The following is a 72,089-nucleotide window of genomic DNA, read 5'->3' as shown; positions in this document are numbered from 1 at the left end:
ATCCTGAAGCTAGAGGAGGAGTGATTTGTTTGTCAGGAGGTGGAGGCCCTTTGCAAAGTTGAAACTGACTCCTGTTTTTAATTCTCAGTTCTCTGAAGCTGAAAGAGAAGTGAATGAAAAGATGCTCAGCTATAACTGTCCTGTCTTACAGAAGAGGAAGATGCAGGGAGGCGTTGTACACGGCTCCTCCACTCGCAAGATATAGCCTATTTAATGAGAAGTGAGACTTGCTGAGGCAGGAAGAGGAGGAGGCTGATCTGGGGACAGAGCACTGCCTGGCCACAGGGAACAGGAGCCAAAGAGTCCTTGTATTTTTTCACACAAAAGAGGCAAATAGCTCCAACTTCCTCCTGTTTAACTTGCGCACTCAAATTTCAAAGATGCTTCTCTGGATTTCACATTCTAATTCTTAGTCTGAAATAAAGGCTAAATGCCTTTCATCTGTTCAAGTCATTTACAGTATCCTTAGCAAAAGGATTTTTTTACAGCAAAGTGAAGGATAATAGTGGAATTGTTAAACTCGTATCCCTAAAATAAGTCACATTTGTCCTCAGTTTGAACAGTGATGTTTCTTGCTGGGCGTAATCAACAACTTAATTCTCTCCCTAAGCCAAGGAAAGAATGAATATCTGCAGAGACCTATCATTCTGTCTTCCATCCATAAAGGAATATAACAAGCAGCTGTTGCATTTAGCTTAAGAAGACGATAGCTGTAAATTGCCTTGTCTCACAGGCACTTCTCCTGCAGATGTCCATAAGAGGATGACCAGGAAAAGCAGGGAAAATCCCAAATACATAAGGTCGGACTCCTCTCCCACAATAATAGATTACTTAACCTCAGACATGTGTTGGGGCCCTATTATCCACCAGTTTTGGGGCAGAGAGGCTTTTATTTACCTTTTAAAAAAGGGCTGGCCACATGCAGCAGAACTTGTTTTCTCCCTGAATGGAGGAAAATGGAGGGGAACGGAGGGGAATGGAGGGGATGGGGTGCTGTGTGTATTATTTCCTTCCAGCCTCCTTCATCTACCCACAGGCTGGGTTTGACAGCTTCCCTCCGAGGGGAAATATGGCTGTGGCTCTCCCGTTACATGAGCTGGTGTTGGGAGTTATTATTTAATTATGACAACTACACACATACAAGGCACTGCATTAGGAAACACACACACACCATCTGCTAGATCCCACGATTTAGCTGTGGGCGTACAAGAGCGGAGTCTTATGAGCATTAACTTTATTCCAGGAGACCGTAAATGCAGGTCTCCTTGCACAGCACTGCCGAGGGAGGCATCCAGGGGAAGAGCATTCCTCCATGATATAGTCATTACTGCTTCAGCAAGATGTTAATTTTCACAATAAATAAGCTTAATCTTTTTATGCAGATCGTTTTAGAAAATAAACAGGCCGTTTTTATGAGCTACTTAGAACCGGGGCTGGGGTGGGATTTGTGGTAAGGTCCTGCACACACTACAAATTGTAAGCAATTCTGAGTTCCTGGGGAACTGCTGCAGATCATTATTTCTTGTGGGTTTTTAAATAACTTATAAATGCAACATTTTTGCGTGTTTCAGAGCATTTAGAAGGCAAAATCATTGCCTGGTGGAACTAAATTTCTGATTACTAAAGAAAAGAAGACGACTGCAATCCATGGGCTGAGCTTGGAGTTTTACCGCAGCACCTTTTTCTGCTTCTGGAGAACTTGTAAGGAAAACAGGGAGTGGGGGAGCTGCTGTGGGAGAGCCCTACCACCCTGGAAGCATGAAGTGCCTTGGGCTTCAGTGTGATCTCCTCTGCTAGCCATGTTTGTAACTGCAGCAGAGGTTAGCAAACAGCACAAAACTCAGTTCAGGTATCTTTAACCACAGACATCACTTGTAGAAAGGAGGTAATAATGCAGTTTTGGACTCCTGAGGATATCACTATCCTGCGTGACGTGGGCTGTGAATAGTAATGTACAATAGACGTGTGATTCTGATGTGAATTGTTAATTAGTGTTTGCTGCAGGAATAATGCAGCTGTTGTCTTGAGGATAACAGAGATGTTGTCTTTTTCATGAAGTATTAGAGAAAGAAATGATATTACTAGCCAGAGTTAGGCATTTATTATCTCACATGTCTAAATCTCAAGAGAGGACTGACTTTGCCTTCTGGCCAGCCCTGAGATGAATGCATTTGTACGACAGTCTCTGTTTTGACACTAGATATGATATCATGTCCTGGCCAGAAGGTTTCACAGATTTGGTGAGATTCTGTGAAGGAGCTGAATCTTACCAGCCCAGAACTAGCCTGGCTTTCAGAAGACAAATGTGGCCTCCAGGTGCAGCTGCTCCTGTTGACCTTGTGGGACGTGGGCCCAGATCACTGATCATAGAATCATAGAATGGTTTGGTTTGGAAGGGACCTTAAAGTTTATCCAGTCCCAACCCCCCTGCCATGGGCATGGACACCTTTCACTAGATCAGGTTGCTCAAAAGCCCCATCCAAACTGGCCTTGGACACTTCCAGGGATGGGACATTCACAGCTTCTCTGGGCAACCTGTGCCAGTGCCTCACCACCCTCGCAGTAAACCCGCCTTGTGTCTGCCTGAGAGCCCAGATAAGGCTGTGTAACCTGAGCCTTCATTCCCATCTTGTAAACAAGCTGATTTCATATTGTTAGGAAATCTCATTTTCTCTTTGTCTGTAGAAATGATGCTCAGGCACTGTGGAAAAGGGGATCACATAACCAGGTTAGCTTTAGCTGCACGCAGCCACACGTTGTGTCACTCCATCACAGAAGCATCATCATTTCAACAGCTACAAGTTTATGTAAAACACTTCCATTCCCCATGGCAGCAAAGTTTACTAGCACTGTAACCCTCTTCTTGCTATCACTGAGCCAAGCAGTTGCATCTCACAATTACAGAAAGAAAAATATAATACCTATAGGTATTAGGCTGGCCTTCCTAGTGCAGCCTAAGGGAATTGCTGTGGCTGCTGCCCCCCACCTAACACATCCTCTGCAGGACACTGGGATCCCACATGGCATCAGGCAGTAGTTCTATTTTGCCTGTCCAGCTCTGGATACACCACCAAACACCCAGACAGACAACAGCAGGGGCCATGTTAACAATCCCAGCCATGAACACAGAGCTGGAATAGACTGGCAGCGAGCTGAAGCTGACCCAAGGGACATACCTGGGACACGCTGAATGAACAACACTCCCTCCACTACCCTTGGGCAGAGTCACCACAGCATCTTTAAACTCTGCAATTGTCAAAAAACCCACCTACTCATTTTAAAACTTTGGGTTTAAACCAAATTCTAGGCAAAATAACAAGCATACAAGAACATGAGTAGTTTCATTTGGTGATGCAGGTAGAGGTGTTTGTGTGCGTTTTTTTAGAACGTGTTCTATAATGTAAAGACAACCTGGATGAGAAAGAGAAAAATTGTTTTCATCATGAAAGCGACTGTAATTCCCAATTAAACAACTCCTAATAAATGTTGGTATTGTTCAGTCGCCGTGGAGGCCACCACTAACATCACACAGTGTGTAGGTCCCCAAAGCTCTTGTTTGTTTCTAAAGTGATCAGGTCACACCACTCAGTTCCCCCCAATTTATTTAAATCTGTTACTTTATTTCAAGTGCTAATTATCTCTCACAACAAACAGAGCCTTGTCAGCTGCAATTACTGGCATTACAATAGATTATCAACAGAAAAGTGTGTCTTGAAGCAAGAAGTGTTGCCTTGGTTACCAACCCAAAACACTCCTGGATTGCATCTGTAACCACAATTTCCTGATTATACCTGAAATATTTCATGAGCGAGGCCCCTCTTTTCCTCCTAAATTAGCACAGGGCATCATGAGCCAAATTTTACCCTACAGAACTGTGATTTAAATCACAACAGAGCAAGTTTGGAGCCAACAGTAGAATATCCTCAAGGCAAAAGAAAGGGGTTACATTTTGCACGAGTAGAGGGGGATGCATTTTGCTCTTGTGCTTAGCATTAGAATAATTCCTGTGCCTTCCCAAGCGTTATGCCTGGCTCGTAAATGAGAATAGGCTCTTGCCCAACAAAGCAAAGCAGGTGTGTTTCATAAGGCCCTTCTCCTCCCCACCAAACACTCTGACACGTGCGAAGAGCTGGCACGGGCTCGGGAGCCTTGGACTGGTTGTAAATGCAGTTTTCAGGGATGGCTGTGAGTGAGAGAGGGGTTTGATTTGCCTTGGCAGAAGGAGAAATGTCAGCCGTGAAGGAAGCGTGAGTTCAGGCGAGAAGTTGGGAGGTTGGGTACGTCTCTCATCCTGTGTCACACAGCCAAAAGTGAAATGCCTCTGCCTGAGAAATGTGTGCTTGTCTTTCATTCCACGTACGGGCGCTTCAAACAGGAGGGAATCAAAGCCGGCGTGGATCCGGTGCTGAAACTCTGTGACCTTGTCAGTTGAACGAGGTTCCAGGACCTCTCAGGGACGTGTATCAGCCTCCAAAGGGGAAGACAGAAAAAGAACTGGGATGCCTAAGTGTTATTTCCATTAAATGTCAAGTATATCCTAAACTGCAGTCTTACTAAGTGCCATTTATTTGGACCCCCAGCCTGTGACTCGTAATCTTTTATGGGCAGCTTTCCCCTTCTGTGCTTCCCAAAAACCTCATGATTGATTTTAATGCACAGAGAGCAGCTTCCTAGCCTTGAAATGGCTGAACAGCTCTTTACCTATCTTTACACCTAAGCCTGATCAAGATCTCCAAACAATACATTTGCTTCTCACAGAGGAGTCTAAAAATTTTGGGAATGCTGACCAATTTGGATAAAATATGGCGGAAGTCTTCGCTTTCATTTAAGTTTTTTTTAAACTGGAGATTTTCTGGTCCTATGAGTAGCTTGGTGTTAGGACATTTGGCTAGAGAGGAGGAGCCCTGGACCTGTTTCCTCCCCTCTCCTCTCCAGGTGTGTGCCTGGCCTGCCAGGATGGGGCTGCATTTTCCAACCTCCCTTTGGGAAGCTGTACCATGGCACAGGAGAGACTTAATGGGTGAGAGGGAGGGAAGGAGGGAGAAAGACCACAGCCAGCCGTGTGCTTGTGGCATTTTGCTTAAAAGACACTGAGTTCCAGTCCCAGCTCTTTCTGTTTTTCGTCTGTGTGAGAGCCATGCAATGTAAAATAGATCACTTCCAAGGAGCATGCACAAATAATCTTGCCTGGATTATGTATTTCTTGCTTGGATTGTGTATTTCTTGCTTATGCACCCTCTTCCTCGTCTCTTCGCAGCTCAATTCACACAGAAGCTCCTTGGCTTTTCAGAAGAGCTCTTGCCTGCACTCACAGCTGTGCTATGGCACACAGGAGTGCAGGCTCACACCTGTAGGGGCACCGTGTCACTACCGGGCTGCCCCTTGGTGCTGGGGGAAGGACACGCAGATCTGAGTCCTCTCACGGTGAAAAAAGACATGTCTGGATGTGCTGAGTCTCATTAAGGGCTGTAACACTCCAAAACCCTGTGGATGGTGGCGGCAAGTGAGGGTGAACCCAATTTTCCTGAGTTTCTCTGAAGGGCTGGATCAGCGGGACTGCTGAGAAAGTAAATCACTGCTGATGGAAATATCACCTTTGAACCAACTGAAAACCACTCCGAGGAACATGTTTTTTTTTCAGCTTTGGAATCACTGTCTAGGAATAAATAAGAGGCTTCGGGGGCATTCTGAAGATCATTGGGGAGCATGCTGCAGAGCTTCATCTTCACTCATGTTTTTCATCCCCTCAATTTGCACAGCAGGAGCACTGATTTGTACTCACAGCAGAACTGGTTTCTGTTTATCCAACCCCAAATATAAATATTTCCATAAAGATAAAATTTTAATGTAGGGCTTTATGATGAAGGCTGTTATTTCCAGGCTGCCATTAACAAATCCATGCTGCTGTGGTTTAAATGGAAAAATTTAGAGCTGATTATAAAATGTTGTAATCAGACGCGGCTATGGAGATATGATAATACCTGAACTGGAGACAGAAGGTCCTGTTGGGGATAAAAAAGCAGAGTGAAGGTCTGGAGGTCAAGCCTAAAAGTGCACAGCCACTGTCTAGCAGGGCAGCACCATCAGCAGAGCATTATGAGCCACGTGATAAGGCTCTCCCCCAGAACAGGTTTCCATGAGTTAGCCCAGGGAGAGAATGGGAATCAATACAGCTCCTTCACAGATACATTTTGGCTGCTTCAAAAATTAACTAAATAAACAGAAGTTCAAATAAAAATAGTCTGCCTTAAGAGGAAGCAGCTAGAGTGGAGGAAGATGGTAAAGCAGCACAGAGAAAAGCCTGGACACCCAGAGAGGGACAGGTTTAAGGCTTGAGTCCATCATGCTCTTACTAAAATGACTCTTCCCATTTTTCCCTAACTTCAGTATTTGCATTATTTTTGATAACACCTTCTTTGATATCCTAAACACATTTAGGGAAGTAATACAGACTGATTGCTGCCAGGCCCTGGTGCTTGCTGAGCCTGGCAGAGGAGGAGGAGAGCTGACCACAGCGTGTGGCACACAGGGCTGCTTGGGATGGCATGGGCATGAGCAGGTTTCTGTGATTCTTCAGATGTGGCATTTGAGTGGCCTTTAATGCATTTTATCTGCATGAAGCCAGCCCTGGAATATGTCTAAAAGGCTCCCCTGCTAGAGTGCAACAGGTTTTGACAACCACCAGTGCTCAGAGGAAGAACAAATGTGTGATTTAGGCCATTGTAAAGGACTTTTTCCCCCAAAGAGAGTTGTCACATTGCAAAATTGTAAAGCTGCATATAATACGATGCTGACTGCAAAATATGTTACAGCCATGCTCTCCTGTTATTTAACAATATAACTATGGTTATTTACCAATCTTAGATTGGCAAACCACAGAGGAACAAAACTACGTGAAAAACTTAGCACGGCTAAAGCAAAAATTTGTTCTATCTCAGGCCATGTTATTGTATTTTAAAATTTTATTAAGAAATAAATTTATTGAGCGTTGTTTGCCTTAGAGGTGAGTGGTTCTGAAACTCTATTTCTTGTTTCCACGTAACCATGCTTCAGTAAATTTTGAACTTCTAACAAGAGTTTGGAGTCAGTTTCCTTAGGCAAGCTGAAGAAATTAATTCTGGTGATTTAGTTAGCAGTGGTGGTGTGGTCTTCTGTAATCATACACCAGGCACCTGGAATGAGGTGGGGAAATCAATCTGCGGTGCACCTTTAAAGTAGGTGGATAAATAAACCCAAAAGTAATAAAAAGAAAAACATAACTTTCTAGAACTACTTTTGTTTTCTGCATACAATGCAAGTTTACATGAAGAAGAGTGAGAGTGAGAGGCACTGGAAAGGTTAAAATAACTCAATTCCAATGGATAGCTTTCCTGTCATAACCTAAATTAACAACATGGCACCGTGCAAGCACAGAACAGAGGGAGCTACTTTATCCCATAGCCACTGCAGTAAGAAAAAAGCAATTTTAAAATGCAGCCTTTGATTTTCTTACTTTACTCCCTTTCTCTGAATGTCCCTTATTTGTAATGCTTGCTTCTGCCTTTCTTACAACCCCCAAATTTCTCAGCTCCAGGAACTGTGGGCACATGAGAGCTGGCAGATCAGGCCTTTGCTTTCCTTCCCTTGGAATATGCTCCCTTCTCAGATGGGGTGCTGCTCCAGAATAGAAATAACTAATGATAGTGTGACTACTTGAAAGCCACATGGAGGGAGAGAGGAAAGAGATGCTATTCACTTCAGCAGTGAAAATAAAGCAAGAGCTTTCTTTCTACAGGCATGTGTGGGAAGGGCATCAACAGAGCAATTACGTGGTGGGTGGGAAAGGGGATTTTGTCACTTTGGCAGTGCTGGCAGACAGAAATAAACTGCTTCTAGGGGAATAGCAGGGTAAGAACTTGCACATCAAGAGCATAAGCAGAATTAAAATGGGCCCTTAAGGGGATTTATGGAGGGCTGGTTTTTTTTCTTCTAAGTGCCTAAGGCCCCTCCTATTTCATTGTGCGCAAGCCAAGGATCAGGAGAGGGGTGGAAAAGTGAGCAAGTTGCATCAAAACTAGTCAGAAACTCTTCTGACTGCAAGAATTTGATTGCAACCCTTACACAGCTGTTACAGGTGTGGCAGAATGGCACGTTCAGCATGCAGGGCTGGTGAAATGAGTGGTGGTTAAGAAAGCAGCATGTAAGAAACCCTCTTCCCTTTTCAAATCAAAAGTGGAGTCCATTTCATCTTTAGAACGGAATGGAATGGAATGGAATGGAATAGAATAGAATAGAATAGAATAGAATAGAATAGAATAGAATAGAATAGAATAGAATAGAATATGCTGAGTTGAAAGGGACCCATCAGATCACCACCTCCTGGCCCTGCACAGGACACGCCAAGAACTGCACTATGAGCTGGAGCTGCTTGTACTTTTTCCTGGTGTCCCTGGAATTCCCTATCACTCATATGAAGGCAGAAGGCAGAGCCTGCTCCAGTTTGACTGGAAGAGGGAAACGAAGCATTGCTGTTCTGCACCCACAACTGCCAGGTGCTGCTGGCCTTCTCTGGGAAATAAAAAAATTTCTAACATGGGTTACAATAACAGTGGACCATTGATGACACATTCGGGTGATGGAAATGGTTTTGCTTCTTTTTCATGTTTTTTCTCGCAAAAATAAATCCAGTAGTGATGTCCACCAGGGTAGATGAACACAGACAGCTGTAATATGATAATGCTGAATGGGAAATTGCAGATTGCTGCAAAAGAAAGATAAGAAATACGGTGTGAGGAACAGAGAAGGGTCCCTTCCCATGTAAAACACATGCTGCTACCTCATGGACCCCAGATGCCAACAACCAAATTTGAGTCAGTCGTTATTTAGTGGAGCAGCTCATCACACTCATTTGGTGCAACACTGCTTGTAACAGCAGGCTGGGCTGCCATGCAGAGCACTGCAGCTGAGGCAGAATGAACCTGCCTTCAGCTAGACAGCCTGGAGATGTTTTAGACGGCAGATGATTGGTGATGTCACATAAAATTGACAGCTCTTCAGACAAAAGGAAGAAGCTTGACTTAATGAGTGCTATGGGTGGGTGTATAAGCAAAGATTTTCTAAGAATTATCATTACCTGGGAAAGGCAATTTTCAGCTGAATTGACATTGCAGTAATTAAGGGCCAACGCAGAGAATCTTGGTCATTATAACTATTTAAATTTCCAAATTGCTTAGTTTAGAATTGCTTATGCTTGAACTGCTACTGACAGCCCCATCACTTTCTATTCTCAGCCAGCTTGATTGGCAAATTGATGAGGTCTGTGCCACACAGCCACAGTTCCACCTTGGTGCCAAAAGTCACTACCTGGAGCAGAACAAGGAGCAACTACGGTCAGATCAAACCACAGTGAATCCAAGTTTTATGTTCACTCCTTGACAGAGGAAATGCACATTAAAGGGGTCACTGGGCAGCAGATTCTTGAAAACCATGCTGAAGGATGTCCTCATACTTCAGTGATTTAAATTTACCTTGCCTGTGAATGCCTTTTATCAGCCTAGTTGGAATCCATACTGATGGGCTACTACAGAACCTAATTTTTTTCTGGCTTTTTTCCTCTGCGTTGCCAGCCTTGGGTGGACAATGGTTTTCAAATGGCAAATGCTATTATGTGGTCGTAGGAACTTTTTTCAGAGATGGATAAAAGAAACATCTGGACCATCTGAGGGGATTGCATTATGTCTTGCAGCAACTCTCCTAATTCTGAGAGTGAATCATTATATGTTGTACCTGCCAGTTGCTTTAATTCTCTTGTCATAGCAAAGTCAGAGAGGCTGGGAGACACAAACCATATTTTTATTTTAACAATTCAGAAGACTTTGTGCATTATTCTGCAGGAATGGAGGCACTGGTCTCCTTTAGCTTTGGCATGCTGGCCTCCTTTTTTTCCCCCCTGTAAAAATGTATTAACTTATTGTGTACTTTGTTCTACTGACTTAGAGAGAGAGAATTTTTTTTTTTTAAGTCCCTCTTCCTCTGTACTGTCACTTTTGATTCACAGTTGCTAAGCGTTGCAAAAGCTCACCAGAGGGACACTCTCATAGTGTGATTTGCAAACTTTGAAATAACACCCACCAGCAGAAGCACCATATGCTCCAAAGTTGCACAGTAAACTGACAGCAGTATTTCATTTATAATTTGAATTTCCAAAAATGTCAGCATTTTTCACATCAACAAATGCCTCTCAGCTTGCAGTGCATGGCTCTTTCCTCTGAGTGGACATTAAATTGTGCTAATTCTGCTTGAATTTCTACAGGCTTTATTAATGACAGACACATTAAAATCAATTTGCTTTTATTACAGTAACTTGTGGTATTGAGACAAAATAAATCTGGGGATTTTCTGAATGTGCAGATAAGTCACTGGGCTTAAATGCTACTCAAATGTGTGTGTAGTTTACGGCATGTGGACTTTGTGGCTCTTTGTAACACTGATAATCCAGTGCACCCTCTTCGATAATAAAATAAAGTACTAAGGAATAGTTTTTTAATCAATCAAAGGCAAACTTCACATAAAACACAAGCTGTTCCCTTTGTGGTTAATTTTCATCCAGCTGCACTTAAGTACAACAGAGCCAGCAGAGAAAACTACTTGGCAACACTTCCTAATTAGGGGACGTTAATTACAGCTAAATACTATACAATTTCTATGTTATAAGAGTTCATCTAAATCAATGTTATTATGGTACTAAAGGAATTAATAATGATTTCATACGTAGAAGCTGTTGCCAAACTACCCATTAGTTCAGAGTTTAAAATGACTTTACAATGAAATCTCTAAATCTGCGTTCCATAAAGCACTGGAGCACTCGCAGACAATCACACATGGCACTTGCATTGTGCATTAATAACTGTGCCTGATGGCATCCCCTGCTCCTGCTGGAGTGTTGATGGGCTGGGCAGAGAGGCAGGGAGGGAAGGGCCCTGCAACACAAGCAGACGTCCCCACAGGTCTGCCTCCGAGGATGAAGACCTGTCCACCCCTCCACGGGGAGGTTGGGTGCAGATTCCAGGGGGCAGGGGCAGGCAGACCCTCTGACAAACCCACAGGCACTTCCCACACCAGCAGCGCTGATCCCAGCGCTGAAACACAAGCTGGGGGTGTGCAGGGTGGGATCACAGCCCCTCTGGCTCCCAGGCCAGGGTTCAGACATGCTCTTCCACTTGGAATGGAGAATTTCTTGCGGAGCTGATCCATGCTAAAATGTCCTTCACTGGATCTACTCATATTGCTGCTTTAAATGCAACACAAGGATTAATTCAATTTTAGTTGCACCTTGCATTTCTGGCAGCATCTGCCTTGCTAAAATTATGGCTTAGCATTTTTAAATCAAATCCAAATTACCAAAAAAAGGAGAAATATTAACCTACTATGCAGACAGAGAATTTCTCCCAGGCTATTTATCCTTAAATAGGGATCTACTACCAACATAGCAGCCACTGCTCAGCAGCCTTGTCAGTGAAGTGGGAAGAGAGATCAAGACTGGACTGGATGCACAGAGCAAACACCTGGTCTGTATAGAGCCAGGGAAGCCACGAGTGTGCAGTGCCTCAGCTCAGGCTTTGCACAGAGCAATCCTGAGTGGCTTAAAGCCCTCTTTGTGCTCGCTCGTTTTGAGGCAACTGCACTCCCTCCAGTTTCCCTTGGCGCAATTTGTACAACTCACAGGACTCTCCCTGTGTTCCAAGAACTTGCTGGTCTTTTCCCTCACCCAGAGTTATTGCTGCCCTGAGAAACACTCAGCTGTACCCTTCATTTCCATGGGGAGCTTCTCCCTTAGTGTCCAGCTCCGTTTTTTCCCGTTCAGCCCCTTTTGTTCATTGTGGTGGATGAGGCCTGATAGGTGCAAAGCAATACCTGGATTTGGTGGATGGCAGAGGGGAGCTGCTTTGCAATTTCATTGGTTTGTTTCTCAGAAATGGACAGAGAAAGATTTGTGTTGTTGCAGGGGAAAGCTGCTCACTTCGTATGTTTTAGAGCAAATCGGGATCAAAGCAAGTTATTGATTTATTAATGGCAGGTAATTAACTGGCAATCAGTGAACTATAAATCCAGGGTCAATATCAGCACCGCAACAGGTAAACCACAACACAAGGTGCTTTCAAAATGTAAATAAATGCTGGAAGATTCAGAAATAGCCTTCCACACGTAATCCCCAAAAGGCTCCCAACACATTTGCCCTACATGAGGGTGAAGAGGGACCCTACAAGGCTGCAGAGGCAGTGCAGGTTCCCTGGACTGTCAGTCCACTCAGGGTGTCCACAGGGAGGGGGCATTCCTTGCCTTGCTGGGCTGGGGATGTAAGGGGCTCCCCCCAGAAGGGTGAGAGAACCTTGCAGGAGCTGAATGCCCAGCACAGGAAAAGTCACGTTCAGCAAACACACGCAGAGTTTTACAAGGCAGCTCCTGAGCTGCTGGGCTTTGAAGAGCCGACCTCCAACCAAGTTATAAAAGTTGTTTTGCTGCACTGCCCCAGGACGGGAACATCAAAAAGATCAGGAGATAGATGCAAAATTAACCCTTTCTAAGGAGTCAGCTGTGAGAGCATGTGGAGGAAACGTTTGTAGATCAATACAGGTATCCACAATCATTAAAGAAGACAGACAACACCAGGAGATGTGCAAGCCTTTACCTGAAACCAACACCCATTCTGACTTTTTAAAAGTTTTGATCCATCTGGGGACAGTAACGACCACATGGGTTTGCTAATCCAAATGTGTTCCAACACTGGGTACCTGTGCATGGCACCCCGCTGGGACACCCCAGAAGAACAAGAGGCATGAGGCCAAGTGGGGAAGCCATGCCCAGAGCAGAAGCCAGGAAGGCAGCAAAGCTGCAGGGAGGTTTGTGTCCACGGCCCAGGGTATCCCTGGCTTGGGGCAGGATTACCCAACATGGCTGGATCTTGGATATACCAGATATCCCAGCTTTCACTCCCATCACCACTGCTCTTCCTTGGATAAACAAGAGAGCACTCTGCCTGCAAACCACAATGTTTTGCCTTTCAGTTTGTAGAGAAAGCACTTTTTGTTTAAGAAAACATATCCATATCAGCACTAGAATTGTATTTTAGCGAAACATGCAGCAATATTTACACCCGCAGAACACTAACAGATAGCGCTGCATCTTCTACGTATGGAGCAAAGGGCTGACTTGCAACAGACTGCTATTTTGATAAGAATACCTTCTGCTTAGGAACTATTCTTAAGTTTATTTTTCAAGTGTTATTCCAAATCCCTGTTATAAAATGTTTATACATGCACTTAGGAACATGGTTATGGTATAGATGTAAAAGGGAAAAAAAAAAAACACCCCACAACTGGTGCCTTCTCCCATACTTAAAATGTCAGAACGGATTTGCAGTTCTCTCACCCTCGGGCTGTGCAGAGCCAGCCCTCTCAACACGGGGGATGCTGCTGAAGTGCCCATATGCCCCCCAGCCCCCAGCACGCTTCCATGGTGTCGCACCCACAGGGTAGCCCAAGAAATCCAGAGGGAAGCAGAGCGGATCTGTCACCTTAAGGATGTGAAAGGAGATGTTCCCGTGACAATAAAAGCATTCCTAAGTGCACCTCCAATCATAAATCATTTTCAAAATTGCTCCTGGCTTTTTAATTTCTTTCATTTGGAGGATTTATAGCACTCTGATGTGCCAGAATGTTTATTCCACAGGCTGCCCGTCACGTGGCACCCCACTGGCACAGCACCAGGCTCCAGTCCGTGTTAATCTAAACCTCTGCAGTGATCATCTGCAGCTTCTAATAAATGACTGATAACTCTGGGTGTAACTCTTGCAGTGATTAAAGTTAACATCAGCACAGAGTGCTTCAGTGTTTCAGCCTCTTCTTGACGGCTATTTGCCATTCTCCCTTTTTAGTATTGCCATCACTGAAACAAAAAGCTTCTTGTTTGAAAATTATTTATGGAGTGTTGCAGTGCTTTATAAGATTTTCATTCACCACTCTGTGAGCTGGGATCCTTTTGGATTAGAGTGTACTCTCAATTTCAGTCCATGGATCAGAACGACTTGATTTCTTTTCATAGTTTGCAGCTCCAGGAATGGCCATGAATATGTATTCTGCCTTTTGACACTCCATTGTGCTGGCTTTTGGGAAGGCTGTGCAGGATCTGAGAAGTCAAAGGTGGAGTGGACCCACAAGACCCATCTGCCTCCCTGTGCAGGCTTGTGTGGCCCTCTTGTATTGGGTTGGGTTGCAGCTGAGGGGCTCCTGCTGCCTCCCCGCTGGGCTGCCAAGCAATCTTAGATAATGACTTACAGAAAAACTTGTTGGCACTCATCCTAAACTCCTCCTTGTTATTTTTGCCTGGTGCCCCTGATATAAACCCAGCATTTCATATCAAACCATTCTCCTCCATTGCTGGAATCCACATTTATCTCCATCCACACTTTTGCATCTGTGACGTGCAAAGGCACCAGCCAAGAACCACAACACATCCCAGCAAGGGCTGTGTGAAAACAGGACCAACAATCAATCGCTGCCTCAATGAGTTAATTGCTCAGATGAATTAAATTTACAGCACATGACAGGAAACGAGGAATAAACCCTGGGGTCTGGAGGGCAAAGCATCTCAAACTTACAAAAGACTAAGTTGCCCATGCAATCATCTCCCGACCTTTGCAAATGCCACTTTTGGTGACAATGCTGTTTCCTGGTCCATCTGTCTGTCTCCCAGCCATTCCCAAAATTAAACTTGCATCTATGAACCATTTTCTTTTGGTCCTAGTATTCCTCCCCTGCAGATGAGGAACCATGTTCCTGGCAGGTTCACTTCCACTCTTCTTGCCTGGATCACCTCACTCTTGCTCTGCATCTGGGCTTCTGAGTCACTTCCCCCTCATGCCTTTCCCTGCTCCCTCTGGCACTCCCTGTTTCCTTTATTCCTCTAACCTGTGCCAGTGCCTTTCTCCCCCTCCAGTCCAGCTCTGGGATTACACTCTGGCTGGCACCATGTGCCACACTAACACCACAAAGGCAGGTCCCAAGGATCAGGACCATTTTCCCCCCTGCCACAGGTTGATGCTCCCGAATTTTGGAATTTCATAGATCTCAACTGCCCCAGTTTCTAGGTGTGGGCTGAAAACTCCCAGCCCACTCCTTATTTTTATTCAGCTTTATCTGTCCAAGCAATTAGCTCGCCAGTGCCACAATTGGAGCATAATGGAGCAAATTGGAGCAAAACGTTTATGATTCTTAGAAGTGTTTGAGGCTCCAACTTCTGCCTGGAATAAGTGTAATTTCTAAGGAAGGATTTAAAGCTCTCTTTGTGCTTTGCTCATGCACTTCACCACTGTTCTCTGGAAACATACCCTATTGACCAATTACGCTGTGTTCAAACACATGAGCAGCAATTAACATACTCATCTGCCTCACCTGTCACATGTGTATTTAAAATTCTCTCTTAGCATCTCAGCCTTTCTTAATCTCGTCAGCAAAACCCAAAGCACTGATGTATTCTTTGGTGCAGCACTTTTTTTTTGCTCTCTCCATGCGTTGCACCAGTTTTACACCCCATTGAGTTCAGGAGAGCTATACAGCAGGAAATTAGGCCCAAAGTACATATAGAGGTTTAAATCTGATCCTAAAACAAGTTAACACACTGCTCTGAGGCCCTCTAATGGAGACAATGGCAGCCACGATCAGCAAAATGAAATGGAATTAATACTAAACAAAGAACTTTCCACTGGAGGAGGCAGCTCAGGGAACACATACTCGGTGAGGAGTGAATAGATACTTCTCTGCAGATGAAGTGACTTTAATTTAAGTATTTATTTGTTTATTCAGAGCAGAAGGTCAAGAGGGGGTTTTTTTTAGAGAAGCAGGGGTGGGGAGTGAATGAAATGAGACCAGAGGGAAGAGTACAGGTGAGACCTCCTGGAAACCTCTGTCTGCACAACTTTGATGGGGAGGTCATTGCTACCGGGAGCAATGTCCGTGCTGTGTCTCCAAGGACAGTCTGTGGGCAGAGGTGGTCCAGTGAGTGGCCATGAATACCTGTCCATCCTCTCTGAAAATGCTATGTCTAATTTGCCTGCAGTCTAACACAACACATTTAAGCAGCTCTGTACCCTCCCGTGCTGCAAACAAACCCCTTTCACCCTGACTGGCTGTGTGGAGCTGCTTTGGGCCATGTCTGCCCCTTCCTCTCTGGCAAATCCTAAGCCAGAATAATGTCAAGATGCTCCTGCTCATCAGCAGCTCTTATTAGGGATCTCACATTGGGATCTTACCTGGAATTGTCAGGACAAGCTTAAGAAATGTTTCAGGAATTATGAACCAGCTTTGCCTTCAGTCCGCTGGGGATACCTTTCTCTTGTCTCAGCTGCCTCCTCCTCACCTCCTCATCTTAAGTGTCTTAAAGAAATAGAAGTTGTGGGAATTTGCTCAGGGTAATGGTAGAGAAAAGTAAAGATATTTTTCTCAATCACCGTAGGAATGTACTCACTCTGGATCCCATCAAGTTGTTTGAATGTGTTGGACATCCACACTATAACAGCAGCCAAAGATATCTGTCATTTCTGACTCTTCCTGTAAGCTGAGGCATCAGTCACAGAGCTGTGCCTTTTTCATTTAAACCTGCATTCCACACTCAGAAATAAAGAAGGAAACCATGTAAAGATTATTCCCATTTCATTAGCTGACCCGAACAAGCCAAGCAACCCATGCCAGCTCTCCAAGAAATGTAGTGGCTCCCTGTCCGGCCTCAGTACATCTTCAGGTATTTATTTAAAGCTCCTTGAGCTTTAAACAGGTGCAGGCAAATCACTTTTCAGATTTTTAGGGGCCATTCTGAAGCACATTTAGCAGCAGAGACCTGGGATGACACTGTTTTACAGACCAGCACAGGCACTTTGTGAGTACTTGCTATCTCCAAGGATGGGTGCAGTCTGGCTGCCACATGGGGAAGTGTTTGTTTAGATGTTCCCCACTCTGCTGTCATCAAACACCGAAATAACCCATTTAAAAGTGCTGAAGAAACTGGAAGTCAGTCCCTGGTGCCTGGATCTACAGTTAGAGGGGCATTACTGGATGATGTGATCCTACCAGATTGCAGGGTTTATTTTCTTTCCAACATTAGAGGACTCATCAACCCTGAAGGGACTAAGGGAGGGAGGATGGAGAGGATGAAACCACCTGGATGTGCAGCACTGCAGGTTTAAAGCTCCAAGTCCCAGAGCTCGGCACACACAGCATCTCTTTAGCATCCTTGCAACTTCTGGGCTTCAGCCTGAGAATTGCTCCAGCACCATGAGCCACAGAGCATCCCCTCTGTGCCCACATTAGGCTTTTCTTAACATTCAGAGGGAAACAACAAAAGTTCCCCTTTTCCTTCACAGATCTTTCACTTTTTTCCTAATGAAGGTGGAATATAAAATGTTGAAGGAAAAAGCAGTTTTCCCCCTACAGTAGAATTTCTTTTTCAGTTATTTTTAATCTGACATCTGTTTTAACATGCATTCACACACCACATTTATTTTAATTTTTTTCCCTCCCTTGTGTTTTATTATTTACCTCCTGCTCCAAAGAGATCACAAAAGATTACACTTCAGTGAAGCAATAAGAGCGGTGGCAATGATCTCTCTTACTTCTCACTACTTTTCTTTTTACCCCTCTGTTTTTCCTTTATCTACATCTTCCCATCACCGCCATCCCAGAGGCCTCGTTACAGCTGCTATCACACGGGGTGGAGGCATTCATGGGGTTCTTTTTGGAATTGGACAGATATGTGCTAGCTAGAACACAAAGCCCTTCTTGTTCAGAGCCCCAATAGTCGCTCTTTGCTCGGTTTCAATTCATGCCTTTAAAAAAGTTCCACCAAGAAATCACGCTCTGGGTCAGCTGGTGCCTGTGCTTTGAAGAAAGCCCCAGACTCTGCTGAAGGCAGCAGAAAGCAGCCAGCACTGAGACGTGCCAGCCTTCAGCAGACTTCTGACATGATGCTGGCTGAATGTTTCATTTCCCCTGGAAATGAAGATAACATCCTTAATCATCTTACGTGTAATTAAATTAAATCATGGAGCATACGCATTCTCCAGCTTCCCCTAAGAAGCTGGCTGCTCAGATCTGAGGGTTAGGGTGGGAAAAAAAGAGTTCTCAATGGACCAGTAATCACTACAGACAGTTTTAGCACTTTCTTGCCCCTGGGCAGCCTCTCAGGCAGTGAGAGAGAGCATGGGCTGGTCGGTGCAGCTGGCAGGCTCAGTGGTGAAGCTTGTCCAGCTCTTCCTGAGGTTGTGACAGTGGCAGGGACCCCTAACCCATGGGATTACCAAATCAGCCTTGTCATTGCCTTGGCCCAGACATAGGAAGGGAACTGGTTGGCTGCTTTGCTCATTTGCTTGTGTTCTTAACCAGTAAATAGGTGAGAACTCATTTAAGTCTTCGAATAAAAGCAGAGCTCATGCTATTATTGAAAAGGAAAAATCAGGCTATGAAGCTTTCCCTCATCTTTCTGGGCAAATCACCACCCATCTTAGGGTCTGGTTACACAAGGACACGGTGGTGTGCACCAGCTGAGCCTGCAAAGGGCCTGCTCAGCCTCAGGAAGAGGGGACTGAGAGGAGACCTTGTCAATGTCTACCAGTGCCTGAAGGGAGGGTGTCAAGAGGATGGGCCAGGCTCTGCTCAGTGGTGCCCAGCAATGGGACAAGAGGCAACAGGCAGAAACTGATGCTCTGGAAGTTCTACATAAACATGAGGAAGAATTTCTTTCCTGTGCAGTGACTGAGCACTGAACAGATTGTCCAGAGAGGCTGTGGAGCCCCCCTCACTGGAGATATTCCAGAACACCTGGACACAATCCTGTGCCATGCACTCTGGGACGGCCGTGCTGGAGCAGGGAGGTGGGACCAGCTGTGGTCCCTTCCAACCTGACCCATTCTGTGATTCTGTGATTCCTCTACTTCTTCCATCCAGAAAGAAAGGCTTGAAAAAACAAGTGTAGTCAATTCCAGTATGGCTTCCTCAGTTTGTTAACATTGTTTAAAAAGCCCTTTGTTTTCATCTCAGCTAAAGAAGCAATTTTAAATTTATGCTTTCACAATTCAGTGTTTTCAAACACTGCCTGTGATCTCAGAGATCTGAAACTTTTATGCCTGAAGAAAGCTTTGCTGTATTTTTCTGCACCCATCACCCACTCACTCCTGCTTTTAGGGAGTGCAATGGCTGCAAACTTTCTTGGTGCTTCTTTCTAAGTCTTATCACCTCTTAATTTAGCACAGTTCTGACTTTCTGGGACTTTAATAAAAACAGGATATCAGTAATTTTACCAATGGTGTCTTTACATAATAAGAATACTCTTCTCTCTGGTTGCCCTGTTATATAAGGACTGACCAGAAGGACAATTTTCTTTCTCTCCTGGGCAGGTTACATCTAAATAAAAGCAGTTTCCTCCTTTACTCCTACTCCACACAATACATATCATCCAGCTGTGATTTCAGCAAAAGCTCACCAAGATTTGGATAAAACTTGCTGTTGTTGTTTGTGGGGCTTTTTTCTCCCCAAGAGAGACAAGGAGCCAAAGTTCCAACTGAGCAAAATAAAATTAAAAGTAGATCAGTTTTTTCTGTCTCAGTGGCACGTGCTATGGTATATAATGTATGTTCCCTGCTTCACAAAGGAAATGAAAGAATGAAATTATATGACTGATGAAATAAAGATATCAAAGTATTACTTGCCCCAGCTGATGTGTGCACTTCCCATATAATTACTATTTAATATCTTTGTTTCCTACAAACCAGGAAAAAAGCTTACCCTCTCTCCCAATTCCCTCTTCTAGTAAATAAGCTGATGCAGAATATTCCAGATTTGCAGTTTCTACTTGACTTTCTTCTTGAATTTATTCTCTTCTTTGCAAAGTAATGTGGTCTACAAAACGAAGCTATTTAAAATCCTAAATGAATAAGTGTTATAAAAATAATAAATTGGTATACAAGACTGACTTGCACAAAACATATGTTACACTCTGAAATATATTTAGACATGAGTGCATAATTGCCTGTTCCTTTCCTAATGACCTGAAGCACAGAACTAAATCTGAACTTTTCCCACAGTCTGTGCAGCAACGCAGCACCGCCCCCTCCACACTTCCCAGCAGCTCAGGTCCTCTGCCTCTCACGTGCTGCCCACAGCTTCCATAAACCTCAGCTGACCATGGCAACTGAAGAGCAGCAAATGGCCAGCAGGAAAAAGATGGGAAAGGTGGAAAAAAAGGGCAGTGGAAGTGCTGGTTAGGGTGAAGGGCAGCAAGCCCAGGAGCCCACGCTGTGAGCACTCCCAGCGCCCCGTGGGTGGGGATGTAGATCCTGCCACGCCAGCCTCCGACCTCAGCTCAGAATTATGGTAGTCCCTGGATCTCTGGGTCTGGCTCTCTCACAGGCTCAGTGCTGGCACAAGCCCAGGAATGCTTCTAGCCCTGCCCAGCCTTCTCCCAACCACAGCAGGGGCCCAGGAGCCCCACTCAGCTCAGCTGCCCTCCAGCCCTGCCTCTGCCTCATCCCGTGATGGATCCCATACCTGCTAAGGTGGTACAGGCCCTTTGGATAAGCCTTGTTCCCTGCCTCCAGCCCAGTCCTTTGCTGCTCCTGATGGGATCCCTGGCCCAGGTTTAACCCCTCACATCCCTCATGGCTGTCAGCAGAGGAATTGTTGGCTGGTACCAGCAGCTTCTGCAGGAGGGCTGGAAGACGAGGCTCTGGGGCATACTGGTGGCCCACAGACAGAGACAATGTGGATGTAACTTGAAACACCATGGAGTTAAAGACAACCAGTTGCTCTGAAACACTGAGCCTTCTGCTCATTCCTCGAAAAAGAACAACCCTCAAACCAGAATCATCTTTATTTGGATGTGTTTACAGACTCTGTTACTTTTTTTCTTTTTTGACAAAAATATAAAGGTTTCAACAGAAAAAAATGTATAAACTACTTTCCAATCCAGCTTCTCTGAAAACACTGGTTGGCTCGGAGTTGCACAGTATTTCACATAGGTGTGTTTTTAATGTTCATGGAAAAGGGAAGTGGCTATCCTTGACTTTTCAGGAACCTCCCCCTCTGCAAAGGGAGCCTGTCACCCCTGAAGTAACCAGCAGCAGCCCATGTGCACATCAAAACTGTTGACAGAATTCCTCCTGGCAACTTCTTTCCTCAACACAGTTCCCATGGAGACACACTGAGGTTGTTCTCACCTTACACAGTGAGGTGGCAAAGTTGGACCTCCATTAATTTTAAGGAACTACACAGAGTCTTCCACCTAGTAACTAAAGCATCTCCAAAAAATAGTTTCTATCGTCAGCCTAATTGTCCAAAAGACAAACAACAACAAAAAAAATGTGGTTTGCAAGTGGTGTTACTTCCCTCTATGGAAGTATGGACATTTATAACATTTAATAACATTTATAGAGCTAAACAGCAGCAAAATCCAGTGTGTGGTGGCTGGGAGGGCACGGCAGAGGGTCAGCCTGGCAAGCACCTGGTGGGAGCTGACTTCACATAAGAGGCTCTGTATTTCTGAAAGCTCAGCAGCAGAATTTTCCTCTCAATATGCAAACAGGCACTTGGATTTTTCCTTGATGGAACTGGCAATGAAATCAGAAGGAAAACTCACGGTAAAAAGGGCCACTTTTCAGGAAAACAAACGTGAAAATAGAGTCACAGCTCAGCCTCACCTTCTGCGTTGAGACCTAAAGCAGAAACAGACTGAAAGCCTTGGATGAACTACTTCCTGAGAAATTAAGGCCCATTTTTAATCCTGAGCACTACATAGAGGATTTTGCTTTCTGTGTATGTTGTTTTTCTTGACTTCTTTCCCCCTAATCAGCTCTCCTATCTGTCCAAGGTGTTTTGTAGCACACTAGTGATTCAGGCGGTAGAGCCAGATAAATAACTGAGTTATTATCTTTATAATAAATCTCTTTGTAATAAATGCACCTTGTAGCTTGATTTACAGCAAAATCCTCCTCCTCCTCATACTTCCATGATGAGACCTACTTAAGTCAGTGAGACTAGTCATGATGACAAGATAATTAAGTTTTTAGTACAACTCTGCTAAGTGAGCAGAATGCACTTCTGATATAATGCATCTACTAGCTCCAGTCTGATATTCAAAAGGTGTTGGTGATTTGGGTATTATTCTTAATGTGCTCTGAAAAAAAGCACATTTTTTACATTAAAGCACTAAACCCCATATAGGACGCAATTCAGATCATCTTTTAAATTCAAGTGTTTCTTTTGGAATGGCAAAGTTGAAGTTCAGCCAGCCTAGCAGTGACACCTGCAAACTGACAGCCAAACCCCCCTACACCAAAATGGAAAGATTTGCATGAATGTGTTTTAAAATGACAGGAGACAGGAACTGGAGCTTCTAAGCAAGTTAGACTAAAATTTTAAGAGTGAAATGCCTAAAAATAGGCCCCTGAATGCATAGTTAGGCACCTATATAGAGACTGCTTGATTTTCAGTTGTTCTGATCACCCAGAGCTCCCATTAACGTCAGGAGCAACTGTGGATACTCAGCTCTTCTAGAAATCAAGCCACTTTTATTCAAGGGTCTAAATATGGATGTCTGCGCCCAAGTTTGGGGGGAAAAATACAAAAAATAAAAAAGAAGTCTGGTTTTTTTTGCTTTTTTTTTTTTGCTACAGAAGACATTTTATAAAAGAGAAGTAATAGCCAAGTTTCATTCTCCTTTCCCCTTACAATGCTTGAAACTGAATCAACGGAACAATTAATAGTGCAACACATCTGTGCCAGAAGATTTTGTCTGAGGTGAATGGAAATCTATTCCAAGATCAGTAGCTCTTAATTAGCAATCTGAAACATTCCATAGATATTTCATATTCTCCGACTGCAAAGTGTTACCAGGCCACCTAAATCTTTTTCATAGTATTTCAGTGTTGCCATTAATAAGCTTTTCAGGCTGGTCTGAGGAACTTTGCAAGATTAACTTTGCAAATCTGTAAGTATTAACTATTTAACTATTTCAGAAATGCCATTTTCTTCTGCTTTTGGATCAAGTACAACCAGCAGACTTGAGCATATTTTTAAATACCATAAACTGTGAAGAAGGGAGAATTAGGCCTTTAATTCTGTCATATGCACTTGGTTGTCAGAAGACTTCTGAATGCTGTTTGCCTAAAGACCTCTTCTGTAAAAGTGATCCTGAGTTGGTTTTGTGTCTAAGCCATTGCCAGTTCATGCTGAAGTGCATAAGAGCCAGTCACATGATAGAAAATCTGCAAGAAAAAAAGAGAATTTATGATGGAATTATATATGACTATAAAGCTGCAAGTGTCAAGGAAGCAACAAATTAAAGGCATGCTAGATGAAGATGATAGATATTTGTTTGTGTGTGTACATAAAATATGATGTAATATCCCTTAATATATTTGTTTGTAGGATATGAACTAAGGGCTCTTGCTGCTGTGTTTGGAAAGAAAAAGTAAAAAGCAAAGACTCTTGTTGCTCTCAACTAAGATTTCAAAAAGAGCCAGGTAGAAGTCAATGCTTTCCTCTGTCATCTGGTTTAGACTACTTCAGTATGTTTGCTTTATTGAACATAATGCCTGGGACATTTTATCTTCCATGTTTCTAGGCAGCATAGTACAGAAGAGCTTTGGTCATGGCTGGGGCATTTGTGCAATCCCTGGCAGATAAAAGATACGACCCTTAAGAAATCAGGACAAATGGTGCAACACAATCACTGGCTGTGTTCTAACACCCAGCAGTGATGGCAGTGGCAAGGAGAAAGCTCATGCTGCTCTGTCATAACCAGGGACATAATTTTAGGTCAAGAGTGAGGCAGAGGGAGAAAGACAGTATTATTCTCATTGCAGGAGCGAGCCAGGGGTTTTCAGCAGTCATGAATATTAACCTGACACCTCTCAGCTGTTCTATATTTCTTAAAACATGTCAGTATTTCAGTTGCTAGGAAAGGTAAGGAAAGGGAAAAGACTGGTGCTTTTGTCCTCCCTCAAATCCCCCATACCTCATGTTTTCCCAGCAGCAGCAACAGGATAATGACTCTCGGATATTTTTCTTGGTTAAAGGTAATATCACCTCTTCTCCTGGGATTAATGAACATGGGAGCCAAGTCCAGAAGCCCCCACGTTTTGGCAGTTCCTATGACACTACACTGTTCCCAATCATACCACATCCTTTGGGTGGGTACCCCGTGCAAGTTTCTTCCCCAGGGAACAACCAACATGTAAAAAATGCTCTATCAGCAGCACCATACATAGAATAAGAGGTGAGTGTCTCCACAGGGATGGAAATACACCGTGAGCAGTTGTGGCACAGTGACACAAAGGGTCTGTGAGGTCCTGTGAGGCTCAGTCACAGCCAGGAGTGAAGGGGACAGCACCGCCATGCATTTGCAAAAGACTCTGTACATGCACAAACTGAGCCCTTTTTGCCCAAATTTTGTAAAATTTTACACTGCAAACATGGCCTAGACCATGGTCAGCTGCTCCAACATCAGTGTCCCAGATGCCTGTAATGACAGCTCAAACCTGAAGAAATACTGAGCTGGAAGTGAACCTGTCATTAATAATGAATTAGATGGATGTTCCACTTCTGCAAAAGCAGTAAGCCAGGACATTTAGAAAGATTACTTTTGTTCTCCTCAAGTTGTAAGCTGCCAACAACCAACCTGTTGCTCAATGTCTCCCAGCAAACTACTGGCACCCAGGCGGAAGAGCTCTGGTGTCAGCCACTCCACTCCCAGCTCCTCCTTCACCAGCATTAGCCAAGTAATAGCTTCTTTGGCTGTCCTAATGCCCCCAGCAGGTTTAAATCCAACCTTTAGAGAGAAAAAACAAAATAGAATAGCAGTCAATGTTTGTACACCTGCAGCCTCAAAGTGCCTGTGATGTAACAGCTCTGCCTGGCAAGGGCCTGACTGCAAACGGGACAAGATCTGGACTAGCACTGGGAGCTATCAAGCCTCAGCCATCACTGCCAAAGATAACATTGCTGAGGGAGCAATACTTTCCACCCCTGTGCACCTTCTCAGGAGCTGGGCTTGAGGTCTTATGGGAGTACTTTGCCTATAGTACAAGGGATTTAGGCAGTGATGCCATGAAGATTTTTTGCCTTTTCTTTTATACCCCTGTTATACCTTTTTACAACTTCTGTATTCTCAGTGCTTTTTGCCTACATTCTTGGACTTGTTTGTTCAGCCAGGACACTAAACATTTTAGAAGCTTCGTAGCTAGGGATCAGTGTGCCCCAGAGCCCAAGGTCCTCTCCAGAGCACATTCTGTAAACCAAGATAGAACCATCCAGGGGAAGGCTCCTTGGGGAGGGGGGCTCACTCAAGCCTCTCATTGGGGAATCTTTGATAGATCTGCTAATTAGCAAGACCTATAATGTTATACCCGATCTTTTGGGGTGGGCATTTTGCGGGGTGCATTTCAGTGCATTCGACCTGGCCGTGTGCACCTAAGGATCCTTAAAACAAACACCAAGGTAAAATCCCTTTTTCCCTTCTAACCATGTTTGACTCTTGATTTTAACACCAGGAAAAAACATCAGCAGGACTGGGACAGCTGCATAATCACACAGTGCCCATATCATAATCACCTACTGCCAATCTAATTCCAAATATAGAACAACAAATACACAACAATAACACCAAAGATGCTGCTTTTGAGGCAGCTGACTTTGGACAGCAGTGAGAGCTGGTTGTATTTTATAAAAAGCCTGTGCAGCAAAGTTACACATGATTTGACTGTACATTCAAATGTACCAGAGGTTTTATTTTCACTAAAATTTTCCAAACAGGAATTAAATTAGGCCTGTCTTTATCAAAAATTGAAAGCTTTGTGCTTCACAGGAACTGCAAAACTTCTGTCCCCCCACCACAGGCTGGATATGCTTTCAGTCATTCGGTGCGAGATGTGTGTCATATCTGAAGGTGAACTGCCATGTCTGTAAAGGCATAAACACCAAGGAAAACTTATCTTTGAGGTAAAGCATGTCTTGAATCCTGGGATGGACCTGCTGTGCACTTGGCATACACACCTAATGCCAGTCCTTTGGTTATGTGCCATTTAAACACGTCTCATCCCGAGAGAGAGCGTGTGACACACAGCTATCAAATCCCTCATCAAAAATGCCAAAATGTTGGCCTGGAGCAGCTACCTAAACTCTTGAAAAACAAGGAGAATCAGGAAAAATTCTTTCTGCATTAAAAAAAAAAGTAAATCTGAACAACATGTAGCACACACTGATTCTCCCTATGTTTTCTCCTGCCATTAACCTTCACATTCGGCAAGAATTATCATTTTGGTTTTTTATGTAAGCTCCTGAAACCTCACTGCATCGAGGATTTCTTTGTGCCTTATGGATATAATAGTGGAATCAGAAAGTATCTGTTTTTAAATGTGTTTGGTAATCTTTTTAATATAGTGATTTCAGGACCAACAAACACAGAATAAATCCTTCTCTCATGCTGGAGCTTTGTGATAATGGCATATTTCCAATAAGATTAAAAGGAACAAAAGCAGGAAAAGCTTGATAAATCCAAACCACGAAGACTGTGTTTTTGTGGATGGACAAATAGATGTGTGAGTGTATGCAAACATCTGTTAACATTAGATTTTCAAGAAGAATTTAAAGCACAGCAACTGGAAAAGCATCTTCTAGACAATAAGCAAAAAAAGTTGGAATGTGTTTTCTTTCCCTCAGGAAGAGGAATTCTAATGAAATTTGAATTTAGATTTCTTCCTAGAAATGCTACATCTCTTTGAGATAGTCTGTGGCAAAAACAAGTAAAACAGAGTTAATAAGAGAATTAAAACCATCATTCAGAATTCGTTCCCCTTTTAGCAGATTCTGAAAGCTCTTTTCTTTGCAAAAAAAGCTGACAAAGACAAGCCTGTCCTCTCCTCCATTTACCAGCTTTCCAAACAGCACATCTGACTGCCATAAAAACGTAAAAAGGAAGGGGGGTTGGAATTTAATTCAAGAGCAGTACAAAGTCCAGCTACCACTTTCCTGCTGTTTCACAGCATTTCATTATTTTGCTTAATAAGTTCATCTCCTCAAGAATTTTCTCTTCACCTTACATTATTAAAAGTAATAAGTTTTTCTGGATTGGGGGTTTTCCCAACAGAAAAACCAATTTATGTATGTCCTTCAATAATGACAGGAAAAGATTATTTCCCATTATATTGCACACTTTTCATATCACCACCACAGCTTATCAGTCAATAAATGTTACTCTGCAACTTGTTCCTTTCCTTGAAGAAGTTTAATTTCTGTATTAACCTGTTTTTCCCAGGCAACGCCTTGCTAGAAAGCATCCCTACAGCAGCAAAATTAGTTTGTTAAAGAAACCATTTAGAAATTTCTTGCCACTGATAATATTGTCTTCAGTTAATAAAAGTACATAAAGTCAGTTTACATCTAATTCACTGACACACACATGCACACGGACACGAGCACTTATTCTTAACAACACATTTCATACCATGAATGCGTCCTTTGAAAGCAAAAGGTGAATTCAACATTTATATCCAGTTATGGGGACAAAGCTGTGTTAATGCAGCAGGGACCAACTTGTGGCACACAGCTCATGCAAGCGGCACTGGTGCCCGAGGGAGCTGCCTCATGCTGGGCAGTGATGGTGCTCCCACAGAAACAAGACTATTGGAGCTGCTCCAGCTGTTGTGTGGCAGAGAGAGGCAGGCTGGGGAAAGGAGGAGTGGGGATAACCCAGGGATCCATGCTGGCCTCATCTAGATGGCTACAGAGAGTAGATGGACACACCTCTAACCTGGTGTCACACATTGCTCAAGGCCCAACAGACCCTAGAGCCATCTCAGCCCCCATCCCACTGCTCATCCCACGTCCTGACATTGTACCTTGCAAGGCCACCTGTGGAAGGGACAGAAGGATAAGCTAGAGAAGGAGGGAAGGGTGGCCAGAAATGGAGAGAGGCTCTTAGCTAGAGATGTGGCTTCTTCTCCTGGTGCTGAAGGTGAGGACCAAGCCCACTGCTGACCACCAGCACCAGATCTAACTGGCAGCCCCTACTTGCCCACGGATAAAGGAAGTGAGAGGTGGCTTAAGCCCTCCTGGGAATCTCCTCCCTTCTCCATATTTCAGCACAAGGATGAATGCACAGACAGTTCATTGCTGTACATTCCCCTTTTCTCCACTGACCTCGCTCTACAGCGACCTGATCAATAAACATTAAGTACCAGGACATAATGTTCTTCCAACCCCTGTCCCCTCTCTCCTTCCTTCCATCCCAGGCAACGGGATACAACTGGATCTGCCTCCTTGCCCCCTTGGAAAGCGTCTCTGGCAAGGGAAGAAAGAGCAAAATGCATCCCTTGGGCTGCCAGAACAAAGTCAGGAAATCCAGTTGTGTACACTGGAGAGACATGATGGCTCTGAATTTGTACAGCTCTGCTGAGGTTTATGGGAGCATGTCAGCCACTGCCAGCCTGAGATTTGCTCTGTTATTAGTGGACATCCCCACTTAAATGGTGAAGCAAAATTCAAATCCAAATGCAGCAGGGAACACTTTGATTGCATGAGCTTTTATGGAATGAAGTAACAGCTCTTCAAGGGAGAAAAGACAAAAGCAGAAAAAAAAAAAAAATAAAAGGAATATTAGCAAATCAATCCTATTACATTCTTATTTCTTTCTGAGTGAGCCTGTTTGGTTAATTTGTACAAAGGAAATGAGAACTACCTTGTAGCCAGTTTGCCAGTAGTATTCCTTAATGGCTCGCATCATGACTATGCCAACGGGAAAGGTCGCATTTTCCACCTCCTTTCCTGTAGATGTCTTTATAAAATCGGAACCTGAAAGGAAGTAAAACGTTTTATAGCAGTTTTAGAACAAGAGCCCCTCTGCACATACAAGTTCACAGCCTCCTGTGATGCCCTCCTGCTTCACAGCAATTCTGAAGCATTCCTCTACACATATGTCCCCATGGTGTATATAAATCAACATTTTAGTATTTCCACAAGGATCTTTGAGATAGAAACTATTTTAATCAGGTTTTTTTTTAATTTAACTTTGCATCTACTTAGTCTCACATTTGCCAGTCTGGTATTGTATCTCCTGCAGCTGTTTTTAAGAGAAGGGAAAGATACCTCAGATGTGTTTACTAAACCAGCTGTGTAATACTGTAAACCAAGGGAAAACTCCCCTTTTATGCATTTTGCAATCGTAACATTGCAAGTTACTACACTGAAAGTCACGCTCTGATTTAATGCAGTTACAAGGTCAAAACATCTGCATTATTTAAAGAACAAGAGTTAGCCTTGGCTTATTTTTTTCTGCTTTCTCACTTGTGAATAACATTCTTTACTGCCTGTCTTAATACTTGTGTAACGTTCTCGGGTATTCTTGCTGTTCTGCCTTGGCTTGAAAGAAATCCTGAAGTACAGTGTAAGAAAAAGCTAAGAAACTAACAAAAAATAATGAGCCTTGCAGCGCATGATCCAGCATTGACAGAATACAATGACAAAACTTCTTTAATTTCATTAGGACGCACTTCATCCCTAGGAACCTACTTCTTAGAAAAGGTGTACTGTGGGATCATTAATTATCAAAAGTAATTGGGAGAAGAAGAGGGATAATTCAAACATCATGTAGTAGTGCATCATCCACTTAAGTCAATTGGAACTGCATCTGCTTCCACTTCAAATTTGGCTTAGGGTCCATTTTGTCTCTTATGTGAATGATGATGCCTCTACAACATCCCCTAGAGTAGGGACAGGGAGTTTCAGCACCGGCTCCAGCTAAGGAGTTGCCTTGGCTACATTCTGTGTGCTGCAGCACACTCCAGAGAGTGTCTCCTGATGGCACAGCTGACTGGCACACAGCTGGGTCTCAGCCTGATGGCAAGGCAACACAAAGCCAGGCATGCTCCTGTGGCTGATTTAAACACAATCAAATGGTATCACAAACTTTGGGGTTTCTTAGACCACAGTTTTCGCTGTAGGCTTCCAGACTAGGCAGCATCTCAGCCCAGTGGTGATTCAATTGCACCCTCCTGTGACAATTTCCACTCTGGAGAGAAACAGCTATTTGCAAGAAGGATTCCAACTCCAGGGAAAGTGCAATGTGCAAAAGAGGCAGTTAATAGTTGATAGAGCTTTGCAAAGAACGGAGCACACAGGAGAGACAATTGAGTTGCACATTTCAGAGCTGCCCCCTTCCAGAGAGACACTACGAACATCTGATAGTCACATTAAAACAAGGAGCAGTGGAAGTGAAACTTCAACATCACCAAATTATATTTTTAATTTCCCTTTCGAAATGTAGCACTTAAAGTCCTTCAGTGCAATACTTCATTTTTTTTCTACTATAAGGTAAGTCAAAGCTTTTATAAGTCTTATAATTACAAGTCTCTATGGTACAGTTTCATTAAAAACTTTCATTAAACAACAGCTGCCCTTGTATATGGTCTTCTAATCAATTTGGTCAAACAGAATGACTTCTAATCAGCTGTTGATAAAAATAGAAGATGAAATTTTAATTCTAATAGATTAACCACAAACTCAAGATAGTCTTCAAAATCCATCTAGTTCTATTCTCCAGTGGATTTAACGACTATTCAGCAACTCATTACTAAATAGAACAAGATGAACATTTTCCAGTTCATTAAAGAAATGTACTATGTATTTTTGCATTGTCCTCATGATTCGTTACGGGGAGTCTTAATTACAAGATAATGGATAATGGTTATTAAATGCAGACTCCAGTAATGAAGCTCTATTCATTTGCGAGCCTCAGAGACTGCAAAGAGGGGAAAATAAAATTACTAGCTTCAAAAGATTAACGGATCAAATTATTATTCAATTTTGAAAATCTCATTCAGACTTCATAGAAACAAGAAGAGATTAAAAACTAGTATTAGTACAAAAGTTGTGCATTTATATATTTATTTTTAAATAATATCTTAAGGCTATTACCAGAATAATCAGCTTTAGATGTGATTATTAGACAAACATACAGCCAATTTAGTAGCATCCTCTAACAATGAAAACAATACATTTTTCTTTCCCGCACAAATTCTTTTTATGACACAAGAGCTTGCTAGCAGGACTGCAGGCAGCCCCTTGCAGAAGACAGAGGACCCACACCAGCACAGAGAGCCACAATGGAAGGTGCTATTAACTTTTGGATTTCAGCAATGAAAAGGGGGATTTAAAAATCAAGCCCTGCCATAAAAGGCACCTCATTTAGCAGACCTCGTGCCAACCCTGTAATAATAAGGGAGTTTCACCCAGTCTATTTCTTATTTAAGTTTTCAAAGACAAGTCTAAGGAATTAAGTTCAGAAGGAGTTTCACCTGGAAATTTAGGTGATGATTTAGAAACCTGAGTTTTATCACCCATCTTCTCATGTTCCTGTGAACGTATACACTCAAAAAATCAAGGCTAAGGTTAAAATACATGCTGGATGGCTTTCCCCTTCCTTAGAGTAGATTACACGATTCAATGAAGCATTAAATCCAACATTTCACAAAATTAGTTATTCAGGGTAGATTTCTAGGCCTAGTGAGCCTGGAAAAGACCACACTCCCTACTTCTATTTTCCAATGTGAAGCCACACCAGTACATTTCCTTTCAAGGCAGCAAGTCATGTAAGACTCACTGAACCAGGGAGATAGGACGAGCTCTGCTTAGAACGTGGTGCCAGTAACACCAAGGCTGTGGGTTCAACACAAACAGGCCATTTACCTCAGAGGAAGTCTATTACATTATTTCTGTTCTAGATACACAGCCTCGTTTATGGTGGCACCTGAACAAAGTTGCAGAGCTGAGGTATCCAGAAGCTGAGGGACTTGCCCAAGGTTTCTCAGCAAGCATTTGGCAGGGCATGGATTGAATGCTCTGGTCTCCCAGAAGGTCAGAAGAGCTCCCAGAACTGGCCTGCCCTATTGCTATCCTGTACATCAACTGGAAACTCTACAAAGCTTTCCAGTCCACGTAACATTGAAGCAGAGCATGAGAAGTGGAGAATCTTATTTAGATGACAGCATCCAGGAAGCACACTCTGATTCCATAATTAAGCAATAAGGAATAATAAGCAGCATAGCAATCGTGGAGTAATCACAACCTTTTGGTTGTGAAGTGCTTCAAATGCCCTTGGGGAATGATTATCTCCTGATAACTACAGACTCTGTGTTGCTGCCTTAGTCTCAATAAAGAACAAAGATGTGGCTGGCAGTTTTAAACAATAGTTTAGAGAGAGATGCTTGCAGAGGGACAATTACACCGTGCTACTTTGTAAGTATTTGCAACGAGCACAAATATATCTTCATTGCTGCAACTGAGAGAACACATATCCTACCAAGACTTCCAGGACTGGTGGCAAAAAGTGGCACTCCGCTCAGAGGACCTGCAAAACCACCTGCTGTTTCTGCTGACAAGGTAGCAATGACAAAACAGTACCGTATCAAATGTGCACGAAGTCCCATTAGCAAGTCATCTTTCTATTTTATGAGCACCTAAACTAAGGGTCTTCAGATTCATACACAATTAGCCTTACTAAGGGTGACCAGGTTAACAACCCTCTGAAAATAAGAGGCAGGGCAAGATATAAAAGGCTAATGTAGCAGCTAATTCTTGTCAGCTGAGTTATCCTAATTGTCCCACTTACATGTCCTTATCCTGCCCCAGCAGCAAGATAAAATACATTCCCCGTTAGCTTAACTTTGCCATCCAGGAGAACAGAACACGAAGCTGTGGTAACTCACTTTAGCAGTGGCTCACCAGGCAGCTTTAGCTCCATGACACACGGCTACACTGCCAGACCACTTGGTTAGGTGCATATGCTTTTATGTTTTCACACGCCTGTGTCTCAGCTACCATTGAAAAATGCTGGTTTATAACTTCGTCTGTTGAGACCTGCCCATTTTTTGCAACTCCTTTCAGAAAAGTACCTGCACAGAGGGGAAAAAAAAATCCCATCACAGGGCTCCACATTTAATGTCTGTTTACAAGTAAGACAACCTTTTGAAAACCCATCCTATCATCCCAGCTTGGTTTCCAAGACTCAGAATGGATGCTGCCTTTCTTGTACAGCACCTCCAGGAGCAGGGGTTCTGCAGGCCAAACGATGCCCTCAGGAACACTTACACATGCACACAAAGGGACAAATTATTAAGTCCATACTTATGCAAAATTCCCTGTAGATGAAGTCTGAAAGAATTCAGCATTGCTGAATTATACACAGCTTGCTAATGCACTGTTACAGTGTCTACCACAGGTCTCCACAGAATACTATTACTTAATTAGTATTAGTTTCTCGTGTATTCATTTAAAATGCTTCTTCAGAAGGTTCAGCAGGAAGAGCCATACCACCTTCTGTTGCTCGGCTACATAGCACAGGCACTTGCTATTTTTAGAGCATTCCTTCCAATCCAATCCCTGTGTGGCACGGAGAAAGAGAAGATAAATAATTGACACGTGCTCCGGGTGCAAAGACCACAGCTGGAATCGCTGTCACTGGTGGCACCTGGCTTGGAGCCACCCTGAAGCACAGAAGGAAACATGCTCCCAGTCACCTCCCCACATTGCCATGCAGAAGCGGTGCTGGGAGATGCCAAGGTGCAGGAGTTCAGGCAATTACGTGCTGCTGGAACAGCCCCTCCTCTTCCTCTCCAAAGAGGAAGCAGCAGTATATCCTCCCAGGAGTGAGACGTGGGACAACAAAGAAGTTTAACGAATTCCTGTATTGTTATCCGCTTGTAAAATTTCATGTCTCTTTGCCATGATCTCGTTTTTCTTCTTCAAAAGGGTGTACCACATACTACACCCAGGGGTGTTACAGTGTATGACCTACGTTAACCTTATTTCTGTTTGCAGATGGCATTACTGGAACCACTGAAGCAGTTTGCCTAATGACACATGGCCAGCCAAAGGCAGAAAGAAGAAATAAATCAAGACATCCCAACACCTAATCCTAACCTTACTATCACTGGGAAAAACCAGACCTTTCTCTCAGCTTACCCACTTGCAATGCTGTTTCCTCTACAAGCCATTCTGTGGGCTATTTTTTGCCACGCTCCTGATTTTGAGCAAGATTCAAAACAAAAGAGACATCAGGAGAAATCTCCTCCCTAGCTCAGCTTGAGAGCGCAGCACGCTGCACCCAGGGCAGGAGGCAGTGCTGGTGGCACAGCTCTGGCCCCAGATTCCCAAACCCATGGCCCCCTCCAGCACTTACTGATGAAGCAACAGAAAGATTGGCCTCTCCTTTCAGACTGAGCACAAGCACTCTGGTTCTCAGCACTGAGCCACGTGCTCTGGCTAGGATGGGTGGAAAAAGCAAAGTGCTGTGGGAGAAACCGGACTTGATTTGAAAATCTCCCCCTTTGAGCTTCCTTTGCAAACGCTGAAACACATTGCATCACTTTTCTTGTTCACACTTAAATTAACCTAAGCAATGATAAACTATCTTAAACTGTGATATAATTAAAACAGCACTGGTCTAGGTCAGGCTTTTACCCTCTTGGCATTCTTGGTTTTGGATCAATACATCTCAGCCTCTCAAAATGTTGTCCAGCACATGACATATTACAGACTGAGGCTGAAACCCTGATATATCTACCAGTAATAGCACTGCAATTTGGAAGAAAATAATAAATATGCATGATGGCTTAGAATCACAGCAAAACATGGCATATTGCATTCCATGTTTTAGCAACCACATTTGGCTTTGTGCTTTTTAACGTTGGTAACAACTTTGAAACAAATATGTTAACGTTAAATCTCAGGTACACTTACGTATTGTCTATTAGCTCGTAACAAAATTACTCAAATTGAAGAAATAGCTGTTTAAAATCAATTTGGAAATACTCCACGCTGAATAAAGCAAGTAGAAAATCAGTCTACTTTATCAAGAAGGTGCTATGAATTTTAAAGATTGAAAAAAATCCACCATACATAATACAGCCAAAATCATGGCACTTCAATGTCATTCTGAGTGTTTTTCAACACTTGATGTAAAAAGCAGTTTAAGATTCTGTTCCTACTCTTACCCAGAGAAAGGTAGGATTGATTTTTGAGCTTTAAAAGTCTATGTCTTAATGCCACAGTCAGAACCTGTCCAGCATGCAGCCTCTTTGTCATGCAGAGGACAAACAGCAGCATCAGCCCCTCTTCCACACTGTTCCCTACAATCAAAGGCAGCTGGCACAGGTGAAGGCTTCAGTACCAGGGGGATTTCCAGGATCAAAGGTATTCTCCTTGAGCAATTGGAATGGTCAATGTTTGGCCTTTTGGCTTTGCCCGAAAAGCAAAAAATATAAGGTGCCAGATCTCACCAGACTCATCTGTGATCTGTTTGTTTCCACATGGCTTTTACAAATTAGGTAGAACAGATGTCTTGGGGGCTTGCATAGAGGGATGAATATTCCACTTCGGTGATCATGTGATTACTAGGAAAATGTGAAGCGCTTTTAGCTTATTTTTTATGACACTCTAACGTCTTCAACACCAACAAGCTGCAAACACATAGATTTTATCATGGACTTCCTGGATTCCCCTGATGCAACAAATATCCAAAGGGTAACACCCTGGATGGCCTTACCTATACATAAGGCATCACAATGCTTGTTTTTAAAGGGCATCAGTCTTACTTAAAACTCCTGCTCTCCAGAAGATTTTGCCCCTCAGAGTGTTGCCTTTTTTTTCTCCACCTTGATAATTTGGCATCTGGCAAAACTGCAAAAGCCCACGTGTGTAGGCTGCAGTGTAGGTGAGAACTTCGAGGTACAGGCAGATGTTTTCACCACTGTCAGTGGGGTTGTTTTGCAATGTTTCTAACTCTTCAGGCAGCCTGAATACCAAAAACCTGCCAGCTCCCTTCAAAGAAAAAAACAACCAAAACCCCTGACTGTGCAGCCACACTCCAAGCAGGAGGCACCTCTCTGCTGGCAGTCAGGGAAAGACACTTCTGGTTTTTTTAAGAAATCCTTTTTTCCTCCCATTGCATTATTAACAATGCTTACATGGCAAAACTAACAATTTTGTTTCAAAGGGATGCCTTATGAAGGTGTGCTGCTGATCAATCCAGTCTGAGTTTTCTGGCATAGTATCTACTGAGCACTACTTGAATGAAGGAAATTAAAAAAGACCAGTAAGCACCATCAAAAACAGGCAGCAACTCATAAAAAGGTATTTAATATGCCAGGGCATTGTTTCTTCACCTCCCTTTGTCAACAGCCCGTGTGCTGCTCTTACCACAGACTGCAATTATGGTGAGCATCTCAAACCAAAAGCACCAACAATCTGATTAACTGCATGGGTTTGGTTAAAAAAATAATTGAAACTGATAGAGAAATGCTGATCTCACCAGACCACTGGCAAAACAAAGATGATACTCCAGTCTTCAAATCCACATTTTATATAAAGGTTTTACATTTTTAAAAACTTACACGAAATATATATTATCATTTTGAACTTTGGCATTCCATTCTTTTTACTGAAATACTGTGAATCAAAGAAATTGAATATCAAACTCTCTTTGTGTTAGATGTGTATATATATCCTCATAGGTATTTAGTGGCAAGTTATTAAATGTCACTATTCATTGAGACAGTACATTTTATGTCTTCCTTACAGAAAAAAAACCCCCATCTATGTAAAATTTGCAGCAATATTTCAGAGCCTCACTCTGGTCTCAATGACTTCTTCCCTCACACGTTCAGAAATAGAGGTGGTCAAGCAGAACATCCCCTGTGTTCTCCTGAGCTGTCGCGTGCCAAAGTGCAGAGGCAGCGACGGTGTCAGCGTCGCACCAGGAGGTGCGACCACCCTGTCTGTACCTTTCCTTCTGGCATAAACAGCACAAAAGCGGCGAGGAATTCTGTGTTCAGCAACGTCAAATCCCATGCAAAGGTACCTGGTAAGTATTTATGTTGGAAAATGTGGTTCTGGGGTGAAGTACAGCAGTGTTACATATCCCTTATCTATCAACTAAGCACTGTATTCACATCCGTGGAGGGCTTTAAGGCCCCCAGACATTAGCCCAAGGCAAAACCACATTGTCTCCATTTAATTACCTATCTTTTCATACTGACTGTGATCCAAATGACTGAGTTAAACAAAATGGTTACTAGTAACAGGAGACCATTGATAACCAGCAAGCTGAGGTGGGCGTACGTGCACAGAGTTCAAAAGAAAATGATGCTGCTGCATGCTGTTTACTTCTCCAGTATGAATTTATAAAGTGTATTAGCACGAATTAAAAGGATTAAAATCCCAGGAACCAATGAAGTCAAAGAGAAATAGAAAATGGATTCAGTCCTAAAAAGATAAAATTACTTAACAACTTATTAAAACAGTTCATCATTGTAATTAAAATCCAAGTGCCTAGAAAAAAGTGCCACAAGAAAGGTAATTATTTATGAGGAGACTTTAAAAAGCCATTCATAGTGAATTTGGGAGAGAATCAGCCTGAAAGAGTTGGTAGTAGAAAGAAATTGTTCGTTTATTCATAAAACTTATTTTGGTCTAGCCTACCACTAAGAATCCCTAACATCTGCTCAATGGCAGCTGTAAGTAACATTAGGAACACTCAGCCAGTTTATATCTTTCCTTTTTATTAAAAAGTAAACAGGTCTTTTTAAATTATTCACTAGTAAATTAACATAAAAATCAGTGCTGTAGCTAACCACATTTTGTGGAAAGGCATCTGCAAGCTTTGCATGATCACGATGATCTCAATCTTTCTACATTTCACTGACTATTTTACTCTTTATGTGATGTCCCACCTAATTTAGCAAATGAAAACGTAGACAACTCACAAGCCATACAGGAGGCACAGCCATGAAAATACAAAATGCACCACTGGTACCTCAAAAGCCACATTAGTTGCCTCCTTCTGACTTTAACTGATTCCGTTCTTACCTTTCCTTTGCCTTCCGCTGCATAAAAATTCCCCCTCAAATAACCTCAGATCTCTCCTGCTTCTGTCTTTCAGGAGCAAGACATTCATTAGACAGGAAGGAGCAACAAAATACAGAGGTGTTACTAATCAGTAATTATTTGTTCTCATCTGCAGCACTTTTATACATAGGTGACAAAGTGCTCTGCGTGTTCCTGTGTTTCACTCCAAAACTGTGTTCTTATGACAGTAAAAAAAGGCACAGGAATACTTCAAACCTAAAAGCTTCTCTTTACCTCTGAATAACTTTTTTTTTACTTAATCTCATCAACATTTTAGAAGAAAAATATTTTACTTTCCTTCTGAGTTCCTCTCCCAGCTTCAGTGCTTACTTCATAATACAAACAAGTCCCTGCAAATGAACTCACCAAGAAGTTGTTCAAGGGCATGGAGTAGCTCTGTTTATTTTACTAGGATATTTTTGTTTTACTTCAAGGGAAAAACCAAGCATTTCTGCAGTGCTCTCTGGAGGCAGTTAATTTAAAGCTGAGCTGTAATTCTAACCCAGGCACTGGAAATGGCATTGTTACAATAGCACAGGGTCCATCCAGCTGAAGTTCCTGAGGAGTCTGCCTTGAAGCCACAACCATGCTGCAACTGGCAACCAAGCAAGCTGCTGAGAAGCTGAATTTGCTGAGATCCAGAGCAGCTGCAAACACAGTGCCTGATTACAACATAAACCTAACTAGTTAGCTATCAACAGTATTTATGGTATCGTGGTAGCAGAGAACCAGCTGAGACATGCCAGCCCTCCTCTTCCTGGGGACTAGGAGACCCGAGAAACACAGCATCCCTTTCCATCATACCCCACCAAGCTGCTTCCTCATCCTGGGGGTCAGCTTTGTTCCAAAGCTCCATTTATGAGTAAGGCTTTGTGCTTCCTTTGAGTTCTCCACAGGTTCACTTTCCAGAACTAGTGGGAAGGAGGCTTTTGAAGATACACGACTCACAATTTTGTATTCCATAATTTAAGTGCAACGTGACGCATGGAACATGGAACATCATCCCTTGTTTCCTTTTTGGTCCGTTAGAGGTGAATTAACAGATCTTCATGACAAACTGCAAGACTTCACTCCTTCACTCCTCTGATGTTTGGGATAGGCTGGTAAATTGGACATTGGATTTGCAACATGACTACAAAGGTGATGGAAAGAAGATGTTCTACTCAAGAAGAGGTCCTGGTATCACCGAGGAGGAATCTTTTCTACATCTCAGATTTAGGGAGAACTCAACTTTAGAAATCAGCTGCAGTTGTACACTGCAGGGAAATCACTTTGTAGCCTGAATGCTAGCAGGAAAGAAACATCAAAGGTACAAAAGACAATCAGCTGTCAGATCCCTGTTGATTTGCCATGAAGACTATGGCCTTTGCTGTCAATTTTGTCTTTGAAAAATTCCCTCAGAATGAGGACTACTACAGAAACCTCTGGTAAAGCTATTGTCTCTAGTAACTGTAAAGTAAGCACAGGCAGAAATCTTCATTTGTCTTATCCGAGAGATGCTGAATTCTAAAACTACAATTTCTGAAAAGGAATAAAAAAAAAAAAAAAAAAAAAAAAAACAACCAAACAACAAAATCAAATCAGGAACATTTCCCAGAGGATGAAATTCCAAAGTATAGTGTCAAAGAAGGGAATATCTTCCGTTCTTTCCAAAATCCCCCCAACACAATTTGAGCCACAAGAATCAAGAGGAACACAGAATGGCTGGGAGACAGACCCCAAGTAACCCAAGTACCTGCCAAGGAAATTCAAGTTCCTTGTATAACTCATCAAAAACACTGCAAGCAACCACAGAGGCAAGCTGGAAGAGTCTCTTTCCAAACACCATTGTAATGAGCATATTTCTGAGTATTGCTATGTCCTATGTTCATGTTCTGATAGCAGTCTTTTCCTTTGAGAACATGACTCAAATAGACTGACAAAGTCTGTTAGGCAGGCCTTTGGAATTCTGGTGAAAACTTGACATTTATAAGGAAGGAACAATGTCAAACACAAGCAGCCAGGAGGACCAACCATGTCCTGGGGGGCATCAGGCACAGCATCACCAGCCAGGCAAGGGAGGGGATTGTCCTGCTCTGCTCTGCACTGGGGTGGCCTCACCTCAAGTCCTGGGGGCAGCTTGGGGTGCCACAGTATAAAAAAGACATTAAACTATTAGAGAGCATCCAAAGGAGGCCACGAGGATGGCTAGGGGCCTTGAGGGGAAGCTGTGTGAGGAGCAGCTGAGGGCACTTGGTTTGCTCAGCCCGGAGGAGACTGAGGGGACACCTCAGTGCAGTTACAGCTTCCTTGTGAGGGGCAGAGCAGAGGCAGGCACTGATCTCTTCACTCTCACGACCAGTGACAAGACTTGAGGGAACTGCATGAAGCTGAGTCAGGGGAGGTTTAGGCTGGATATGAGGAAAAGGTTTTTCACCCAGAGGGTGTCTGGGCACTGGAACAGGCTCCCCACCGGGGTGGTCACAGCACCAAGCCTGACAGAGTTCAGGAAGCATTTGGACATTGCTCTCAGACACATGGTGTGACTCTTGGGGTGTCCTGTGCAGGGCCAGGAGCTGCACTCAGTGATGCTGATGGGTCCCTTCCAACTCAGTATATTCTGATTCTGTGATAAATGCATTTGTATTTGACCAGTCTCGTGTAGCTCAGTGAGGAATGAGTTCATGCAGCCCAGCAGTCAGCTGGGGTATTCAGTCTGTTTCTCTGCACTTCATCAGGTAACACTTCAAAATGCAGCATCAGCACCATTAGGACATGATTTGTTAAAAGCTCATGAATGTCTTTATATTGGTATCAGTGTATTTTAACATACAGCTTTATTAACATTCAAGTAAGGAAACAATCCATGCCCTCCTCACAGGAAATTTCTTGTTTCATAGTGACTAGTTTCTGCCCCACTTTAATGGCTCAACAGGTATTTCTCTTATATTTGTACTCATCTCTTGTTATGCCTCTTTGTTTTCACTGTGTCCTTGTGATTAAATGGGTAGATTCAAGTGAGTATCCAGAGCTTTTAAAATAACCTAATGATGTTCAAGATCACATATTCCTGTTGTATTTTTCCACTTAACACATTTCTCTTTAGAAGTCTAAATCCACATTGCTGCTGCCATGAGCAAGTATCTTCAAATTAGACAGGCACAACCACTAAGCCTTGATACCTTAAAAAGCAACAAAAAAATATCCAGGACCTGCAACCTTAAAATCATGCTTAGTTTATTTCCAATCTATATTAAGTTTCTGTTAAGGGACTGGATTTTCTAACTAGTGCTCCTACTTGCAATCTCTTAAAAGATACTTCAATATTTCATAAGCCAATATAATATAATTGATAGATACAGTAAATTAAATATTTATTTCTATTTTTCACTGGTTTAGTAGAATTTAACACCTGCTGCTGACAGAATAAAAAAACCCAACCCGAAATATCAGAGAAATAAATAGTACCCAGTACATCTATTGATTTTACATAATATTTCCATGTTTTAAAATTGCATTCTCTCAAGCCATTACCCTCAATACCAGAGCTTCCCAGATGCAAAGTTTTTTGCCAGGAAGCCCTGTTATTTTGCTGGCATGTTTGAGTAGAACTATTCACTGTGCAACAATTTCTGAGTCTGAGGTGATATGAAACTTGAGAAGTTTTAACGCAAATTCTAACAAGTTATTTAACATAGAAACAAGGTTTCATTCATGGGGAAAATTAACCCAACAGGGGTGCTTTCTCACCTCTCTGCATCACTTGTTATAAATTGAAAGTATACCATTTAGATATTCCATAATTAACATGTTTTGGAAAGATCTCGAATATCAGCAAAAATAAAGTGCTATTCAGGCACTGAGGATAATTTGCTAATAGAAGGTTGACCCCTCTCAGCAGTGTGCTACTCTGTCAGTACCTGCCCACTCACTGCAACCTGCTATTCCACAACCAGTTCCAGAGGTTGAAGCATAAAGAATAGCCACTTTCTTAAAGGTCAAGGAGCAGAAATCAGTGTTCAAACCCTTCTCCTCACAGCATAGGACAAGCCTGGGATTTCCAAGGAGCTGTCACACTCCTGCCCCTCCACAGCTCCACTTTGCTCAGTGCAGAGAGAACACCAAAGCACGACAGAACAGGCGTACGGGAAACATGGCAAAACTCTCCCATTTGGAAGAACATTTTGGGAAGAGTGCCACGAGAATGGCTGAAGGAAGGGGACCTCCCTGCTGCTCCTGTCTCCTGCAGTACACAAAGCATCAGCCTGGAGCTCTGCCGGCTTCCACCACCACTGCCACTCCCAGGGTTGGCTGTACAGGAAATCACAGCCAGCAGCTCCCGCCAGAAAATTTCCAGACCTTCTCTTGCTCCATTTCCCAATTTGAATCGTGACCAAGGGTATTTCATCTTCATGCACAAACACAAAAAAATTTCTACCTTCTATCGAGAGGAACATATTTCTGTTTATATCTTAATTTACTAAGCCTCACAGAGGCTCTACAAAACGTGCAAATGTTAATTTGACACACAGAAAATCAGAGAGGCAAGGAGAGCTGTCAAAAGTGATGACATGCTGGAAGTCATTCTGCAACCTCAAACCCATCTTCTGGCTTCCTGATTTGGTGTTCTTCTGGTGAGAAGTGCTTGGAAATAGCAGAGTTTCTATTTGTAAGTGGGGATGGTTGAGAGAGAAAGTCAAGTGGTGGTGTGGGTAACATAAAAATCAAACAAACAGGTACAGAGCTGACAAGTCATCTGTTTTACACTGGTATTTCCTCTTTGACTTCGTTGGAGGGTGTATATTCTTATTTTCTGATTACAGGAGAATACCATTAATAGAACAGACCTTGCAGAAAATTAGCAGAGTTGCCAGGCATCCTGCTCTGACAAATAGGAATGGTCCCCGATAAAGATCTCCCCTCAGATATGGCTGTGTAGGCAGGCACAGCTCAGTAAGCACATAAATAAATGCATAACAAAATGCACCATTGCATGCACGTCTGGGTTTTTAACAAACTGCAAACAAATGAGGCTTCACTGTATGCACTCTAACTCTCTTCTCACTTCACAGACTCTTTGTATCTTTATTTTTCCCCCAACATCTTTGTTTCTCTTAAGTATTACTTCTGCCCTCTACTTACCCATGCAGGGTTCTGTTGACTCAACTGGAAAGACTTTTCATGAGAGCCTGCCCTAGCCTGTCTCAATCAGTTTCCATTCCTTCACTTCTGATTCCCTACACATATATTACCGAGTTCCAGACAGATTTTTAAGTCTCATTTCACATTCCTTCAAGGTCTGCTTTACTCAAGCCCCACTTTCTTTTTTTTTTTTTTTTTTGCTACTAGTCTTTGTACGGCCTCTCATCAGTAATTCAAACCTGAGGATATTGTGATTGCATTGTTGGAACTTTTCAACTCCAAGCTTATCTATCACGCCTACATTATTTCCAGTGATTAGCTGCAGTATCACTGCTAAGCTTGTAGGCAATTACCTCATTTAAGGGAGCATCCTTGTAGTGCCTTACTGAACATGCTGTTATCTGCATTTTCATACTGCCAGCTTTTTCATTTCTCCCCATTCTGTACCTGAACAAATGAAGTCACTTGGTTCTGTACCAACCTCTTTTAGGCTGATTGTATTTAAAGATACTCCATCTTTTGATCTTACTCCTAATTCAAAAACTTTCTTAGTCCATGATACCATTCAAACCTTTGAGACAGACTGTCACACGGCACCTCGGTTTTCTGCAGTGTGTTTTGAGCTTGTTCTTTGCACTAAACTTTCAGTGATGTTAACTAGAGCTTTGAAGATGCAGAACAACCACAGACTATGCAGAATGCAGGACATCTGCTGCAGCAGACAGGGAAGTGATCAACTCCCAACATAATTCCACAGCAACAGTCAGTCCTGATAAGCCCCTTAAGCAGCCAACTGCAACCACTTCTGCATTCAAGACAGTGACCAAGAAAGCCTCAGTCACCAGTCAGTGCTAAGTACTCTCCCCACACACTCCTAAGAGTAAGGACTCACTGACTTGCCCCCAGCCCCATACTGGACCTGCAGACTAGAGCTTAACATGGTCTGTCACCCTGGAGAGCATTCAGAGACAGCTCACATCCACAGACAGGAGCTGCTTCCAGAAGAAGACAGACACATATTGCCCCTGATTTCTGAAGGATGTTTTACAGGTAGAGTGTACCCTTTACAGAAACACTGTCAACTCAATACAGTTGGTTGTATTTCAGGCAAGTAAAACAAGAGACAAATTGAAATTTTGTTTTTTCTGTGTCACCAAGCCTCCTCCCTTGGCTTGCCTTTCATTTGGAAATGCTCTGGGCTCTAATAACTGACTGACAGTATCAAACTACAGCTGAACTTGCAGACACATAATTAAACCAACACACAATACAACTGACATGCTGCTGAGGAGGAAGCCCTGACTTTTGGGCTGAGCACAAGACTTAAAGCCAGAAACTCACAACTGATCTCAGTTTGACTTTTGTCTGTTACTATCTTTGTCTCATATTTCACAAGGTAATTGTAAGATTTACTCTGCTAAGGTCAGTATGTGCTTTAAAGACAAAGTACTAAGTGCCAAGTATTATTATTTATTCAGTAGTCTTGTTTCCTACGTTAGCTGCATGTGAGCAAAGCATGCCTTGCTTTTCAGTCAATTTTGCTAGTTTGGTTTCTTTGGTCTCTCATTTTCCATGGAACAGTCACTTGGAAGAAGTTTTGGTTCATGGAGGAAGGAGGAAGTCAGCCCTTGCATTCAGATGACTGCTAGCATGTTTACAGCCACACCACATAACCTTGCTCAGAACAAATCTTTGCAAGAAAGTGCTCAGAACAACAACAGCTATTGGCATCTTAGAGTTTGCCTTCCCTTACATTAACCCGTATAAAAACTTTATTTAGAGCTGAGGTAAAAACTTTGTGTAGACCAGCATTATTTTGCGATGTTCCAAACCCTCTTTCTCTCCTGTGAGCTGCAACACAAAGCTTTTCCTCGCTGTTTGGCTATGTTACTTCTGTTCACTTTGGGATCAACAGCATCAAAGGATCTAAAACCATTTCTTCTCACTTACTTAATGTGTTTTAATTTTCCCCTGCTCATCAGAGACCTTATTGCTTCCACAGTCTTCTGCTACTTCTTGCAGGATTTTTTGTGCTAGAGACTTTAGAAGTTGGTTTGTTTTAGCACTAACTCATTCCCTTTAAATTCAATGTTTACATTTGTCAGTATCTCGACATACAATTTATTTCACTAATTGTTTAATGACCTACGAAAAAATTTTTCGAAACCCATACATTAGGAGAGCTGCAGAAGAACATACATCACTTTTTCCTGTTCTTTACACAGGTCCTTGTTTAGATATATATAAAGACAACAAGTATCTTTCACATGCCACTGCTGTGCTCCCTTAGCTTCCCAAAGTGTGGCATAAAAGGAGCAGTTTTCACAGTCAAAATGACATAGATCAAGTTTTCACTTTTAAAGTACTTTTACTTAATCACTTCCTCCACCTCTTTCCTAGTCTGCATATCTTAATGATTATGAATTGTTACACAGTAAAGACTTTGTAATAAGGTAATACGGTTTTCCACAATAAAAATCTTCTATCTGAGCGAAATATGCAATTAAGTCATCAACAGCTTTACTGAAGTATTCCTTTCCCACGGCAAGTTCATCTTTCCCTTCCTGGTCTGCCTTCCTTGGCTGTTTCTGATGTCTTTGTCAAGAAACAGAAGTTAAAAAATGGCCACCTTTCACCCTATGGACAAGAACTCTTTAAAGACACCATGATGAAGAAATCCACAATAGTTACAACTAGCATGGGGGAGTCAGGCACCCATCTCTGTTCCTTAGGACTGTTTATTCCAAGAGACTACTTAGGCACAGACTTGAGTGTCTCCTGTAGAAATGGATGTGACTCACACAAGGATATACCAGATACTGAACACCACTAATCACTGTACTCTCTGTCCCAAAGCAGAGTCAAAAATGCAGTCAGTTTTCTTGAGAAGCTCATGCACTCAAACCTGCATGAGGACTTGGAAGAAGCACAAGAAATGGCAGTGGATGCTCTAAACCAATGACCCAAAATCCCCTGATTCAGTGCTAGGCATTTGTCCTGGTCAGCTTTCCAAAAACTGCTCCTTTGGCAGTGGCACAGAGCCACTGCTGTGCAACGCTCCCTGCCAGTATGTCCTCCTCAGCACTGCAGAGGTTATTCTTGCCAGGTGAGTCACTGTCCTTAGAGGGATGTCAGCCTCTTTCACTCAGAAATAGCTTCTTAAACATTCCATAAGAATTTATGGCATGTCAGTCAGTTGGTAAAGGCATGGTTAAAAGAATTTAAGGTAACTGTGTGCCTCCTCCCAGTCTGATGTTGTCGTCCTTATGGACTTCACTAGAGAAGGAAAAAAAAAGTAGCCATGGAGAATTATTTCAGAGACAACAGCAGTCCGGAGCCACCAACTCAAACAGAGGCAAATTATATATACAATATACTGGCTGCAACACCTCTGGTGGCTTTGTGCTCCAGGACCTTGGTGAATGTGTGCATGCTCAGCAAGGCAATGCAAACATCTGTAACCCCAGGATTCTGTGCTCCCCACATGGCTGACATCATGGATAGTGAAGTGAGAGCAGTTTAAGGACTGCACACCACATCCTCAGTTGCACTGATAAAACTGCATGCAAAGCAAGGCTGGAAACCAGATTATTGAGGTTGTGACCATTAAAAAAAAAAACCCTAAAACACTGCCAACCAATCAAAAACCACACAGCAAACTAGTTAACCCTTTTTTTGGAGTAATTTTCAACTGTAACTCTTTGAAAACTCAGCTTACAATGAAGTATGGGAAGCACTTCTAACAGCACAGCTGAAGGAGCTGTATGTTGCTGTAAAGGACAGGAGCAACTGGTCAGAGGCAGCAAAAACTTCTAAAGACAGTGTTGCATTGAATCCACTATACTATGGATTGACTTTCTCCACCAAATGATACAAATATACAAACAAAACAAAAATTCAGCTGGAATTGGAGGCTCTCAGCAGTTCTGACGAGTTGGAGTCTGAAAACCTGGCCCTCACTGCATGTATGTAGAGCACAAATAAATTCTTATTTTTATGCCTAACCACAAAGAAAAAGCAAAAGACTGAAATAAGGAAATTACTGGATATATTCAGATGGATAAGTATCTTGTAAAATGAATAACTAGGCAAGGAAAATCATTAACAATAGAGCCATCTGCTGTATTTCAAAAAAACTACACCAGCAAAATTCTGAAAATGGTAAAATGCTTTTACAAGCTGAATTTTTCACTACTCAGTGGTACAAAAAGTGATCATAATGATTAGTGCATATGTTTAAATAACAGGAAATGTGTATTTCTTACACCTCTTCTAATTAAAAGCAATATTTAGTGGCATAATACTGATTCTCTGTGTCTAACGATACTAATTGACATTGTAGGTGGGCTTGTTACAAGCCTGGAATGCTCTCCGTTCCACTTGAATCAGATAAGCACAGAATTGTGTACAGAGACAGTGAGGTCAGCAGCAAGCTGAATATTTATTTAAATACTTTAAATATAAAGACACTTGATGACGTTTTTCTTGCTTTAACGTAAGAATTTCAAGTCTGAAGAAAAAAAAAGTCGGGAAAAAAAAAATCAACCCAAAAAGTGAGGGGAAGTTTAGAAAACAGACTAACCCAAGTGGTTCTTAGTATATCTTTACACTTCTAGAAATAAACCTGAGGAACCCTCTTTCAAGCACAGTGGGAAAAGCAAGTGCCTGGAAGCCAATTCCAAGTTTTGCATCTCCAACATAGCACTAAAACACGGAACTAAAATCCTGGTTAAACTAGGAAAAATTGTACCAGCACAGCCCCAAAGCTGCAGAGAGAGAATATACTGCTGAAAATCTGGGCTCAAACGGGTGCTGAGCTGTGCAAAAAAGTCACACCTACAAAGCACACAGAGCCCCCGGAAACTCTGTCCTGTTCACTGGAAGGTTGGTTCCCTGAGCTGCATTCTCTGAGGTGGTTAGAAGAAGTGATCACAAACCAAAATGAGAGCTGTTGGCATGAATCTTCACAGGGAAGTGTCCCTTGCATTTAAAACAAGCTTGTGAGCTATCTACCTACAACATTTCTGTAGGGCACCACAATTGCTTCCATAAGTGCGTCTGCCCCAAACGTCTCTGTAAAATATTCTGATCAAATCAGATGTTTGACAACGAATTTTACTTGTTCCTACAACCCTTGCCATTCAGCAGTTTGTCACTTAACATTTCATGCAGCTTTTGTAGGTTATGCAAAACGACTGACACTTCATTACTCCACCTGCAACTTCAGTAATTGCTACGCAAGTTTTTTCTACTATCGACAAAACCAAACTTCCACGACTAGGAACTTTTAAGCCTCATAAATAATAGAGCAAAGGCATTCTTAGCTTAAAAGGAAAACCAGGTGCATTTACCTGCCATCATAGCTATCATACTGGCTTTGTAGACATTAGCAAGGGACCCCAGTTCACCCGTAGCCAAGATGGTTTTCATGTGAGCTTCTCCACAGGCCGCACGGCACAGACGGATCTCCTCGTAGAGACCTGGGGATAAAAGCATGTGGAAATGATCAAAGTTGCCTGAGAGATATTTTCAAGTATGGCTGTAATTTCCACTTCTGGATTAATTTCCAATCTTATAATTAGTCATAGCACTCAAGAACTTAAGTTTTGTAAGTTCAATAAATTACATGACTGGAGGTAATTAGCAATGCCGTGCAGTTTCAGACTTTACCTAATAGCTATTAATGTCTGTTCTCTCAAAACTACAAATGTGAGCAGTGAAGCAAATACCCATGAATACATCAGGAGTAAAAAATGCTATGATAGTAAAGATTGGTCTTAAACCAGCTTTTCCAGCAGTAAATATGGTAGTACATTGAATCAGTACTCATAGATAGTTATGTTTTCCTGTGCACCTGGTCAGCAAAAACCTCCCATCCTTCCTGGTAAAATTCAGCAGCGCTCCCACAAAAGTTTAAACACAGGGAGGCTAAAAGAGCTAGAAATTAATGAAGCACTGCTGTCAGAAGTTGGCTGCTTGGGGATGTTTAAGACTGCTCCAGTGTGAGGAGAAAAGCAGCTCTTACAGTGCACAGTCACCATTTCTGGATTCTGAATTCAAAAAACAAAGTTGCAGAAGAAACAAACAGGATGCTCTGCAAGAGGGTCCTTTTCACAAACACATAATCAAAAAGTTCTTTGACAGAGAAGAGGGCTAGAATACAGCTTTAAATAGGTCCTGCTAAACAGTCCAGACTATAAAGACTCGTTTCTTTTAGCAATATGAGACTTCTTTTCCTCTCTGCCCTTAAGTGAGACCTGGAAGCGTCGAGCAGGGTTTGCCAGCTGTGGTAGGGCCTGTGTCTGACTGATGCCATCAGCACACCAGGGTGTCCAGGGCTGGAATTGCTGGTGTGGCCTTCTGAGACATGCTGCACACATTAGCAGACAACTGGCTAATGCACTTAGCAAGTCCCTTTATAGGCACCAGGCTTCACCTTGTTTCTTGCTGTGTACCAAAGGTGTGAATTAATCAGTACTAGCATGCAGTCTAACATGTTTTATTGATCAATTGATGATGCTCCAGAAACCTACATCAAGTCAAGGCTCAAAAAGGAAACACAAAGGACCTGTGCTATCTTTTTGTGCATTTAATAACCCTGCTCATGTTAGATCCAAACGGAATCTCTTTTTGTGGAGCGACTCTTTCCTGAAGCTTTTGAAAACCCAGAGAAAGCAGCTTTCTTGTTTTTCTAGTTTCAGTAACAAGAGGAGAAAGTTTTCCCTACCTTTGAGATACACCACCAAATGTGTCAAAATAAAATCAACAAAATGTACATTTAGGTTGGATTCCATGAAAAGAAATTACATCCTCACAGCTGTTGTTCCCTGGTACTGCAGCTTCAGCACCCCGCCTGTAGTTGGAAGGTACTTTCACATGCAATTAGCATCAAGCTGGTTTGAACAGGCTCACTACCTGCCAGCACACATCATCCCACGGACAGGAACAACTCAGGATCCTCAATCATCCGTGTCTATCAGGTTAGCTGAGGTGGAGGAGAAGTGGGCACACTTTAATGGGGCAGGTGTGTAGGTAAGAAATGCTGTTCTTTATTCAGAGACCAATTATTGCAGACAATAGCTGACATTCATAGGGCCTTTTCAACCCCACAGTAAAAGTACAGATAGAAATGCAACTACATCTGGGACAGCAAATTAAGCAAAGCATCTCATTCCCCATGCAAGCTGGAACTGCTTTGATACAGAACAAGTGTAAAAACTCCTACTCCTTTCAAAAATAAAAAGAGAAGTTTCAGTCCTCAGTCAGATTTAAATCAAGGCACAAATAATGGGATTATCCTGAAACTCTTGGGCAAATGTCTGTAGTATGGGTGGAGTTAATCTCAGTTGAAAATGTACTCGGTGTTTCAAGGAGTCCTGGGCTTCCTGTGGGACAGTCTGTGCTGCCAGAAAGTCCAACACTTAACGCCTCAGTTCCCTCAAGCTGAATAGCAATAGGATCAAAGCTGGATGCTACAAATCCAGGACTGTCTGTGAGCTGGGCAGAACACCAGCAACTGCCACAGCAGACACAGCTTCTCTGGTTAGCAGCACTGGCACAAAGATTTCGGTCAAAAAACTCTATCACAGGAAACCCTGCAGGCGTATTTTCAACTGGGAGCTAAGAACACCATGAAGAGGTTGCAAGAGATTTTCTTTTTGACTCATAAAACAAAGAAAAAAAAAAGCAAAAGCTCTCAAAGCAAATGGCCAGTACTCTGCAGCATCTCGAACAAAGCACCAATATTATCCCTTCTAAAAGCAGTCTAAATCTTAAGCCAGGGGAAAAAAGCCAAAAAGAAAAAAAAACCCAAACCACTAAACTCACAAAAAAAACCCCAAAGCAAGCCAACCTACACAGAATATACTTGGTATACTTGGTGCTCACTAATATAGTGTGCAATAGCTCTACTGATTTAGCTGTTAAAATGGATGTGACATAAGAACTCCTCTACTTTGCACCACTTGAGATACCTGACAGCTTTAATGAACTTTAGATCTGCTTTTACTGCATGCATTTACAGAAGTCAGAAGAATTCAGATTTTTTAGGGGGAAAAAAATGCTTTGATAGCTGTGGTTTTAATTTCACTGTTATAAAACACAAGAGTTGGAAGTTTTTTTTGTAGCTTTCCTAACACTGTAAATATTTAGTACATTATATTGAATTTTAGCAGCTATTAAATACATCAAAGAAAAGGCTCCTTCTCATATCCATTTCCCAAGCAAACATCCCTGAAAATTTCTGCTGGCCATAATCTGGACTAGATTGTCTAGATGGTCTGTTACTTTGGTGTAATACATTAGTCCTAAAAATCACAAAATAAAGCGGATAATCTGTATCTCCTACAAAGGAAATGAAAATATTAAAGGAGGAAAAAAACCACACTGCTTAGTTTTTTATGAAATAGCTCTTCTTCATAAATGTGGTGATAAAATCACTTTTTTTAAAAAAACCTCAATTTTTTGGTGTTTTTATCTAGTCAGTCACAGTGACTGATGTTAGGGGTAGGAGTTGAGATGAGAAGATGTTTGGGTTTCTGTTAGCCCGAAAGATCAAGGTAATTGTGATGGGAAACTGGAGAATGAGCTGGAGCCCCTTCTGTCTGGCATGTTAATGGCAGGTTTGTTAACAAAATGACAAGCACAAGGCTATCAGCACAACACTGCTCCCCCAGTTCTGCTCTCAGCCACATATGTGCAACTCCAGGCTCCAGTGACTCGCATGGAGCTGGAAACAGAGCCTGGCTTCAGGAGCCTGAGGTGCTGCTGACAACACAAGACAGAAATTGTGCAGCCAGGCTTTGAGATCCCAAGGCAGTCTGCACATCCAGGAATGGTAAATCCAACTACAGCGTCCCTGAACAACACGTGGAGTCTTCTCCAAGCCTCTGGAGCGGGGGGGTGTGTTTTGCCCACGCTGTTTATGAAGTATGTAGCACAAAATAGGGTCCCAATCCCTGATCAAAGCCTCTAGACTCACATCTGAAAGATCAGCAGAAGTGAAAAGCAGTTTTCATAGTGAGGTTATACCTAATGTGTATCATGGATGCAGCCATGCTCAAATTTCTTAAAATATAACGTTTTCCCTTTTCTTACAAGGAAAATTCAATTGCCATGGAGCAAATGATGGAATAAGAATGCTCCTGAAGCCACTGACAGTGTAGCATGCCCAGGTGTTTGCTAAAAGCTGTGAAATTAGCACCAACATTACTGTATCCCACACAACTTCAGGAGGTACAGCAAATATTGACAACAGGGGGGAAAAAAAGAATCATAAACAGATCCAGTTTCTTTCAACAATTTGTTGCTTAACTTGATCACTCCTCACATAAAGACTCCACATTCTGTGTCTAAAGGAAGTATCCAAATTGATAATTTTAAGCTTAACCCATACTTTGTCAAGTAATACAAGACAATAGCTGAGTTAAACGACTTTGAAGTAGTATTGCTTTAAAAGCTAAAAGGTTATAAAAGGTATGTAAATTCATAAACTTACATCTCATTTAATGTTATTTTCTGATGTAATTTAGCTGTCCAATAAAGCTGCTTTCATATTCAGCATTATTTAAAAGGTCTTAACAATTACTTCACAAAGATTTGGAAAATACATTCTGAGTGTCATAGAGAGCTCCAGCAATATTCAAGAACTGCTTTAAAATAACTTGACATAATTGCACATACACTAAAATATTTAATAACCAAACAAGCTTTTGAAGCAAATCACAAAGCAACACTATTCTATTGTGGTGACCCCAATTATTGCACAGGCTGCAAGAGAAGCTAAAAATGAACAGTAAGATAAAGCACTCTACCACATAGAGGGGGTTTTTTTCAGTAGCTTCTTAAGTTGTGAAGACTGTCAGCATAAGAGTATATTATTATTACTACTATTATTATTATTACTACTACTGTTAGCATAAGTTATAACAGAACTGCAAGGCAGCTTTAGCTGATGAAGCACCTTGAACACAGGCACAGGTACTGCACTAGACTTCTTAATTTTATGTAATATAGGGATTTAGCCTAAAAAAAACTTCTCCATCCCTTCTTCTAGATTCCTTAAAAGTACTTTATAGATTATTCTGTATTATCCCTAATCACACAGGTAACATATCTATAGCTAAACAGGAAGACAGAACACTAGATTTTCACCAAAGTCTTCAGATCACCTAATGAAATAGTTTTTTGTTTTTAATAGAAAAGTTAAATATTGCAATTTTTCACCCTGTGGCATCGCGATCTCTGTGGCAAGTAAATTCTGTTCCTGAAGGAGCTTTTTTTCAAGATCATGTCAACATGTGTCACAAACAGATTCACATTAATGAATAAACATAGAGAAATCATTTGGAAATAATTTGAATTCTGCCATCAGTGAAAAAAAAAAAAAAAATCTAAGCCATGCCAAAATAAGGACGGCTTTCAACCTTGTCATGACACCAGCTCTGGATAAAAGAATATGCACACCAAATTAAAAGCCATCGCTAATTTACTTATTTAGTAAACTGACACCTTTATATCACATCCATCACTGCTATGTCTGTGTACTCCTCCCTTGTAATTTGTGACCACAAAAAGTCATTCATCTCCCATGCAGAGAAAGCTAACAATGTATGTCCAGTTCATTTCAGTCACCATACTAACTCTCTCTCTGGATCCAAGCCCTGTATTTCTCCTCTGAGTTTTCCTTCAGATAATCCTTCAAGCAATATAACTAAGACCAAAAGTATGGAGATTGCAAATGCTACAAAAGAGGTCAAGATATTACAGCAGGGAAACCAGTCCTGAAGACACAGATGCAGAAATATGTGGGTTTTCTGGTTCAATTCTAACTGTTAATTGAAAGAAGACCAAAATCAGAAAACATGATCTATTACCATGATGACTCTTATTTCCTCAAATAAAGCCAGGTACCAGGGGTCCATTAAAAAGTCTTCCAAGCAAATAGGATATTATGGCACTGCATTACACAGCTAAATGGAAAATTCATTCCAAGACAATGATGTCTCTACCTTCACATGGAGATTAGTTATAGGAGCACTGTCAGCACTTAAGGCAAACCATTCACAGTACATTAAGGAGGCAATTAGAGCAAAAACCATCTTCAGCATTATTGTTCTTACTAATTAGTAGTAGTCTACAGACACCAGAACATCAATAATGATACGAATAGTCAATTTGTACCCTCAATTTTCAGGAAAAAGAAAACAGCTAAAACACCTATTTTCATCAAGAATTGAAACATGTATATTTAACAAGGTATCATCTACATTAGCAGCCCCTTGGGCTTTCTAACAAAACTGTTCAAATAATTAGGCTTTTACTTGCTGGGGGTTTTTTTAATGCTGTACACAAAATCCTCTAAAGGCACGAAGGGAATAGACCTTAATTTTCAAACGACAAAGTCATTCTGCCTGCCCAGCCTGAGACAACTTCCAACAGCATTCCTCTCAGAAAACACAACCCTTTGTCATAAATTAATTAAACAGTTTTTATTTAGCTCAGAGCCCCAGATTATCAGTTACTCTGAGGGGAGGAACCAAATTCTTCAAGGACTGATGGAGAGATTTGGGGAAGAGACAAAGACAGACCCTGCACATGCACATAGAAAGGTTTAGGGTCCTTGCCAAAGGAACTTTCTACTTACCTTCCCACTGGCCAGTCAGCACCAGACTCCTGCTAATGACAATGTCAATCTCTCGGGCACCATATTCCACTGCCAGCTTTATTTCAGTCAGTTTGGTCTCTAGAGGAGTTTGTCCAGATGGAAACCCAGCAGCCACTAGAATGAAATGGGTACAGGTAGAAGGAAGAAATGTTTTACGAATCTGTTGAAGTTTTATAAATTGACTATTGTAGACACAAAAATGCTGCTAGCAAGGATTTTCTTGCTATTTTCTAAGTCCATGAGAGACTTTTCGCTCTCACAGAAGAGGTAGCAGAGTTATGTAAACAACCAAGCCACCTGCAACCTTGAAAAGTCTTGTTTATGGTATAGTAGAAAAATATTTTGACAATGGATGTTTTAGGATTTTAGCCAATCACCCCAAGGGGTGGCTGATCCTTTGTCCAATTAGACTATGAAGAAAAAAGTCTATAAAAGAGTTTGTAAAATAATTAAATAAATCAATCTTGCTGTACCATTCCTGCCTGCTGGATCTTCTCTCCTCCTCCTCCCTATGGCTGCAGGACAGTGATATACCCTAGGGCCCAAGCCTGCGGTAATAGACCATAAAATTAAAAATACCTCTAATACACCAAAAAGTTTGAATGTTACTCTTTTTTTTAATCCCTGCCATGATTCAAACAATCTAAAGGCACCTCATCCTACCCCCTCTTCATCCACAAGAAGCATTAGCTCTACCCTCAAAATCCAACATCCAGCAAGGTAAGTGCACCTTGCGAAAAGATCTTTCACATGCCTTAGTATTTTCCAGAACAGCCTCCATAAAAGCACAGTATCTATTGCTTCCAGAAGAATTGAGCAAACAAGGAGTGAATTCAGACATGAAGCAATACATACATTTTAAACTTCTCTCCAATTCTTTTAAGTAGCATCTCGAGTTAAATCATAATAATATTGTTTAACGGTTAAATCACAGTATAGCAAAAATTGCTTTCAATGAGTTCTGTTTAAGATTATGTTTATTATGTTTGAGTACAAAACCCAGAGGTAACTTTGGAAATGGGAAAAATAATGGCTTTGTCAGAGATTGTCTTTCTCTCTGACATAGAAATGCATTTAGTATGTATTTTTACCCTACACAACGAAACGAACAAAAAAACTCACATTAGCATTAAACACCTGATCTAACTTCAAAGTCTGCCCCTGCTTTGAGCAGGAGGTTGGACCAGATGACATCCAGGGCTCCCTTCCCAGCTGAGTAATTCTTTGATTCTACTTCTTGCTTACTGTAGATTCAGGACTTGTCTGTCGTGTGTGGTGACGGGAGAAGAGCTGGCACCGCTGGATTTGGAAGTGGAAGTCCTGAACCTGTGGGATGCTCCACAGGCAACAACCCCGGGCTCTGCACACAGCTTCCCTGAAGTCAGCCTGTGGGATGTGCTGGTTTTGGCTGGGACAGAGTTGTCCTCACAGGAGCTGGTGTGGGGCTGTGTTTTGGATTTGTGCAGGAAACAGTGTTGGTTCCACAGGGATGTTTTGGTAACTGCAGAGTAGTGCCAGCACAGAGTCAAGGCCTTTTCTTGGCAAGTGGGCTGGGAGTGCACAAAAAAGCAGCTCTTATCAGAAATTTTCTCACTTTTACTCTTCCAATTCTCTTTTGCCCCCCATCCTGGAAGTGGGTGTATGAGCCAGTGGCCATGTGGTACATAGTTGCTGGCCTGGGCTAAACCTTGACACAGGATTACACTTAAAAGCCAAACATGATAGGGAAAATAAACCTTTGTTAGAACTCCTACCATCATCATCATGTGCTTAGTGTATACTGATACATGTCCAGCACTCTATCTCAATTTCTTCTGTCCAGGGGGGAAAAACACGGATATATTTTTAAGCTCTTTGAAGAGCTTCCAGCAAAACAGACGTGGCATTCCTGATAAGCTTGAAGTTGAAAGACAACTAAAGATTGTACCAGAAGAAAATCCTCCTTCCATTCCCTTCCTTCCACGTGTTACCTTTGCACCTTACTCCCTTTTCACCTTATTCCCCAACACAAAAGCAACTCCAGACTTCTGGATTTTTCTACGTATTTTATAAGATCAAATTATTTAACGGGATGTTTTCAAATAAAGCTTACCTGAAGCCACTGGTATGTTACAGCCAGCAGCCTTTAGGGTGTTCACAGCATCGGAGACTCTTGCAGGATACACACAAACTGCTGCAACAGTGATACCTGCAAAAGACACGGTTCCCTTTTTCAGAGACTTCAACCTTCTCCAGTGCAATCCATACCATGAGCACTGTCCTCACCTCCCACGCCTGTGTTCTCACAAGGACCTTAAGCACCACACCAGGGATGTCTGTTATACTGCTCAAATGGTTCAGGTAATTCTCATACTGTTTCCTCCCTCATGTTCCTTCACCTGACCCTGGGAGCAAGCCTGCATTAGCAGGAGTTAAAACTCCAAGATTTTTATCGACAGACTCACAGTTTAGTGCCAACACACACAGCTAAGACATGCTTGATCAGCGAATTGCTGCAAGAGAAACTGCACTGCCAAGCTCTGTTCTTACTTGTGGAGCCAGACTGAGCCCAGCAGCAACTGAGCAGTCTTTATGTTAATGGAGCCCTACTGCATTTCTAGCTAAAACACTCTTCTCTCAAACTCTCAGATAATTGACCTCGTATTTTATACTTCAACTGTCTGAAGAGTTCATAAATCCAAGTTTTAAAAAAAGGCTGATCTTTGATACTTCACGCATATGGCTTCAATCAGAGGCCTGATTCCCCTTCGGTCCACATGACTTCAATCAGTGGACCAATGCCCTCTCCAAAAAGCGAGAAAATAGTCAGGAAATGCAGACATTTTCTCTACAAAATACACACGCCAAAACCTACCATACCTTTATCGTGCATGTCCAAGGCTTTGAGCAGATCCTCTCTGATAGGGCGCTTTGCTTTAAAGCACAGCCTTTGAACATTTGAAGGAGTATCATCGCCTGAGAGAGTGGTGAGGTCTATGCAGGTGACAGCTTTCAGCAGCCAAGCCGCCTGCAAAGGGAACAAAGCAAGGAATGGAGCAGTTCTGTTTGCACATCCAAAGCCAAACTGCCTTAGAAGATGCAGGAATCAGAAGCCTGGCTCTCACTCTGACAATGAGGACATGGACAGGATGTAACACGGAGGATAAGCAAACAATGGCTTAGGATAGACAGGGTTGGCGGGTATTTGTTCATGTCTTCAGCAGTATCTAATGATACAGAAAGGATCCACTTTCTTTTGTGTGAACCAGGAACAAAAAACATCTGTAATTCTGGTGCAAAAAAAAACCCCCAAAGGCAAGAGGTAAGCGACAAGGTTAAAGCGCTCTTGAGATGGAAATGCTACAGAATTTTAAAAGACTTATTAATCAAAGAATGGAGCAGAAGTGTAACTAAAAATTTTATGAGCTTTTTTTGCTGAACAAAAATTGAGCCTAAGACATTATTTTGAAATATCTGTTGAAGGTCTTCCAGAAAATGCTCATTTACAGTGATGGCTTCACTCAAAGCTGACTTCTCTTACAGGGCACTTGTACAGGGCGAGAGTTTGCAATGGCAAAGTCCAGCTGAGTCCATAAAGCCCCTCTCTGACAGGGTTTGTCAGCACAGGCAGCAGAGCTTGTTTCCACATGGAGGTATTAACTCTGCACATCTTCCACAGCCAGCCAGCTTACACAGCTTTCACACTTCGCTGATGGGAGTCTCCTTCTGGAACCTGCAGTAAATGTTACATGGAAACCTGTTTGGGGGCGACTGAATGGGGTAATGAACTATCACTGGCCTCTGTTAGTCTAAGCCTGACTGATTGTTTCTGGTTTCTCCTTTCATCCTATAATACTTTGAAAAGGTTTTTCCCTTGAAATGGTTTTTGTTACTTTTATTTGGATTTTTTTTATCCTCTGTTCGAGGGAGTTTTTGTCTCCTCTCTTATGACATGAATCATAAAGTCATCAAGACAGATGTAGTCAGGGGGTTTCAAGAACTGGTATAAACGTCAGGTTTTTAGAGAAGGTTTTTCTAATGTGTATTTTGGGAAACAGGCTGCAGAACTTGAATCTGTGATGCTCCTTACATTCAAACACGTACAGGTTCAACATCATCTCTGTTAAGTAAACAGCACATGACTGCCCTGCAGTGACAGTGCTCAAACACAGGAGAGATGCTTCTGACACCTTTCAAAGTAAAACCTCACTCGAGTACTGGTGTTTCTACACAGAAGAGGGGAGAAGTGTTAGGAATAAACATCTGTCCTCCAGATGCGTTGTGGGAGTGACACCAAATCCCTCTCTTTCCAATGATTCTCTGTAATCAAAGCCTGTGGCTCTCTCTGTCTCTGTTATTTATATGGTAACCTCAGTCAAAACAGAAGAGTTACTTTTTACATTACTGCACCTGCAGTATCTGAGGATAGCCAAGGTTATGGAACACCATCTGGACCTTCTCACTGATGCTATTTCCCAGCTCAGAGCCACTGGACTGATAAATTTGGTATCAAGTAACTTTTTATGCGTAAGGAACTCTAAAAAAACGCTGAGCTGGTGTCTAAATTTCCTCTGTTTATCTCCATTTTTTAAATTTAATCATAACACACAAAGCACAAATTCTCAGGAAGGGAAAACAGGCAGGAAACTTTTCTCTATCACCTTCCAGTAGGATCTTCCACCTACATCAAATTATCCTCAAACTGTAATCCCAAGATCGGTGCTCATTATGAACACAGCTTCAGCCACTCCAGATGTCAACTATTTTGAACAACGTTTTTAAGGATTACGTGTAATTAAACGATTCTTGCTTTGTTCTGTTACACTCCGTTACTCTTAAGATTGATCCTTCATCATCTCCTTCCTCCTGCTTCCAGGTTTTCAGCTACTGCTGCACACAAACAACTTGTTCAGTGTGCAGAGGGGAGGCATCCCAAGCACTGCTTGCAGAACAGCTGCTTGGTGAAGGAAGAAACAGTTTGTCTTTTTATAGTGAGATGGACAATAACCAACCATTTACCTTATCTCAGCAGCTGAAAAGTCAGTCCTCCTAACATTAGTGGGATCCTTCTCCCCACCAAATGCCATAGCCAGTCAGGATTTTTGAATTTTAGGTAAAAACTAGTTAAGCAATGAAATTGCACACGTTGAGAATGTTTAAGCAAAGAAAAATCATCCAGGTAGGTCAAACTTGACAGGGACCATGATCATATCTTACAGCTTTAAAATTAAAAAATAAGAAGGCAGCATGCAGAGAAGTCTGTCTGGGAAACAGAATAAATGTGGAGGGATAGTAATATACAATTTAATCCACTCATGAATAAAGATGACTTAAATCCATTTGCGGTTTTGCCAGTCATGAGTTATAAGGTTTTTAACTTGTTTGGATAAATGCGTCACCTTATTCCATCCCATCATCATCAAATACAAATTACTAAAATAAGACATGGACAAGCACATCTTTTAAGTTTACATGTATCTTGAAAAAAATTCAATATTACAGCCTGCAGAGGGAGAGTGACTGCTTTAAAAATGCAGGACCAGAATGCATAAGAAGAGCACTTACTTGCCAATTACCTTTCACAGTTTTCCATTTTTTAATTTGTTCTGCATGCCTCACCACTGCAGGTCGATTCACATGCACTTTTGAGATCCAGCCAAGTTCTGGGGGGAGAAACAAAGAAAAAAGTCTGTCTCAAGTATTTCTGTGTTTTAATATACAGTGTGGTACTTCAGAAGAACGTTGTAGAAAGTTTGGAACCTCTGAAGAGCACGTTGTGCTTTCACGTCCTTCTAAGGTCTTGGGTACTAATCACCAGCCCAAAATAGCCTTAACTTCTGTTAGGGGATGATCTGTGAACCAGGTACTTCACACAGCATGTTTTGTGCGCCATTACAAGTGAATTAACTAAGTGCTGATGAGAGAGAGAGACACCGTGTTGCCAGCCCTGGACTGAGAAGTTTATTATACAGGTAGCACGAAAAAAACCGAAAAACCCCCAAAACAGCCTTCTGCCATTGCTTGATCACTTACTTGTAGATTCCAGAATTCCCAAAGAGTAGAAGATGCTCAACATGTACTACAATAATGAAACTGCCTAGAGCCAGAAGAACCAAATACTGGCCACTGCTTAACAAAGGCTAACTGACTGGTAAAGGAGAACTGAGGCTTCAGGCTCCTGAATCCTTACATTTCTGCTTGGTATGAAAAATCCAGAGTGTAATTTTTAATATTAACATACACAGAGTGCTCATGAGAGTACACAGGAAAAAGAAATCGGAATGTCTTTAAAATCTCTCACATCCCAAAACATAAATAATTCTTCTAAATACCAATCATACAAGCATTCCATGAAAACAGTCTGAAAATAACATCAACAATCATTAACCACCAATCATCAGCAAATCACCACCATCAATCATCAAATATCATCATCAGTTAAGGTCAGAATATGGACATGGGCATAGACAGATACTAGGAGATAATAATTCTGGGTGACTGAATTTATTAAGAGCATGTCACTCTATGAATCTTCTTTACTATGCTGTTAAATTGCATTTCCCTCAAGTATATTGATTAAAAAAAAAACCGCCTAAAACTTAAAAAAAAAAAAAGCTGGTAGACAAAATCACTAATTTTGTACAGAAATCTTATACTTAATTTTTTTTTCTTCCTACTGGATAGCTTTAATAGCCAAAAAAAAAAAAATGTAGAGAACTAATACACTAGCCAAAGCATGTGCAAATAAAAGCTTGTTTTCCTGGACTTACAAAAAGCTGCAGAGAAACCAATTTAGAGTAAAGATGACTCGGTGGAAATGCAGGACAACATGAAACAGCTGAACAAAACCTTGTTCTGAGCATAGTAAGCTACTGTGCTACCACTGTCCTACCACCACATACAAGCTATTAGTGAGCAGTACCCACAAGGTCCAAGTGTTGGCTAAAAGCAGGAAAAACAAACCAGTGAAGGAATTTCAAAGGGATCCTAAGGAATGTATGGATTTCTTTAAGAGTTTAGCATCAGACTCACTGTATGGCAACAAGAAGGGGGAGCCCGGAAAGTTGCAGACCAGTCAAACAACATACCCTCGTTACTTCTTTCCACTTTCAAAGCCACAGGTTTATCCATTCTGCCCCCAAAGCAGGAAGCTCAGCTGACTTGTAGAGAGCAGGTGAGAAAAGCTATTGCTACAAAAACTGTGGCTAGAACTTTCCTCCTTTTTTGCCTATCAGCAGGCACATAGGATATATTTAACAAAGTCCACAGAGGAGGAAAACACACATAAATAAATAAATAGAGGAAGGACACCCAAACCCTGCATTATGATTCTTCTACTCTGTGCCAAGTGCTGAGGTAGCACCATTTAACCATAATCCCATTTATTATAATAACTTTTGAACCCTACTGGGTGCACGGTGACCTTTCAGCCCCTCTGGAAAATGTGATAAAACCAAAGGAAGCAGTTTAGATGAGGAACCCAGCTTCTCCCTCTCTAATAAGGATCCTTTCAGTTGGTCTGCTCTAACCCATTCCTTCTACATTTTTGAAGACAACCAAGAAAACCAACTAACAATTGATTTATAAAAACAAGTCTTTGGGAGAATATGAAGACAGCATCCAGCTTGTTAGAGAGGGAAAATTCAAGTTGGATGAAAATTTAAATGAAAGGACATAAATTTCACCCATGAGTAGGTTAATTCTTTATTAGCCATTGTTTGTAGAGGATTCAATCTGATACATCTGTTTTATCTATCCTAGCTGACTCTTGAGCATCCTGACTCAGGTCTATGCAATCTTTTTAGGATGTAGAGCCCTGCACACTAGATCAGCTTAAAGGAAATAGTCAACTATAAAGTCATCTGGAGAAAGGGAAAAAAAAAGGAAAAAGAAAATTCATAATGGGACAAAAGGTGTGAAAAGAGAGAGGAAGTGGAAATGGGCTACTACTTTTGCACTGCCTGAAGTCCTCTGTGAAAGTCACCAAACATCAACTGATCAGCAATAGCTGACTGCATGTTCTTTGCAAATATGACAAAATCCATTGATTTAAGCCTTTTCACAAACACGTTTTACCCTCTGTTTTCAGTAACTCAACACTAGTCACAAAGGTAGCTGACACATGGCAATCACTAATGTCTAATACCTAATTTTTGTGCATGGGATGCAAGATCCCCTGAAAGACCACAGAATTTGGATCTCCAAGTATTTTTTTGAGTGTGGGAACTCAAACCACAGTGCACGGCACAGGCAGGGAATTTAAAAAAACAAGGAAATAATTTAATAAAAAATCAGAACTCCATCCTTTCTGTACAACCTAATGTGAGACATGATGTAGCTTATTACAGGAAATAAAATGGTGCAATAAAAGTGGCACAGCAAGGAAGGACAAAGGTTCTGGTAACATGCAGCAGCAGATGGAGACTTCCATATAACACAGACCTTTTATTCAAGCCCATTCCTACATTAATTAAAGCAATGGGTAAGTGAAAACAAATATGTCTCAGCATAATCGTCTCTAAATAGACTTTCAAAGTTTGCCATGTGAAGTCTCACCACATCTTTAGATCTAAGTGCCTTTATTCAGAAAAATCACTCACAACTCCGGCTTTTCTCTTTTTCTTTCGTTAAAAATCAGAATAAACCTATTTTTTGAAATAGAACTGATTGCCTTTGGATTCTCCCCCTCCCTCGCTCCCCCAAGCTTTATGATTTAGTATCTGGCTAAGGAAAACTATATTTAATTAGGCTCATTAACCTTGCAGTGTGAACACGTCTTTTCTTTTTTTTTTAAATAAGTCATCTGCTAGTCATCTGCACAGTCATGTGGCTTCAGGGATAAAAGTAATTAAAGCAGTTACACTACAGCTAATTAGCCAATATTCTGTAACCACTCTTCTAGTTTACTTTTTTCTCTGAAGACATTTGAAAAATTCATATTCCATTTCTTAACAGGAAATTCATCTCCTCTCTTTGAAGAGCATGAATCCAAAAATACCGAGCATTTCCTCAGAAAACAATAAATAAAACCACTTCATTAGGATAATTACATAAATATCTATGGTTCCTAACACATTCCTCATAAAACAGACTAAGCTTTACAGAAGATTTAAAAAAACGTGTTGATGGCATCCCTTCAGATGGTGAAACAGAAAGCTCAAGAATGCCTGAGGCGGTAGTTTCACAAGCATTTTAAGGCAGCACCGTTCCCAAAAGAAGCTGCCCCCCTCAACTGGTTATTTCATTTTGTGTGCCAGAGACAGCATGTGTGCTCCTGCTCTTACCATGAGCACATGATAAAACGGGGAAGGGAAGTGATGAAAGCTGTTATTTCGGGAGAAGAGACTGAAACTGCGTCCTGAGCCTTCCGTGGAGAAATGAGGAGTTCAGCTGGACACAGGCTGACCCCAGCTGGCCATGCAGAGCTGAGCAAAGCCACCGAAGGGAGAGAAAAGGCTTTGGGATCAGCTCTTGTTACAGCTGTTTTACTACGGGGTTTATTCAGTTTTGTCAAGACAGAAGCTGTAGTTATTTTTCCATAGTGACACTTGATACGGACCAATAGATCCATATTTTCATGTGGGTCTTCTTTTATACGACAGAAGTTCAGCCTCCAAGTCAGCAGCATTCAGACACTCAAAGCAGGACATCAAAGCATGAGCCCTGAACTAGAAACCAGCTCTGCTGTCCTGTGACATCAGTGAAATTACACAGTGTTTTCCACGGATGACACAAAATGGCTCACGGGATCCTCCTCCAAAGCACTTTGGAAACCACTGATAAGCCCTTCCTCAGAATATAAAACGCAGAACATCAGGACCTGGCTTCCTGCAGGTCCAAGTCCCCTGTTGTTCCCTCTCTTCTTCCTTGGCTTGAGACATGTCCTCATCCCAAAAACCCAGCTGTCCTGATATGGTACTTACAACCACGAGTAAAACAGGACTCTGTTACTTGCATAAAGGCCAAAACAAAACAGTTACAATGAAAATTCTTGTAATTGCTGATCTGTACCTGCCTTTCCCTCACCAAAAGAACTGATTTGGTCACTCTACCCAGTGCCTTACTTATTTCCAAGGCATCTACCTGTCCTTCAAATTTGATTAAAAGTACCCAGCAGATTCAAAAGGTGTTAGAACAATGAAGAACCAGAGCCACAGTAGAAGCTAAAACCAGCTATTAATATATTAGAACAGAATTATGCTGTCTTGAAAAGGGATGTAACACTTCATTATCTAAATGCCACTTACCAAGAGACTAGCTCTCACATGTAGATGGCCCAGAAATACCAACTATAATTACAAATATCAATTGAAACATAATGAATGTATTTTTGGCCCTTCAACTAGAGGGTCTGAGCAACACATAGATAATGGGGTTTTTTTTTTCGAATCCAAGAACATTGCAAAACAACTGCAATTAATTACTCATTACTCACAATATACATATGTGTGTATATATATATTCTGACATACATAGACACACAGAAGTAATAAAACATATAATCATAGAATAGTTTGGGTTGGAAGATCTCTGAAGATCATTTGTGCAACCTGCTGTGCAATGCAGCATCAGCTCTGAGGTCAGACCAAGCTGCTGGGAGCTTTATTCAGGTGGGTTTTGAGAGTCCCCAAGGATGGAGACTGCACAGCCTCTCTGGGTCCAACCTGTCCTAGCACCTGATTGTTCTGCACCACGTTTTCCCTTATATCCAGTGTGAACTTTTCCGCCTCAGGACCCCTAAAGCCCACTTCCCTGGGCTAAACCAGCCCAACTCTTCCAGTCTTTCCTCACAGGGCAAGTGCTCCAGCCCCATTGCGCTGTCCCTCTGCTGAAACTGTGACAATTTTATCAATCTCTCTTTCCTACTGGAAAGAGAAACTGGACCCAATCTTCCATGTACACTCCAACAAGTGCTGGGCAGAGGGGATGGTCCCTGTGTCCCCCTGCGTCTGCATCCCCACAGTTAAACCAAAACAGCGTGCTCCTAGCTTACACTTCCAAAACAGATACTCATTGACATGTTCCACCATTTCATTGTGAAGTGAGATTAAAAGTTGCATCTGATTCTTTTCTGAAGCATGACAAAACATTAAACATCTGGGCTATTATAATGCAGTGGTCTGGAGAGCAAAGCAAGAGAGGCAGACTCCTTTCCCTCCCTGCAGGCATCGTGGTGAACCCGAGCACACAAGCTCTGCAAACAGTCCTTGTGGAATGAAAAGCTTGTAAAACTCTTTATCCAGCTTCTTTGCATGACTCTTGGATGGCAAATGTACCAGTGTAGTGAGCCTCTGACTGTGCACATCAGTGTCTTTTCATCTGTGTAACATGCACCTTCCTCTTTATTCCAGGGAAACACCTTCTTCTACTAAGGCACAGTGATGGGTACAAGGGAAGGAGATAAGGAGGGAAGGATCAAGGAATTTTTAAAAATGTGTTTATTTAAAAAAAATCACTCAGGAAAGCACTACACTCCATGATTTGTGAAGAGTTTGGCTTGTCAGTGATAAACAAATAGATCCTCTCTAATGGCAACATCAGAAATCCACTGCTTCAATAATGCCACTATGTAGCAAGCACGGAAACAGCAGACACAGAAAAGGACTCAAACAACGTATTTTTAAGTAAAAAATATTTTACCACTAGATGTCCCTGTTAGAAAACTATAATTCTACACAAAGCTGTGTGGGAAACAGGACAAATCACCCGAATTTGTGTTAAAGCTGCTGGCACAGGCTTGTAAAAGCTTCAAAAGCTCAAATGCCTAAGTCACAGAAGCGGGGAGGACTGTTAGCAACCATAAAAGATAAAGGTAAGGGTTTACCCTGTTCTTTTTGAGTACTGCTACCAGCTAAGGTACCACTAAGATATGTTAAGTGCTGTATTAAGTACACTGCTGTATTTCAGATATGTATTTAGTGGGAGAGCAAGCGGCAGGGAGGTGCAGTTCTCTCTTTAAAGCAGCCAGCATAAGGCAGATGCTGGAAGCTGCCACTTAAACATGGGCACAACCATACCATTCCCCTTCTACACCTGTCCTGAACATCTAACCCAGCTCACTTTGACCACAACTGATTTAAACAAATATCACTGGGAAGGGATGGCAACAAGCATCAGAACTGAGCCGACTTCACCTCCAAGCTTCTGGTGATGCCATGAAGATTTTTGCCGTTTCTTTTATACCCCTGTTATACCTTTTTTACAACTTCTGTATTCCTAGTGCTTTTTGCCTACATTCTTGGACTTGTCTGTCAAGCTAGGAGACTGAACATCTCAGAAGCTTCGTAGCTAGGGATCAGTGTGCCCCAGAGCCCAAGGTCCTCTCCAGAACATATTCTGTAAACCAAGATAGAACCATCCAGGGGAAGGCTCCTTGGGGAGGGGGGCTCACTTGAGCCTCTCATTGGGGAATCTTTGATAGATATGCTCATTAGTAAAACCTATAATGTTATACCCAATGTTGGGGGGGAAGGAGGAGGAGAGACACAGAGACACAGGGAAAGACTCGGGGGGGTGCATCTCGATGCATATGACCTGGACGTGTGCACCTAAGGATCCTTAAAAATAAATACCACGGTAAAATCCCTTTTCCCCTTCTAACCGTGTATGCCTCTTGATTTTAAGACCAGGAAAAGGCATCACTGGATTCCCCACACATCAACTAATTTTAAGATTGAATTTACTAAGAAAAATCATGACACACGCCTAGTTTAAAGGAACTGGAGTGCATTTGCAAACTTCTCTGCTAGCTTTTTTTCCTAACACACAGTGAAGTGTTGTCACTGTACTAGTAATGCTTGTTTCAGCTCATCATATGGCTGCAGCTGAAACTCACCTGTCCCTACAAGCAGCCCGTGAACCAGGACGTCAGAGAGCAATTAGACAATTCACTTTTGAAAGCTGCAACATGTCCACAATTTTAGTGAACGAAAACACAGCTCTCACTTGTCCATCCACAGGCTAATCACTCAAACTGCATCTTGGCTGTGTAAAAAGTGCCTGTGCTTGTTCCCATGACAGGCATGTGAAGCCACGTGCGGCACAAACCTCCTGACCTCTGCTCGTGCCAGCTTTGACACCCACCTGCTCCACACCAGCCGCCCTTTGCTTGCCCTCTTCCATGAGGCCACCCCGTGTCTCCTCCACTTCACTGTCCACCTACTAATGATGACCAAATTGCCACACCTTAGAAGCAGACTCTAGGAGGGCTCATCGCTTTATTTCATTCCACAGCTGCAGCTGGGTTTTGCTGAGGAAGCTGTAGCACTTTCCCCTTCCCCAGCAATGAGCAGAAGAGGAGCTCTAGCCAGGGAAAGGCAGAGAAACCCTTTCTTGGCTGCTCTCTGCCTTATCTGAGGCACAGCCACTTTTCGGGCCCGGAGACCACCTGCAAACACCTGGAAAATCCCTACCACTCCTCAGAGAGCTCCTCAGAGAGCAAGCAACAAGGAGAACGATCAGAAGAGGTGGAGCCCTGAGTTTGCAAATCAAAGCCCAACGGAGTGTTTTGAATCTCTTGGCGAGGAAGAGGGGAGGAAAGATTATCCCGTGAGAACCAGAACGGCGTGAAGGAGAGAACCGGCTCTGACCAGAGCAGGGCTGCGGAGCCCTGCAGCCCCCACTGCCCTCCAAGGTCCCACGCTGCTCGGAGCCCCTCAGGCCACAGCCACGTGTGACACGGGAACTTGCGTTTACCCTGCACTACCAAAGCCTCCTGCCGGCCTCCCGCTTACACGTCACGGGAATATGTCAGAACGCCTACAAGAACCGTACGGCTATCCCTAGTTCGGCCTTTCAGAGGAGCACGGTTCCACAGCCCCCCGGAGGAGGCTCAGCCGGGCGCAGGGAGCGGGGGGCGGGCGCCTGCCCCGCCCCGCCCCGCCCGCTCCGGAACCCCCGCCCGCCGCGGCCCCGCAGCGCCCACCGGGGACCCACGGCCGGGCCCAGCCCCGGCCCCACCGCCGCTTACCCGGCTCGGTGCCCGGGTTCCGCCCCGCCATGGCCCGCGCTCTCCGCCCCCCTGGCCCGGCCGGGGCGGGCAGACTTCGGCCCCGCCGGCCCCGCCCCGCACGGCAGGAAGCGGCGGGGCCGCCCCGGGCGCGGAGCTCCGCCGCCACGTGGGGACCGAGCCGGGCAAGGCTCGCAGCCGCCCCTCGGCCTCCCCAGGGCGAGAGCTCGGTCTCCCGCCGCAGCTTTCCTTACTTTTCCTTTGGAGGTACATGGATATTGGGTTCCTTTGGCGATGCGTAACGCTGAGCCTGCCGTTCGGGTGGTGATGAGTCAAGGCACTGTCCAGTGTCTTCGTGTTGACTCTTCAAGGAGGAACTAGTGCCACACGTACACACGGGGTCAATAAACCGACCAGCCTGTAAAACTTCTAGTGATACCTGCAAAGTTAAATTCTGGTAACAAAGCCACCGAAAACTTCATGGCCTTTACTTTTTTTCCAGATTTGGAAAAAAAACCACAAAGTCTCGTGAAAAATACATTGTACATTCTTAATATTCATGTTTAGATTGAAAAAATATTTTCCAACTTTAGTCCTATTTGCTCAGGGCTAACAAAGAAACCCCAAACTCACAACAGCATCGGGTAAAGCGGGAAGGGGTCATAGCTCTGAAACCTAGGGACACTTCTCTTTTTGCTTTTCCCATACCAAAACTGCATGTGTGCTTTGACAAGCAGTGTTTGAAAGACAGCAGTCACTCTAGAAGTGTATACCATTTGCACTGTGTACTTTAGGACATGCCAAAGCAGTCCAAAAATTACAAGCTTTCGTATACTCGTGGTGGTGCATCCTCCCCCTTTTCCAGGCCACACTGTCATCTAAGAAATTCTTGTGATGCCTCTGCCTTGACAAACAGCACCTGGGATCAGCTCCTCTTGAGCTCATCAGAATCACTGTCCACTCCTAGGAACCACTGCTGTCCAGCAAGCTCCTGTTTTCTTTAGGAAATTTAGCCTTGGAAATTATTTTTCTTGCCTGAATGGCGTAACATCCCTGTTCCCACATTTTCAAACAAAGTGCCGACCCAAACTGTGTCTGGAATGAAACAGTTTTGACCAAAACCCACTCTCCTGCAATCCTAAAAACAGCAGTCCAAAACTAGACCCTTTGAGCTCTCCTGGACCGGCCCACTGGCTGTGACCAGCAACCTTCCTGCGAGTGGGGCCTCTCAGAGCCAGAGAGCTCTCATGTTTGGTTGGAGGAACAACAAGTGCTTGGTCAATACCCTCAACTTTGCCCATTGGGGAGATGCAAAGGCCTGCAGAGGCCGTATTTCACCGACCTCCGAGGGGAATTTTTCACAGGTAACTTACACAGCCTGTTTATGTGTGTGTGTTTGCATGTGCAGATATGCTATAGCAAATCTGGGAAAAATACTGCTTTCTTAGATGTTTAAGTACCTTCCATATCGAAATAAGTTAGGCTTGTAAGTAAGGTTAAGTCATAGGTTAGGTTAAATGCTGTTAAGTGTTATTCCTCTGCTAAATTGTTACAGTAAAGTTACAAGTTAAATTAGGTGTAAGTGTTGTTCCTGTTAAAGGTTTAAGGTAGAAGTTAACATTACTGTTAAGTTTGAGCGCTGTTAAGCTTTTAGGCCTTACTCCTTTTCATCTTTGCCCTCGCTATCCTTTTGTCACACACACCTAAACACACACGCACATCCCTCTAGACAGTTCTCAGATCATTTCTGGTTTGATTGCCTGGATTTTGTTTGGTTGTGTTGTTGCTTGTTTTTCCTTGGTGTGCCTTAACTGCCCTCTAAGGAGTAGAGCGAATCTTGCCAATGAACTTTGGTGTCCTGTTGCTTAATATTAAATCTGGCTTTTGCTGATACGTGTGCTGGTGATTTTTCAAACATTTCATAGCAGTACTTTAGTTTTGTTGGGGTTTTTTTCATTTCTTCCAGTACTTTAGTAGCTGCTACTAAGTAATGGGTTTTTATGACTGTTATCTCTGTTTCATTTTTATGCATGCTGGAGCAAGCTGTAAATGCAGAATGTGGGACATGGTTTTCTGGTGAACTTGGGAACACTGGGTTAACAGTTGAACAGCTGAACTTGATGTTAAAGGGTTTTTTCCGCAGCTAAATGATTCTGAGATTCTATTCCAGACCTCTGAATGAAATGCTATAGAGCCTACTGCAAATATGGACTAAAACCCACAGCATGCAAGAAGTTTCACCATGGAGCAAGGTGTTCCAAGTTCCTAGCCTTAAATGCATCCTTCAATTTGTAAAATTAAGCTTTTATGCTGAAGTACTAGATATGGAACCCTCATAAGCCTTAGTGGAATTAGCAAGACTGAACCATTTAGCTGTAAATGAGAGCTGCTTGTTTTTAAGAATAAAATTCACATTGGTAATTGCAAGCAGGTAGAGTCTGTGAAAACAGGACAGCAAGGACAAGTATGAATATGAAAAAAGAAAAAGGTGTGTGAATAAATGTACCTAACTTCTTCCCACACAGAATGCATTATGTAAAGCTTTCAGCATAACATTAAAGGAAATGACAAGTGGAAGAATGGCAATTATTTTCTTTAATGAAGAAAATATGATTTGTAACTTTGAAAGAGTAACTTTTTTATCCAGTCTGGAGGACTAAACCCAAGCTTTACACAGATTTGCAGCCAGCCTCTGATATTTTCATGTACAACCAAATACTTCAGGCAGCACATTTAATTTAGGAATTGTCACTGTTTTTCTTTTTAGGGATTCATGTTTACATTCAAACTTTAAAGAATAAAAAAGATACAAAGCTTACAGATCAAAGAACTTGCCACCCTCTGTACCAACACTAAAACATTCTTTTGCTTTCTCTCTGTATAGTACAAACCCAAGATGCCAAGGATTACGTGATTAATGTGGTTGTTTTTCCATTTCATGAACCCAACGCTCAAAAGTAATGTACGAGTTTGGAGAGGCATTTTATTTAGACAACTGAAAACAGTTAAACATTCAGAAGCAGCATACAATGAAACAAAACCCGAACCAAATACTTTTAAGTACATAATCCCTTCTTTTCAACTAGAGCCAATTTTTCCAACTTTCAAGAAAAAAAATGGTAAAAGCCATTGTATCATCTCTTCTTCGTAATAATGAAAACACACTACAATGAGTCTAATTGAGATTGGAGAGACTGGATCTTGGCTTGCACACTTCTTTGAAAAGACAGTAGGCAGTTATGCCAAAAAGCCAGCAAAACTCTACTACTTGTCTTTTGGGTTTTTATTTGGATGCTCAGTTCTCTTACAGACAACACCTAGCCAGTTCCACTGCATTCTCATCAATTACTGCCCATCTTTGCCCCACGGAGAGAGCGCACTCTGGAAGGCTGCTGTCTGT

General features: G+C 42.4%; 2 protein-coding genes across 4 annotated transcripts in view; both read right to left on the bottom strand.

Annotated features, from left to right (window-relative positions):
* Positions 1–20,874: 20,874 nt before the first annotated feature.
* Positions 20,875–68,977, bottom strand: DERA (deoxyribose-phosphate aldolase). Of its 3 annotated transcripts, none has more exons than XM_048301286.1 (9): positions 68,944–68,977; positions 60,307–60,404; positions 57,622–57,769; positions 56,855–56,950; positions 54,742–54,876; positions 48,449–48,577; positions 28,756–28,868; positions 24,700–24,849; positions 20,875–23,284 (listed from the first exon to the last, which is right to left on the bottom strand). In XM_048301286.1, the coding sequence occupies exons 1-9, from the start codon at positions 68,960–68,962 to the stop codon at positions 23,228–23,230; spliced, it is 945 nt and encodes a 314-aa protein (XP_048157243.1). In that variant the 5' UTR covers positions 68,963–68,977; the 3' UTR covers positions 20,875–23,227. The 3 variants fall into 3 exon arrangements, with proteins under 3 accessions (XP_048157243.1, XP_048157242.1, XP_048157244.1); XM_048301285.1 differs by lacking the exon at positions 68,944–68,977 and adding an exon at positions 68,711–68,796; XM_048301287.1 differs by lacking the exons at positions 24,700–24,849; positions 68,944–68,977 and adding an exon at positions 68,711–68,796.
* A 2,670-nt stretch (positions 68,978–71,647) lies between these two features.
* The window catches only part of LOC125324843 (serine/threonine kinase receptor associated protein), a 7,139-nt gene continuing 6,697 nt past the window's right edge, over positions 71,648–72,089 (bottom strand). Inside the window, exon 10 of the mRNA XM_048301284.1 lies at positions 71,648–72,089. This exon is cut by the window's right edge and continues 124 nt beyond it. The gene's annotated coding sequence lies outside the window, so the exon portion shown is untranslated.

The sequence above is a fragment of the Corvus hawaiiensis genome, chromosome 4 (assembly GCF_020740725.1).
Source record: "Corvus hawaiiensis isolate bCorHaw1 chromosome 4, bCorHaw1.pri.cur, whole genome shotgun sequence".
NCBI classification, from domain to species: Eukaryota; Metazoa; Chordata; class Aves; order Passeriformes; family Corvidae; genus Corvus; species Corvus hawaiiensis.
This window is presented reverse-complemented; position numbering and strand designations above follow the sequence as displayed.

Coding starts and splice junctions, on each gene's coding strand:
- DERA (XM_048301285.1), bottom strand. CDS start 68,741: ATGGCGGGGCGGAACCCGGGCACCGAGCCGG. Junction 28,869..48,448: donor TATGATAGCTATGATGGCAG/GTAAATGCACCT, acceptor ACTTCCTTTCAG/GTTCCGATTTTATAAAGACA. Junction 23,285..24,699: donor TGGGAGACATTGAGCAACAG/GTTGGTTGTTGG, acceptor TTTTTCTTGCAG/ATTTTCTATCATGTGACTGG.